Raw genomic sequence first — 72,089 nt, 5'->3', positions numbered from 1 at the left:
AGGAACATATAAGTAAAAACATACACAATTCAGATAGAACATACAAGTTTTAAAAAAAAACTTTGGATTTTACTTTCATTATCAAACATACGTCTTTGTCTTGGTGTCCTTTTTAAAAGATAGCAGAGAGCATACTAAGGTAGTTTCAGAAACGTGCACATCTTGAACATTGTAAGTATACCTTTGTTACAAACATTGTTGCTGTGCCATTTTTATCTCATGAAAGGACCAAGGAGACCAAAAGCCTGATGATCTAAGGCTCTCAACTCTGGTGAGATTATCAAAGAGATCCTGTTGGTGTGAAAGACACATACATTAAAACATAATGCTCAAAAAAAGCCCATAAAGATTTTGTGTGATTTCTTTCCTTTTCAGCGAGCTTTTAATCATCAGTCCCCAAGACAGAAAGATAGAGTGTAGAGTTTACTTCTATTATCAAATCTATCTATCTAAATTATGAAGAGTTAATTTTGATTTCCATAGGGCATATTTATCAAGCTCTGTACGGAGCTTGATGCCCTGTGAAGGCTCGCTGAAAACTTAAGTTATGAAGCAGCGGTCTAAAGACCACTGCTCCATAACCTGTCCGCCTGCTCTTAGTCCGTGTACAGAAATCGCCAGATATCAACCAGATCGAATATGATCGGGTTGATTGACACCCTATGCTAGCCGCCGATTGGCCGCAAATCTTCAGGGGCCGACATTGCACCAGCAGTTCACAAGAACTGCTGGTGCAATGATAAATGCAGAGAGCGTATGCTGTTGGCATTTATTGATGTGCAGCGGACATGAACCGCTATATCGGATCATGTCTGCTTGCACAATCATAAATATGCCCCCTTGTCTCTTTAAACACAAAGCCCATGAATTAATTAGAATGTATATGGCAATAAAATAACTAAACCAAATAACTATCAGTTGCTAATTTTAAGGGATAAATGTATGTTACTGCAGCCCGGATTAAACATTATGATTGTGTTGTCGATCAGTCAGGTTTATCAGTCTGAAGAAATAATAACATTCTCATTAGCTTAGTTTTCAGACTAACAGAGCTTCCTGCTGGAATCATTCAGAAACAGGTTAAGACTTACGTTTGTTATGACATTTAAGTTAAGTTATAGAGGTTTCTTTGGTCTTTTTCTGTCAGCAGTGACATGCTCATGGGAAACAGTCAATATACCATATCATGGTGAAAAACTGTCATTACACCCTTTATATAAGGGTTTCATCTGAAGAGCATTATATGAATTCATGTTTAACCAAGGTTAAAACAAACCTGTAAAATTGTAATGAAAGGGACAGGTCAATCATTTTAATAATTATCAGGAGGATCTTGTTTTTTCAGCAGATAGTGATACCTGAACATCGGTTTATTTATTGTTTTTCCTACAAAACTCTCTATTGAAAACTATGGATATTTTAGTAGATAAATCATTTGGTAAAATGTTTCTAAATGATTGTGATTGGCCCCAATGTTAGTGTATTTTTAATCACAAAATGCCTTTTCTGTTAATATCCCTCAAGCATGAAAGTGTTATCTACTGAAAACAACACAAAAGTTATTTGCCTACTTAATTTCACATAATGTGTTGCAAAAATATACACATGATTAAGCAGCAGCGGACCTACTCAACAGAGGGCTCTGGTGCAAAAAATGTTGCGGACCCCCAATGGTAACCCCTTAGTAAGTAATTATAATAATAATATTTATGCAGCTCTGTATAATGATTTTGAGGATAGATAGATAGATAGATAGATAGATAGATAGATAGATAGATAGATAGACCTACAACATTCACTAATAAAAGGCTCCCCTGCATTAGAATTCTATAAATTCTGCACATGCTTATTTATAGACTGGCTGCTATGGGCACACCCCAGCACTTGGGCACCTGTGGCACCAATGGTAGTTTCGCCCCTGTGATTAAGGACAAAGCAAATGACAACTTTAGGACTTTAGTGATTATATAACAGGTTTAAGGGTGTAGTTTGTGCACATACAAAAACTAATGTTATATTCTAAAACTTTTTGGGGTACCCTGTAGTAAACTGAAGAGAGTTGTCTGTCTGTGGGTTATAAAGTACTTTTAGCAGCAGAATTCAATAAGTGAAAATTGCCCGGAAAATGCTTAACAAGAATTTGGTTTGTAATCAGCAAAAACAGGACTGGTACATGTTAAAGGGGCATGAAACCTAAAAAAAGTTATTTCATGATTTAGATACAGCAGAGTTAGAACAGAATTAAGAATCTCCTACAGCCACTCCTGTTCCTATCTCCTTTCTCGATAGGCTAATTTACTAAAGAATTTACACACGGATGGAGAGCGTGCAAAAGCACTTAGGGGGTGCTACCATGAAATAGGTTTTCTCAGATCAGTTCCTAAAATAAATGGACTACAATATTAAAAACCACAGTATGGCAATTTATTATCAATAACAATGTAGCTAAAAAAAACACACATTGTATATATTTATAGAGCAATTTCATCAAAGTCTCTAAAACCAGTATAAAGGCACAATTTCAAAATATATCCATGCTGTCAGTGCAGTTTGCGAGGGGTCTCGACTCTTCATTAGCTAACATATAATCTGCATGGATTTCATATTACACATATCTCCAACAGAATTGTCAGTAAGTCATATACATTCAGAGGTACGCTATTTCGTATGGATAGCGGGAGCCAGACAACTGTCTTACATCTCTAGTTGATTTACTCTCCAGGTTGGCATGACTTAGAATCTTTGCCAAACAGGTAATCTTATCTTTATAATGAAGTCACAGTCCGTTATTTTCAAACTTGCGCAAGTTCCCCAAGAACGTATCAGTTTCACACTATCTGCTGTTTCTTAGCTGTCTTCTTTGCCTCTGCTCTTTAGTAAACTTAGTACACAGGCTGATGACCTTCTGATCCCGATAATAGCGATACTTCCAACAGTTCAGTTTCTTTTATCACAGAGCTAATCAGTTGTTACTCTGATTTACACAGCCTTCTATGCATTTCACCCCAAACTGGGCTTTTTCAAGACATTTCGGTAATGATTCTAGCGTAAATCGCAATTGCGCTCAACTTGTAAAATGAGCGCAATTTAACCTGTGCGCAAAACTATCGCAACAGCGTCACTTCTAATCTAGCACCATGGCCCCTAGTTATCAAGCCGTCAACCTCAAATATGCTGGAATTCTGCAGCATATTTGTAGCGAGGCTGATTCGCCTTAGTTATCAAGCCCTGCTGCCCGGCAAAAGTAGAATTTAGTGACGTAAGCTTCGATCCGCTGGACTCAATCCGACACAGATCGATTCTTACGTCACTCCAGATGTTCCGAAACACAAGTTCGGCACAATCTGACTACTTTTGCTAGTTATCAAAAAACTAGCTGGTTTTCAATCCCTGGAGGCGGCGGATCCCATAGGAATCAATGGGAGTGTGACCATAGTGAAAGCTCATGTTCGCTGCTGCCCGACATCCCATTGATTCCTATGGGAAATGTGTACACCTAACACCCTAACATGTACCCCGAGTCTAAACACCCCTAATCTGTCCCCCCCTACTCAGCCGCAACTAAATAAATGTATTACCCCATAAACCGCCACTCCCGGAGCCCACCGCCACTCTAATAAACTGATTAACCCCTAAACCGCCGCTCCCGGACCCCGCCGCCACTATAATAAATATGTTAACCCCTAAACCGCCGCTCCCGAACCCCGCCGCAACTATAATAAATATGTTAACCCCTAAACCGCCGCTCCCGGACCCCGCCGCAACTATAATAAAATTATTAACCCCTAAACCTAAGTAACCCTAACACCCACCTAACTTAGGCCTAGATTTGGAGTTTGGCGTTAGCCGTGAAAACCAGCGTTAGAGGCTCCTAACGCTGGTTTTAGGCTAACTCCGGTATTTGGAGTCACTCAAAAAAGGGTCTAACGCTCACTTTTCAGCCGCGACTTTTCCATACCGCAGATCCCCTTACGTCAATTGCGTATCCTATCTTTTCAATGGGATCTTTCTAACTCCGGTATTTAGAGTCGTGTCTGAAGTGAGCGTTAGAAATCTAACGACAAAACTCCAGCCACAGAAAAAAGTCAGTAGTTAAGAGCTTTTTGGGCTAACGCCGGTTCATAAAGCTCTTAACTACTGTACTCTAAAGTACACTAACACCCATAAACTACCTATGTACCCCTAAACCGAGGCCCCCCCCACATCGCCGCCACTCGATTAAATTTTTTTAACCCCTAATCTGCCGACCGCCACCTACGTTATACTTATGTACCCCTAATCTGCTGCCCCTAACACCGCCGACCCCTGTATTATATTTATTAACCCCTAATCTGCCCCCCACAACGTCGCCGCCAGCTACCTACAATAATTAACCCCTAATCTGCCGACCGCAAAGCGCCGCCACCTACATTATAGCTATGTACCCCTAATCTGCTGCCCCTAACACCGCCGACCCCTATATTATATTTATTAACCCCTAATCTGCTCCCCACAGCGTTGCCTCCACCTGCCTACACTTATTAACCCCTAATCTGCCGACCGGACCTGAGCGCTACTATAATAAAGTTATTAACCCCTAATCCGCCTCACTAACCCTATAATAAATAGTATTAACCCCTAATCTGCCCTCCCTAACATCGCCGACACCTAACTTCAATTATTAACCCCTAATCTGCCGACCGGAGCTCACCGCTATTCTAATAAATGTATTAACCCCTAAAGCTAAGTCTAACCCTAACACTAACACCCCCCTAAATTAAATATAATTTTAATCTAACGAAATTAATTAACTCTTATTAAATAAATTATTCCTATTTAAAGCTAAATACTTACCTGTAAAATAAATCCTAATATAGCTACAATATAAATTATAATTACATTGTAGCTATTTTAGGATTAATATTTATTTTACAGGTAACTTTGTATTTATTTTAACCAGGTACAATAGCTATTAAATAGTTAAGAACTATTTAATAGTTACCTAGTTAAAATAATTACAACATTACCTGTAAAATAAATCCTAACCTAAGTTACAATTAAACCTAACACTATACTATCATTAAATTAATTAAATAAAATACCTACAATTACCTACAATTAAACCTAACATTACACTATCAATAAATAAATTAAATACAATATCTACAAATAACTACAATGAAATAAACTAACTAAAGTACAAAAAATAAAAAAAGAACTAAGTTACAAAAAATAAAAAAATATTTACAAACATAAGAAAAATATTACAACAATTTTAAACTAATTACACCTACTCTAAGCCCCCTAATAAAATAACAAAGACCCCCAAAATAAAAAATGCCCTACCCTATTCTAAATTACTAAAGTTCAAAGCTCTTTTACCTTACCAGCCCTGAACAGGGCCCTTTGCGGGGCATGCTCCAAGAAGTTCAGCTCTTTTGCCTGTAAAAAAAACATACAATACCCCCCCCAACATTACAACCCACCACCCACATACCCCTAATCTAACCCAAACCCCCCTTAAATAAACCTAACACTAAGCCCCTGAAGATCATCCTACCTTGTCTTCACCTCACCAGGTATCACTGATCCGTCCTGGCTCCAAAATCTTCATCCAACCCAAGCGGGGGCTGGCGATCCATCATCCGGTGGCTGAAGATGTCCAGAAGAGGCTCCAAAGTCTTCATCCTATCCGGGAAGAAGAGGCGATCCGGACCGGCAACCATCTTGATCCAAGCGGCATCTTCTATCTTCATCCGATGACGACCGGCTCCATCCTGAAGACCTCCACCGCGGACCCATCTTCTTCCGGCGACGTCCAACTGAAGAATGACGGTCCCTCAAATTCCGATTGGCTTATAGGATTCTATCAGCCAATCCGAATTAAGGTAGGAATATTCTGATTGGCTGATGGAATCAGCCAATCAGAATCAAGTTCAATCCGATTGGCTGATCGGAACAGCCAATAGAATGCAAGCTCAATCTGATTGGCTGATTGGATCAGCCAATCGGATTGAACTTGATTCTGATTGGCTGATTCCATCAGCCAATCAGAATATTCCTACCTTAATTCCGATTGGCTGATAGAATCCTATCAGCCAATCGGAATTCGAGGGATGCCATCTTGGATGACGTCCCTTAAAGGAACCGTCATTCTTCAGTTGGACGTCGCCGGAAGAAGATGGGTCCGCGGTGGAGGTCTTCAGGATGGAGCCGGTCGTCATCGGATGAAGATAGAAGATGCCGCTTGGATCAAGATGGTTGCCGGTCCGGATCGCCTCTTCTTCCCGGATAGGATGAAGACTTTGGAGCCTCTTCTGGACCTCTTCAGCCACCGGATGATGGATCGCCAGCCCCCGCTTGGGTTGGATGAAGATTTTGGAGCCAGGACGGATCGGTGATACCTGGTGAGGTGAAGACAAGGTAGGATGATCTTCAGGGGCTTAGTGTAAGATTTATTTAAGGGGGGTTTGGGATAGATTAGGGGTATGTGGGTGGTGGGTTGTAATGTTGGGGGGGGTATTGTATGTTTTTTTTTACAGGCAAAAGAGCTGAACTTCTTGGGGCATGCCCCGCAAAGGGCCCTGTTCAGGGCTGGTAAGGTAAAAGAGCTTTGAACTTTAGTAATTTAGAATAGGGTAGGGCATTTTTTATTTTGGGGGTCTTTGTTATTTTATTAGGGGGCTTAGAGTAGGTGTAATTAGTTTAAAATTGTTGTAATATTTTTCTTATGTTTGTAAATATTTTTTTATTTTTTGTAACTTAGTTCTTTTTTTTTTTGTACTTTAGTTAGTTTATTTCATTGTAGTTATTTGTAGGAATTGTATTTAATTTATTTATTGATAGTGTAGTGTTAGGTTTAATTGTAGGTAATTGTAGGTATTTTATTTAATTAATTTAATGATAGTGTAGTGTTAGGTTTAATTGTAACTTAGGTTAGGATTTATTTTACAGGTAATTTTGTAATTATTTTAACTAGGTAACTATTAAATAGTTCTTAACTATTTAATAGCTATTGTACATGGTTAAAATAATTACAAAGTTACAATGTAATTATAATTTATATTGTAGCTATATTAGGATTTATTTTACAGGTAAGTATTTAGCTTTAAATAGGAATAATTTATTTAATAAGAGATAATAAATTTTGTTAGATCTAAATTATATTTAACTTAGGGGGGTGTTAGTGTTAGGGTTAGACTTAGCTTTAGGGGTTAATACATTTATTAGAATAGCGGTGAGCTCCAGTCGGCAGATTAGGGGTTAATAATTGAAGTTAGGTGTCGGCGATGTTAGGGAGGGCAGATTAGGGGTTAATACTATTTATTATAGGGTTAGTGAGGCGGATTAGGGGTTAATAACTTTATTATAGTAGCGCTCAGGTCCGCTCGGCAGATTAGGGGTTAATAAGTGTAGGCAGGTGGAGGCGACGTTGTGGGGGGCAGATTAGGGGTTAATAAATATAATATAGGGGTCGGCGATGTTAGGGCAGCAGATTAGGGGTACATAGGGATAATGTAAGTAGCGGCGGTTTACGGAGCGGCAGATTAGGGGTTAATAATAATATGCAGGGGTCAGCGATAGCGGGGGCGGCAGATTAGGGGTTAATAAGTGTAAGGTTAGGGGTGTTTAGACTCGGGGTACATGTTAGAGTGTTAGGTGCAGACGTAGGAAGTGTTTCCCCATAGCAAACAATGGGGCTGCGTTAGGAGCTGAACGCGGCTTTTTTGCAGGTGTTAGGTTTTTTATCAACTCAAACAGCCCCATTGTTTCCTATGGGGGAATCGTGCACAAGCACGTTTTTGAGGCTGGCCGCTTGCGTAAGCAACTCTGGTATCGAGAGTTGAAGCTGCGTTAAATATGCTCTACGCTCCTTTTTTGGAGCCTAACGCAGCCTTTATGTGGACTCTCAATACCAGAGTTATTTTTATGGTGCGGCCAGAAAAAAGCCGGCGTTAGCTTTTCGGGTCGTTACCGACAAAACTCCAAATCTAGCCATTAAATATTAATTAAATACATCTAAATAAATATTATTCTTATTAAAGGAACAGTCAACCATAGAATTGTTATTGTTTTAAAAGAAAGATAATCCCTTTATTACTCATTCCCCAGTTTTGCATAACCAACACAGTTATATTAATGTACTTTTTATCTTTGTGATTACCTTGTATCTAGGAACCTTCTTCCAGCCCCCTGATGATCACATGACTGTGACTGTTTATTATCTATTGTCTTAAATGTAGCATTGTATTGTGCTAGATCTTAAATAACTTTCTGAGCCTGAACACAGTGTTATCTATATAGCCCACGTGTACTTTCTGTCTATTTGTGTTGAAAAGAGATTTAAAAAGCATGTGATAAGAGGCAGCCCTCAAAGGCTTAGAAATAAGCATATGAGCCTACCTATGTTTAGTTTAAACTAAGAATACCAAGAGAAAATAGCAAATTTGGTGATAAAAGTAAATTGGAACGTCAATTAAAATTAAAACTCATATCTGAATAATGAAAGTTTAATTTATACTTGACTGTCCCTTTAACTAAATTTATCCTATTTAAAACTAAATACTTACCTATAAAATAAACCATAATATAGCTACAATATAACTAATAATTATATTGTAGCTATTTTAGGATTTATTTTTATTTTACAGGCAAATTTCAATTTATTTTAACTAGGTACAATAGCTATTAAATAGTTATTAACTATTTAATAGCTACCTAGTTAAAATAAAGAGAAATTTACATGTAAAATAAAAACTAACCTAAGTTACAATTACACCTAACACTACACTATCATTAACTAAATTATTCCTATTTAAAACTAAATACTTACCTGTAAAATAAACCTTTACGGCTAGATTTGGAGTTTGGCGGTAAAAGGGCTGTTAACGCTCCGCGGGTTTTTTTCTGGCCGCACCATAAATTTAACTCTGGTATCGAGAGTTCAAACAAATGCTGCGTTAGGCTCCAAAAAAGGAGCGTAGAGCATGTTTACCGCAAATGCAACTCTCGATACCAGAGTTGCTTACGGACGCGGCCGGCCTCAAAAACGTGCTCGTGCACGATTCTCCCATAGGAAACAATGGGACTGTTTGAGCTGAAAAAAAACCTAACACCTGCAAAAAAGCAGCGTTCAGCTCCTAACGCAGCCCCATTGTTTCCTATGGGGAAACACTTCCTACGTCTGCACCTAACACCCTAACATGTACCCCGAGTCTAAACACCCCTAACCTTACACTTATTAACCCCTAATCTGCCGCCCCCGCTATCGCTGACCCCTGCATTTTATTTTTAACCCCTAATCTGCCGCTCCGTAAACCGCCGCCACCTACGTTATCCCTATGTACCCCTAATCTGCTGCCCTAACATCGCCGACCCCTATGTTATATTTATTAACCCCTAATCTGCCCCCCACAACGTCGCCGACACCTACCTACACTTATTAACCCCTAATCTGCCGACCGGACCTGAGCGCTACTATAATAAAGTTATTAACCCCTAATCCGCCTCACTAACCCTATCATAAATAGTATTAACCCCTAATCTGCCCTCCCTAACATCGCCGACACCTACCTTCAATTATTAACCCCTAATCTGCCGACCGGAGCTCACCGCTATTCTAATAAATGTATTAACCCCTAAAGCTAAGTCTAACCCTAACACTAACACCCCCCTAAGTTAAATATAATTTTTATCTAACGAAATAAATTAACTCTTATTAAATAAATGATTCCTATTTAAAGCTAAATACTTACCTGTAAAATAAATCCTAATATAGCTACAATATAAATTACATTTATATTATAGCTATTTTAGGATTAATATTTATTTTACAGGTAACTTTGTATTTATTTTAACCAGGTACAATAGCTATTTAATAGTTACCTAGTTAAAATAATTACAAATTTACCTGTAAAATAAATCCTAACCTAAGTTATAATTAAACCTAACACTACCCTATCAATAAAATAATTAAATAAACTACCTACAATTACCTACAATTAACCTAACACTACACTATCAATAAATTAATTAAACACAATTGCTACAAATAAATACAATTAAATAAACTATCTAAAGTACAAAAAATAAAAAAGAACTAAGTTACAGAAAATAAAAAAATATTTACAAACATAAGAAAAATATTACAACAATTTTAAACTAATTACACCTACTCTAAGCCCCCTAATAAAATAACAAAGCCCCCCAAAATAAAAAATTCCCTACCCTATTCTAAATTTAAAAAGTTACAAGCTCTTTTACCTTACCAGCCCTGAACAGGGCCCTTTGCGGGGCATGCCCCAAGAAGTTCAGCTCTTTTGCCTGTAAAAGAAAACATACAATACCCCCCCCCCCAACATTACAACCCACCACCCACATACCCCTAATCTAACCCAAACCCCCCTTAAATAAACCTAACACTAAGCCCCTGATGATCTTCCTACCTTGTCTTCACCATGCCAGGTTCACCGATCCGTCCTGGCTCCAAGATCTTCATCCAACCCAAGCGGGGGCTAGACATCCACTGAAGAAGTCCAGAAGAGGGTCCAAAGTCTTCCTCCTATCCGGCAAGAAGAGGACATCCGGACCGGCAAACATCTTCTCCAAGCGGCATCTTCTATGTTCTTCCATCCGATGACGACCGGCTCCATCTTGAAGACCTCCAGCGCGGATCCATCCTCTTCTTCCGACGACTAGACGACGAATGACGGTTCCTTTAAGGGACGTCATCCAAGATGGCGTCCCTCGAATTCCGATTGGCTGATAGGATTCTATCAGCCAATCGGAATTAAGGTAGGAATATTCTGATTGGCTGATGGAATCAGCCAATCAGAATCAAGTTCAATCCGATTGGCTGATCCAATCAGCCAATCAGATTGAGCTCGCATTCTATTGGCTGTTCCGATCAGCCAATAGAATGCGAGCTCAATCTGATTGGCTGATTGGATCAGCCAATCGGATTGAACTTGATTCTGATTGGCTGATTCCATCAGCCAATCAGAATATTCCTACCTTAATTCCGATTGGCTGATAGAATCCTATCAGCCAATCGGAATTCGAGGGACGCCATCTTGGATGACGTCCCTTAAAGGAACCGTCATTCGTCGTCTAGTCGTCGGAAGAAGAGGATGGATCCGCGCTGGAGGTCTTCAAGATGGAGCCGGTCGTCATCGGATGGAAGAACATAGAAGATGCCGCTTGGAGAAGATGTTTGCCGGTCCGGATGTCCTCTTCTTGCCGGATAGGAGGAAGACTTTGGACCCTCTTCTGGACTTCTTCAGTGGATGTCTAGCCCCCGCTTGGGTTGGATGAAGATCTTGGAGCCAGGACGGATCGGTGAACCTGGCATGGTGAAGACAAGGTAGGAAGATCATCAGGGGCTTAGTGTTAGGTTTATTTAAGGGGGGTTTGGGTTAGATTAGGGGTATGTGGGTGGTGGGTTGTAATGTTGGGGGGGGGGGGGTATTGTATGTTTTCTTTTACAGGCAAAAGAGCTGAACTTCTTGGGGCATGCCCCGCAAAGGGCCCTGTTCAGGGCTGGTAAGGTAAAAGAGCTTGTAACTTTTTAAATTTAGAATAGGGTAGGGAATTTTTTATTTTGGGGGGCTTTGTTATTTTATTAGGGGGCTTAGAGTAGGTGTAATTAGTTTAAAATTGTTGTAATATTTTTCTTATGTTTGTAAATATTTTTTTATTTTCTGTAACTTAGTTCTTTTTTATTTTTTGTACTTTAGATAGTTTATTTAATTGTATTTATTTGTAGCAATTGTGTTTAATTAATTTATTGATAGTGTAGTGTTAGGTTAATTGTAGGTAATTGTAGGTAGTTTATTTAATTATTTTATTGATAGGGTAGTGTTAGGTTTCATTATATCTTAGGTTAGGATTTATTTTACAGGTAAATTTGTAATTATTTTAACTAGGTAACTATTAAATAGTTCTTAACTATTTAATAGCTATTGTACCTGGTTAAAATAAATACAAAGTTACCTGTAAAATAAATATTAATCCTAAAATAGCTATAATATAATTATAATTTATATTGTAGCTATATTAGGATTTATTTTACAGGTAAGTATTTAGCTTTAAATAGGAATCATTTATTTAATAAGAGTTAATTTATTTCGTTAGATAAAAATTATATTTAACTTAGGGGGGTGTTAGTGTTAGGGTTAGACTTAGCTTTAGGGGTTAATACATTTATTAGAATAGCGGTGAGCTCCGGTCGGCAGATTAGGGGTTAATAATTGAAGGTAGGTGTCGGCGATGTTAGGGAGGGCAGATTAGGGGTTAATACTATTTATGATAGGGTTAGTGAGGCGGATTAGGGGTTAATACATTTATTATAGTAGCGCTCAGGTCCGCTCGGCAGATTAGGGGTTAATAAGTGTAGGTAGGTGTCGGCGACGTTGTGGGGGGCAGATTAGGGGTTAATAAATATAACATAGGGGTCGGCGATGTTAGGGGCAGAAGATTAGGGGTACATAGGGATAACGTAGGTGGCGGCGATTTGCGGTCGGAAGATTAGGGGTTAATTATTTTAAGTAGCTTGCGGCGACGTTGTGTGGGGCAAGTTAGGGGTTAATAAATATAATATAGGGGTCGGCGGGGTTAGGGGCAGCAGATTAGGGGTACATAAGTATAACGTAGGTGGCGGTCGGCAGATTAGGGGTTAAAAATTTTAATCGAGTGGCGGCGATGTGGGGGGAGCTCGGTTTAGGGGTACATAGGTAGTTTATGGGTGTTAGTGTAGTTTAGGGTACAGTAGTTAAGAGCTTTATGAACCGGCGTTAGCCAGAAAGCTCTTAACTCCTGCTTTTTTCAGGCGGCTGGAATCTTGTCGTTAGAGCTCTAACGCTCACTGCAGAAACGACTCTAAATACCAGCGTTAGAAAGATCCCATTGAAAAGATAGGCTACGCAAATGGCGTAGGGGGATCTGCGGTATGGAAAAGTCGCGGCTGTAAAGTGAGCGTTAGACCCTTTAATCACTGACTCCAAATACCAGCGGGCGCCCAAAACCAGCGTTAGGAGCCTCTAACGCTGGTTTTGACGGCTACCGCCGAACTCTAAATCTAGGCCTAAGATAGCTACAATGTAATTAATAATTACATTGTAGCTATTTTAGGATTTATATTTATTTTACAGGTAACTTTGTATTTATTTTAGCTAGTTAGAATAGTTATTAACCCTTTAATGACCACAGCACTTTTCCATTTTCTGTCCATTTGGGACCAAAGCTATTTTTACATTTTTGTGGTCTTTGTGTTTAGCTGTAATTTTCCTCTTACTCATTTACTGTACCCACACATATTATATATCGTTTTTCTCGCCATTAAATGGACTTTCCAAAGATACCATTATTTTCATCATATCTTATAATTTACTATAAAAAAATTATAAAATATTAGAAAAAAAATGGAAAAAAACACACTTTTTCTAACTTTTTTTTTTTTTTTTTTTTTTTTTAAATAATTTTTTATTGAAGTTTCAAAAAAGAACAAGATACAAGTTTGCCCAACAATAATATTAACATCGATATGTGACACACAATATTGTTACATGAATATTTTCCATTCAGTTAAGGCAGAGATTGGCAATCTAAACATCAAATCAATATAGTAAAGTTGGAGATCTCAAAAATAATAATAGTCATAACAAGAACAGGAGATTAACAATGGAGATTGGAGTCTCATGTACTGTCTAAACATGTGTCAGAGAAGGATTTGGGCTAATAAGAGGGAACTTCATTTTATAATTTTATTAGTTGAAATATAGCCCCCACAACTGTAGCAGGAATGCACTATAATTTTCAATTAAAATAGTCATGGTGTGGGGGATTGGTTGTTGTAGAGACCCCCCATGGGTCACAGTGAGTGGGGAAGGGAAAATGTTACAGTGGGCAAAAGCCACTTGAGTTATAGGGGAAGGTGGGGTGGGAGGTCGGGGCCAACCATAGTAAAACCGTGAGGTAAGCTGATATATAAAATTGTTTAAACTATAAACTCTATGAGGGTAGTAAATGGGATAGGGTGGTAAGAATAGCATATTGGCTAATATGCATACTTAAGGAAGACAGGTAGTCATATCGTCAATAATAATATGGTAAAACACAACTTGACTATTATCAAACAAATCAAAAACATACAGACCTGATATCAGGAACATCTGTGAACCTGTGTGCATTAAACTGGGCCTCTCAAGATTTGCGCCTCAGTAAAAGCTGATTAACGATAAATGTAAAGGATTCTTACTGGGCTCTTTAATAAAGATAGAGGGGGTTGCAAGATGAGGGAAAACATACTCAAGGTTAGGAATGTATTAAATAGATATAGCATAGGGGAGATAATTAGATGTATAGGACAGGGTATGGTTCCCCATAACTCAAAATAAAGAATGAACATTCTTCGTGCTCCTAGGTTTATATGCGAGTTAGGTTTCTCATAATACAAAATATCAGGTTATTAGTGCTAACCTAAAAAGCCCTCCAGTACACATAGTTAGAAAGGAAAACATCTAAAGCAGGATTTACGGCCAGTTAATGAGAGAAAAAAATCACAAAACTACCATAGTGTAATAAAAACAGAATGCTCCATAGCTTTTCATATTCAGAATGTCTTCTAGAAAAAATAATATAAAAGGTATCACCAGATTTGTAGATCAATATATGAGCCTGTTTGCTCAATTATCCACAGGGCTAGAGACACATATCAGATTCTTACCAAAAACTCTAGGGAATACCTATATTCTTAATTATGTAATGGGATCTTTCTAAGTGGGTGAAACCCTGGGCTAATTAGCATCTTTAGTGGATATGATTCCTCTAGGTGTGATATGTGCTAAAAGTGTCAGTCTAGACTGTTGTGGTACAAGTATTTTGCCTGTGTCTACTAAGTTCTGTTGTGTGTGAACTGTCTTAGGTGATATCTATGGGTTACCCCTACGTTAGTTTAAATATACAAAAGAACAAAACTGAAACCACATAGCCATGGGCTCATTAGCTTTCTTAATAAACAATAGCCCTTTAGATACTTCTATAAAGGAGAACATATGAAATATGGGGAAATAACAGGTATTAAAGATAGGAACAAAGAGTTATGACTTAATTGGTATCATCCCAGAGGTGTATGGTCAGTCCGTGATGTCAAACTATTAAGTCCTCATATATGACTGAGTCTCTGTAATAACACAAGTCAAGTCTCTGAACTGCTGAAAATTAGTGATCAGCCCAGGAATGGTTATACAAGCCTTAGCCAACACCTGTCTTGCCACTCATCAGGGGTCTCAAATATTCTTCCAGACTGATGCACTCCGATCTCTGAACCATCCGCCCCTGCTCTGACAGATTAGCTATCCATGGTTTCACTAACTCCGCATGAAGTGGAGAGTGCTGGGCTTCCTTCTCTCCATCCGTGGGCAAAAACCAGATTAGGAGGGAAAAGTTCAACGGCATGGCTGATGCGTGCATGGTCTCCCTTGTGAAAAGATTGCGCAGCTGCTCTGAATTATGCCCTAAATTTCCTGAGGACCTGTCCGGTTTTGTTAGGGACTCTTTCCTTGGCGGTAGATCAGGTTTTAATGAAACGGCCCTTGCAACATAGAAGGGACCTGTTAGAGCTTGGGGGACACCTTCAGATGGGGATGTAAAATCGTACCTTGATTCCGTGTTAGCTGAGCAGCCAGAGCGTTCCCACTCTTCAGACCGGTCTCTAGTGATATTCTGTCTGGAGTGGCGATCAGGTGTATCTGGGTGATCCGGATCATTAAGGGGAGGTAGGTTGTTGACCGGTTCTGTCCCATTCAAATCGCAATTGTGTAGGGCAGAACCAGAAATAAGCCGCAGTTCTCGGCTCAGAGCTGCATATTGGGAGTCCAGCGTGTCCATCAGGTTGAGTAAAGCTGTAATGACGTGTGACTCCATAACAGGAGCCAGGTCAGGGGTCATGATAGAGTTGAAGAGTTCGTAAAATAAAGGAGAAAAAAAAAAAAATAGTGGGGTATAAGAAGGCTTCTTACCCCTACTTGCCGAACAGGGGGTAGATCTGGAAGAGCAGCTATGTTCCGATTAGCAGGAGTCCTTTAGACTAGTTTTCAGCATGTGTGACCGTTCATCGGCATACCAAAATGGCGGATAGTATCGCTTCTGTGTAATACAATGCTTTCTCTGGGCAAATAGCTAAGAAGGCTAACAGTGCTCTGGTTTCATGTCTCCTCAGTCATGACCATAGGAAGTGTTCTGAGTGAATCAAAGACATATCAACAGTCAAGAAATAAATAAAAAAAGAGTATGTATCAGGCTAGAAATCAGGAGCACTAGAGATATGCGTCCAGTCTGCTCGGCGGCTGGCCCCGCCCCCCACTTTTTCTAACTTTGACCCCCAAAATCTGTTACACATCTACAACCACCAAAAAACACCAATGCTAAATAGTTTCTAAATTTTGTCCTGAGTTTAGAAATACCCAATGTTTACATGTTCTTTCCTTTTTTTGCAAGTTATAGGGCAATAAATACAAGTAGCACTTTGCTATTTACAAACCATTTTTTTTTCAAGATTAGCGCTAGTTACATTGGGACACTGATATCTTTCAGGAATCTCTGAATATCCCATGACATGTATATATTTTTTTTTAGAAGACAACCCAAAGTATTGATCTATCCAATTTTGGTATATTTCATGCCACTATTTCACCTCCAAATGCGATCAAATACAAAAAAACGTTCACTTTTTCACAAATATTTTCACAAACTTTTGGTTTCTAACTGAAATTATTTACAAACAGCTTGTGCAATTATGGCATAAATGATTGTACATTTTTATTTGGGATCCCCTTTGTTCAGAAATAGCAGACATATATGGCTTTGGCGTTGCTTTTTGGTAATTAGAAGGCTGCTAAATGCCACTGTGCACCACACGTGTATTATGCCCAGCAGTAAAGGGGTTAATTAGGGAGCATGTAGGGAGCTTTTTGGGGTAATTTTAGCTTTAGTGTAGTGTAGTAGACAACCCCAAGTAATGATCTATGCCCATTTTGGTATATTTCATGCCACCATTTCACCGCCAATTGCGATCAAATTAAAAAAAAAGTTAAATTTTTCACAATTTTAGGTTTCTCACTGAAATCATTTACAAACAGCTTGTGCAATTATGGCACAAATTGTTGTAAATGCTTCTCTGGGATCCCCTTTGTTCAGAAATAGCAGACATATATGGCTTTGGCATTGCTTTTTGGTACTTAGAAGGCTGCTAAATGCCGCTGCGCATCACACGTGTATTATGGCTAGCAGTGAAGGGGTTAATTAGGTAGCTTGTAGGGAGCTTGCAGGGTTAATTTTAGCTTTAGTGTAGAGCTCAGCCTCCCACCTGAAATATCAGACCCCCTGATCCCTCCCAAACAGCTCTCTTCCCTCCCCCACCCCACAATTGTCCCCGCCATCTTAAGTACTGGCAGCAACTCTGCCAGTACTAAAATAAAATATATATTTAGGCTTTTTTTTTGGGGGGGGTAAGCATATTTACATATGCTGCTGTGTAGGAGCCCCCCTTAGCCCCCAACCTGACTGATCCCCCACCAAACAGCTCTCTAACCCTCCCCCTCTGCCTTAATGGCCGCCATTTTGGGTACTGGCAGCTGTCTGCCAGTACCCAGTTTAGAATAAAATAGTTGCTTTTTAATTTTTTCCCCCTTTTCTGTAGTGTAGCTCCCCCCCCACCAAAGAACAAACCCCCACTCCCTCCTAGATACCTTTGATTGTTATTTTTTTTTTAAATATACACTTTTTTTCTGACACTTTTAGTGCTGTCTTTTCTGTAGTGTAGCGGTTCCCACCCGCTCCCGCCCCGTGCACGCGCCCGCCTGCCGCCCGCCGTGCACGCGCGCGTGCCCGTGCGCGCCCCCATCGGCCCCGCCCCCCTCTACATTACCCGGCCCATCGATGGCCGCCCACCCGCCTCCCAAGTCGGCTCCCACCCACCAACGATACCGGCCATCGATGTCCGGTGCAGAGAGGGCCACAGAGTGGCTCTCTCTGCATCGGATGGCCATCTACAGTTATTGCAGGATGCCTCCATATCGAGGCATCACTGCAATAACCGGAAAGCAGCTGGAAGCGAGCAGGATCGCTTCCAGCTGCTTTCCACACCGAGGACGTGCAGGGTACGTCCTCAGGCGTTAACTGCCTTTTTTTTGAGGACGTACCCTGCACGTCCTCAGTCGTTAAGGGGTTAAATAGTTATTAACTATTTAATAACTACCTAGCTAAAAGAAATACAAAATTACCTGTAAAATAAATCCTAACCTAAGTTACAATTAAACCTAACACTACACTATCATTAAATTAATTAAATAAATTAGCTACAAATAACTACAATTAAATACAATTAAATAAACTAACTAAAGTACAAAAAATAAAAAAAACTAAGTAACAAAAAATAAAAAAAAGTTACAAACTTTAAAAAAATATTACAACAATTTTAAGATACTTACACCTAATCTAAGCCCCCTAATAAAATAACAAAGCCCCCAAAATAAAAAAAATGCCCTACCCTATTCTAAATTACGAAAGTTAACAGCTCTATTACCTTACCAGCCCTTGAAAGGGTCTTTTGCGGGGCATGCCCCAAAGTATTCAGCTCTTTTGCCTGTAAAATAAAAATACAACCCCCCCCAACATTAAAACCCACCACCCACATACCCCTACTCTAACCCAAACCCCCCTTAAATAAACCGAACACTACCCCCCTGAAGATCATCCTACCTTTAGCCGTCTTCAGTCAGCCGAACACCGATGGAACAGAAGAGGACATCCGCAGCGGCCGAAGTCATCATCCAAGGGGCGCGGAAGAAGTCTTCCATCCCATTGAAGTCATCATCCAAGGGGCGCTGAAGAGGTCTTCCATCCGATTGAAGTCTTCATCCAGACGGCGTCTTCAATCTTCATCCATCCGGAGCGGAGCCATCTTCAGACGAACCGACGCGGAGCCATCTTCTTCCACCGACGACTTTCCGACGAATGACGGTTCCTTTAAGTGACGTCATCCAAGATGGCTTCCCTCGAATTCCGATTGGCTGATAGGATTCTATCAGCCAATCGGAATTAAGGTAGGAAAAATCTGATTGGCTGATTGAATCAGCCAATCAGATTGAAGTTCAAGATTGAAGACGCCGCCTGGATGAAGACTTCAATCGGATGGAAGACCTCTTCAGTGCCCCTTGGATGATGACTTCAATCGGATGGAAGACTTCTTCAGCGCCCCCTGGATGATGACTTCGGCTGCTGCGGATGTCCTCTTCTGTTCCATCGGTGGTCGGCTGGCTGAAGACGGCTAAAGGTAGGATGATCTTCAGGGGGGTAGTGTTAGGTTTATTTAAGGGGGGTTTGGGTTAGAGTAGGGGTATGTGGGTGGTGGGTTTTAATTTTGGGGGGTTGTATTTTTTTTTTACAGGCAAAAGAGCTGAATACTTTGGGGCATGCCCCGCAAAAGGCCCTTTTAAGGGCTGGTAAGGTAATAGAGCTGTTAACTTTCGTAATTTAGAATAGGGTAGGGCATTTTTTTATTTTGGGGGGCTTTGTTATTTTATTAGGGGGCTTAGATTAGGTGTAAGTAGCTTAATATTGTTGTAATATTTTTTAAATGTTTGTAACTTTTTTTATTTTTTGTACTTTAGCTAGTTTATTTAATTGTATTTAATTGTAGTTATTTGTAGCTAATTTATTTAATTAATTTAATGATAGTGTAGTGTTAGGTTTAATTGTAACTTAGGTTAGGATTTATTTTACAGGTAATTTTGTATTTCTTTTAGCTAGGTAGTTATTAAATAGTTAATAACTATTTAATAACTATTCTAACTAGCTAAAATAAATACAAAGTTACCTGTAAAATAAATATAAATCCTAAAATAGCTACAATGTAATTATTAATTACATTGTAGCTATCTTAGGGTTTATTTTACAGGTAAGTATTTAGTTTTAAATAGGAATAATTTAGTTAATGATAGTGTAGTGTTAGGTATAATTGTAACTTAGGTTAGTTTTTATTTTACAGGTAAATTTATCTTTATTTTAACTAGGTAGCTATTAAATAGTTAATAACTATTTAACCCTTTAAGGACACAGCTTTCAGTTTGCTCAATTGTTTTATGACGGAAAAATTCTGTCATATGTCCATAAGAGGTTAATAGCTATTGTACCTGGTTAATATAAATTGAAATTTGCCTGTAAAATAAAAATAAATCCTAAGATAGCTACAATATAATTATTATTTATATTGTAGCTATATTAGGGTTTATTTTAAATAAAATTATATTATAGGTGGTGACGGTGTAGGGGGGGCAGGATAGGGGTTAATAAATTTATTATAGGTGGCGACGGTGTAGGGGGGCAGATTAGGGGCTAATAAGTTTAATATAGGTGGCTGCGGGGTCCGGGAGCGGCAGTTAAGGGGTTAAACAATTTATTTAGTTGCGGCGGGGTCCGGGATCGGCAGGATAGGGGTTAATAAATTTATTATAGGTGGCAGCGGTATAGAGGGGGCAGGATAGGGTTTACTAGGTATAATGTAGGTGGCGGTGGGCTCCGGGAGCGGCGGTTAAGGGGTTCATACATTTATTATAGTTGCGGCGGGGTCCGGGAGCGGCGGTTTAGGGGTTAATACATTTATTATAGTTGCGGTGGGGTCTAGGAGCGGCGGTTTAGGGGCAATTAACTTTATTTAGTAGCGGGGGGCTCCGGGGGCGCCGGTATAGGGGGTAGAACAGTGTAGTTTAGTGTGGGTGCTTAGTGACAGCTTATCAATAAAGCTGTAAAAAAGCCGAAGAGCAGCAAGATCGGATGAGTGATAACTATCACAGTCCGCTGCTCATCGCCCCGTACTTGGTGCGTGGCTTTTTGACAGATTTTTTGATAACTTTGGCGAGCTTATTCAGGTCCGCAGCGGCGATGGTAGGCGAGCTTAGGCGGGCGTATTGGGACCGGCGATGGCAGGTAAGTAGACACGTAGATAACTAGAGGCCTATGTGTTGAAAAGATACCTAGGTAGGCATATGGAGCACTATATGGCAGGAAATAGTTCTACCATCTAGAACTCTTGCAAATGTCTAACATTCTTGCAAAACTGTTGCTGCAAAGTTCTCCAGAAATGGATTGGCTCATCAATTCAAAAAATATACCAAGAGAACAAAGAAATTAACGCCTAGATTTAGAGTTCTGCGTTAGCCGTCAAAACCAGCGTTAGGTGGTCCTAATGCTGGTTTTGGCCGCCTGCTGGTATTTAGAGTCAGTCAGGAAAGGGTCTAACGCTCACTTTCCAGGCGCGACTTTTCCATACCGCAAATCCCCCTACGCCAATTGCGTAGCCTATCTTTTCAATGGGATCTTTCTAACGCTGGTATTTAGAGTCTTGGCTGAAGTGAGCGTTAGAAATCTAACGACAAGACTCCAGCCGCAGAAAAAAGCCAGGAGTTAAGAGCTTTCTGGGCTGACACCGGTTCATAATGCTCTTAACTACTGTGCTCTAAAGTACACTAACACCCATAAACTACCTATGTACCCCTAATCTGCCGACCGCACACCGCCGCAACCTACATTATCCCTATGTACCCCTAATCTGCTGCCCCTAACACCGCCGACCCCTACATAATATTTATTAACCCCTAATCTGCCCCCCCCCAACGTCGCCGCTACCTTACCTACAATTATTAACCCCTAATCTGCCGACCGGACCTCACCGCTACTCTAATAAATGTATTAACCCCTAAAGCTAAATCTAACCCTAACACCCCCCTAAGTTAAATATAATTTTTATCTAACGAAATAAAATAAATCTTATTAAATAAATAATCCTATTTAAAGCTAAATACTTACCTGTAAAATAAACCCTAATATAGCTACAATATAACGAATAATTATATTGTAGCTATTTTAGGATTAATATTTATTTTACAGGCAACTTTGTATTTATTTTAACCAGGTACAATAGCTATTAAATAGTTAATAACTATTTAATAGCTACCTAGTTAAAATAATTACAAAATTACCAGTAAAATAAATCCTAACCTAAGTTACAATTAAACCTAACACTACACTATCAATAAATTAATTACATACAAATACCTACAAATAAATACAATTAAATAAACTAAGTTACAAAAAATAAAAAAATAATTTACAAACATTATAAAAATATTACAACAATTTTAAGCTAATTACACCTACTCTAAGCCCCCTAATAAAATAACAAAGCCCCCCAAAATAAAAAAAATGCCCTACCCTATTCTAAAATACAAATAGAAAAATACACGCCGGGTATCACCGATCCATCCAGAAGAGGGTCCGAAGTCTTCCTCCTATCCGGGCGATGTCTTCATCCAAGCGGGGGCTGAAGAGGTCCATCATCCGGCTGAAGTCTTCATCCAAGCGGGGGCTGAAGAGGTCCATCATCCGGCTGAAGTCTTCTATCAAGCGGCATCTTCAATCTTCTTTCTTCCGGCTCCATCTTCATCCCGCCGACGCGGAACATCCATCCTGGCCGACGACTTCCCGACGAATGACGGTTCCTTTAAGGGACGTCATCCAAGATGGCGTCCCTCAAATTCTGATTGGCTGATAGGATTCTACCAGCCAATTGGAATTAAGGTAGGAAAATTCTGATTGGCTGATTGAATCAGCCAATCAGATTCAAGTTCAATCCGATTGGCTGATTGGATCAGCCAATCAGATTGAGCTCGCATTCTATTGGCTGATCGGAACAGCCAATAGAATGCGAGCTCAATCTGATTGGCTGATTGGGGCAGCAGATTAGGGGTACATAGGGATAATGTAGGTTGCGGCGGTGTACGGAGCAGCAGATTAGGGGTTAATAAGTGTAAGGTTAGGAGTGTTTAGACTCTGGGTACATGTTAGGGTGTTAGGTGCAGACTTAGGAAGTGTTTTCCCATAGGAAACAATGGGGCTGCGTTAGGAGCTGAGCGCTGCTTTTTTGCAGGTGTTAGGTTTTTTTTCAGCTCAAACGGCCCTATTGTTTCCTATGGGGGAATCGTGCACGAGCACGTTTTTGAAGCTGGCCGCGTCCGTAAGCACCGCTGCTATTTAGAGTTGCAGTGGTGGTAAATTATGCTCTACGCTCCCTTTTTTGGAGCCTAACGCAGCCCTTCTGTGAACTCTAAATACCAGCAGTATTTAAAAGGAGCGGGGGGGGGAAAGCATGCGTAGCTAACGCACCCCTTTGGCCGCAGAACTCTAAATCTAGCCGTAAGATAATAGAATTAAATTGGAATGTTGTTTAAAATTCTATGCTCTATCTAAATCATGAAATAAAATGATGGGCTTTTATGTCCCTTTAAGTATAAGGCTATATTTAACAGAACCAAAAATGAAAAACTACTCCTAATAAACAATGATAATGTCTTATTGTGTGCAGTAAGACAATATCACTTATGGCACTTTAAGTAAAGCAGATTTTAAATCTAAAACTTTATATTTCTGTAGCAGTTAGGAATAAGCTTTATAGTTTAAAGTAAAGGGGGACGTTCACAATCCTTTAGAAAATGTTCTACACAAATCAGCATTAAAATTTGATATGTTTTTTTTTATTTAATTGATTTATTTATCATTTAAAAATAGTTTTTTACCTCAGTGAGTAGTAGCCACTACTACCGTGCGCACTAGTATTTTAAAAAGCATGTGCATTTTGCCTAAGTTTCTTTTTTTTTTTTTTTACGGGACCGGGCACATGTGACAAAATTAATATTTTACTTTGGGGATCGTGGCCCACTAGACCAAAACGTTTGTGTGGTGTGGAGTGGACCAGAGCGGTGACTGCGCCATCATAAGTCATACAGGGGAAGTGTCAGGAGTGTTACCTTAGCAAAACTTGTCAGACGCCTCATACCACTAAGTAAGGGTTGGAGCATGCAGAGAGTATATTGTCCCATTAAATGCACGGGGAGTCATTTGTTTTTTAAACCAGTCAGCCTACAGCATCAGCGATGTATTGCATTTTTCCATACATTTTGCAGACGTTTTCTTAATGTTAAACTTTGATTCCACATTTACTCAATAACTTTTACTTGTTAAATTTCCACTCGCCAAATGATCCCTGTATGTGTGTGTATGTATATATATATATATATATATATATATATATATATATATTAGCACTAACACTTCAGATCTCAAGTCGCACAAACTTTTTTAGTTCTGTTACGTATTGTGCTTGCAAACAACACATATCTATCAACTTATATAATATGAGCGATGTAAAAGTATAGGGCAGACTGAACAATGTCGGCTGCGCTAAACATTCTCTGGTTATTCAGTTTTACCATGGACTGAATAGATAGCACGGTCCTGCAATATTGGTAGCACCACTTGCAATATTAACAGCAATCATTATTATCGCCCATTATGTTAAAATAAATAACTGAATGAACAATTTATAATCATTGTACTGGAAATTTGCTGTCCACTGCACGACTGAGGGCCCGATGATCTAAAGCTCTCTGGGCTGTCGAGATTATTATAGAATGCTTGCCAGTACTTGTATTTCCCTGGAATGATCTAAAGCCCCTTTTTACCCCGAAAACAGGGTGTCTCACTAAGGGGCGTATACTGCATTTTCGTATGGGGAGAAGATGCAGATATTGCAAAAGTGCACAATAAAATTTGTATTTTAAAAACTAATTGAACCATTCACACAAAAATACGCAGAAAAAAATTGTATTGTTAAGATGCATCAAAAATTCGTAAAAAATAGTTTCCCAAAAATTGTATTTTACCAAAAAATAAAAATTTGTATGCAAATTACACAAAGTGGAATTGTTTTTTTTTAAAATGGGCTGTACATGGGCATATATGAAATCTTCTCTCTTAACCCAGCGTAATTCTGTAAAGATCTTCACACTACAGTTTTTTTCTCGCAAACTAAAATGTAGCGAGCTTTTCTCAATACACTAAAAATACTTATAACCCTAACAGAAAAACACATGCATATGAAAATATAGATGCTATACCCAGAATTTATATTGGCTGCTATATTTAACTTTTAAAGTGAGCCCCCTGCTCACTGCGAACGTCGCCCTATATAGTAAAGTTTCCCTTCCCAGCAAGCTCCATTACTTTCTACAGGAGACTTTTCAGCATTTACAGAGAATGCGCCTTTTTTTATGATAATTCTACCCTGTGAGTGTCGGCGAGAAAAACCACATCTGATCTGGTGAAGTTTAAAACATTAGACCCTGATTTAGAGTATAAAGGGAATCTGTCCGCATAAAAGGTAGTTTATGTTTGAACATATAAGTACGGTGTGGTACAAACTAGTATCACCATGTAAATATTAGGGTATATAGCTTAAAAAGGATTAAAAGAAGTGAAATCCCCTCACTGACTCTCTCATGGGCAGAAATCACTCTATTTTAACAAGCCCTGGAAGACCCAGCAGCTGGTAAGCTGTCTTCTATAAACAGATTTGAAGAGATGGACTGTGAAAAATAGCAGTGCCAGAAAAGACATGGGGATGGAAGTTACACAAAATGTGAGGTACAAAAATAAAACACCCTGAACCAATGTATATATATATATATATATATATATATATATATATATATATATATATATATATATATATAGTCCTCACCCTCTCCACTGTGAAAAACATAATAATAATAAGAATAATAATAAGAAAAATAAGAAAAAAAGTTGCGGCAGCAATGTGGGCAAGCAAGCACATAGCAAGTCATTACCTTGTGTAGAATAGGAGGGGTCGCTGACCTGTGCTTTGAAGAGCAGGAGGTATTTCTTCAGTGCTGCAGCGGACTGTCTATGTCTATGTGCAGTGCATCTTCCCAATTCCCCCACCCACAAAAAAAAAATCCACTTACAGAATTCATCATAGATGTTCTACTAGGTGTTCTCCTAAAGGGAGTTTTTTTAGTCTCAAGCAGCAGACAAATAATCAGCCTGTCCGTACTGGAATTGCAAAGCATGGCTGCAAGCTTTCGGTGCACATATTGTGACTCCCCCCCTTGAATTGGTCTCCAGCTACTGTGAATGTTACAGGGAGCAGCGAGCACTGATAAAAACATTTTTTTAAGCAAATACAAATCAAATTGCGCTGTTTTTAGCTTACTGTACTTTGCATTTGCTTCTAGTTTTACATATACTGTATATTTTATTGTATTAGTACAAAAGCACAAACTTTCCAGCTTACATTCAGAAAGATAAAACAGTGAGATCTGCAGACTTTTAAAAGCTTAGTGAATTACATTAAGACCTGAAAGAGAGAGACATGACCAAAATGCCCCTGTTCCATCAACTTTGCCAGATTAATTTTAACATGACAAATAAAAAGTATACATTGTTACCATTTTAACATTGGATTTCGAAATTACATTGCACTTTAAAGCGACAGTAAACACCTTGACCTAGATTAAAAGTGGAACAGTAATTTCTTATTGCTTTTGAACGCTTACTGCACTCAAGGCAAAATAATAGCACTCCCATGTTAGCACTGGTATAACAAGTTGAAAGTAAAAAGTTAGTGCACGAGTGAAAGACTCACGTGTGCTTACTTCAGAACTTCAGATATTGCGTCCACTCTAACTCCCTTTCCCCATAGACTTCTATGGGGTGCACTAAAATAACAATTTATCGCTTGTGCGTTACCCGAAACTGTGCTAGACCAACTGAGATTAAGCCAAAGGTGTGCAAGAAATACTTTACATTCCTATGTTCTTCACTTAGAAGCAACGACATGTGCCCTCACGTACTGTATATGCCTGTTTGGGTTGTACACTCGCTGACATGAACTTCTTGAGTTTTCCTTAATTCTCTGTGTTTCTTTTAATCTAAATACCAATTTTCTTGTCTATAACATCTTTGTATTTGAGATATAGGTATCCTCATAAATCAGCCCCCGACTTTTGACCCCTCCCTTAAGTGGATTTGGGGGAAATGCTAAAGCATGTATTTCTTTATTTTACAAGGAGAATCTAAATACCAATTTTCATGTCTGTAACATCGTCGGTTTTTGAGATATAGGTATCCTCATAAATCAGCCCACCCTTTTGACCCCCCCCTTAAGTGGATCTTGGGGAAATGGTAAGACACATGTTTCTTTATTTTTCAAGGAGAATCTAAATACCAATTTTCATGTCTGTAACATCGTCGGTTTTTGAGATATAGGTATCCTCATAAATCAGCCCCCCCCCCCTCTTTTGACCCCCCTTAAGTGGATTTTGGGGAAATGGTAAAAAACATGTTTTTCTTTATTTTTTAATAAGAATTTAAATACCAATTTTCACGTCTGTAACATTGTCCGTTTTTGAAATATAGATATCCTCATAAATCAGCCCCCCCCCCTCTTTTTTTCCCTTAAGTGGATTTTGGGGAAATGGTAAAACACGTGTTTCTTTATTTTCAAGGAGAATCTAAATACCAACTTTCACATCTGTAACATTGTTGGTTTTTGAGATATTGGTATCCTCATAAATCAGCCCCCCCCCCCTTTGACCCCCCCTTAAGAGGATTTTGGGGAAATGGTAAAACACGTTTCTTTATTTTTCAAGGAGAATCTAAATACCAATTTTCATGTCTGTAACATTGTCGGTTTTTGAGATATAGGTATCCTTATAAATCAGCCCCCCCCCCCCTCTTTTAACCCCCCTTAAGTGGATTTTGGGGAAATGGTAAAAAACATGTGTTTCTTTATTTTTCAAGAAGAATCTAAATACCAATTTTCATGTCTGTAACATCGTCGTTTTTTGAAAATATAGATATCCTCATAAATCAGCCCCCGCTCTTTTGATTCCTTTAAGTGGATTATGGGGAAATAGTAAAACGCGTATTTCTTTATTTTTCAAGGAGAATCTAAATACCAACTCTCACATCTGTAACATTGTTGGTTTTTGAGATATAGGTATCCTCATAAATCAGCCCCCCTTTTGACCCCCCTTAAGAGGATTTTGGGGAAATGGTAAAACAAGTGTTTCTTTATTTTTCAAGGAGAATCTAAATATCAATTTTCACATCTAACATCGTCATTTTTTGAGATATAGGTATCCTTATAAATCAGGGCCCCCTCTTTTGACCCCCTTAAGTGGATTTTTGGGAAATGGTAAAACACAAGTTTTTTTTATTTTTCAAGGAAAATCTAAATACCAATTTTCACATCTGTAACATCGTTGGTTTTTGAGAAATAAATATTCTCATAAATCAGTCCCCCCTTTTTTTTTTATTTAATAATTTTTTATTGAGCTCTGCAAAAAGATGAAACATACATTGGTTGCCGATTAACAATATAGACCAGAGTACAACAATATAATAACAATTATTAGTAATATGAAGAAGATGAATGACACAATAAAGGCTTCTGAGATCTCTATTTTATAACTGTCATGAGATGCAGGACATATGCAGGACACAGCAATGATGGTACAACTCTATTTTATTACAGAGCATAGCAATACACATCCAGACAGGTTGATTGTACTAAACTAACTGCGACACAGACACCGGACCTAAGCCCCGCCCACATGCTAGTGACATCACATCCTGCTATCATCACATCTTCCCCTTTTTCAAAGACAAAGCATACATTCGCATATATTAAATAACAAGGTACACCAACAGGGTATACAACAACATTTTGTTTTAGAACATTATAAAAACAGATAGATTAGAAAACATGAACAAATAAATTACATCCTGACTTGGACATCGGGGTAGACTACCCTAGTCCACAGTGACCATGGGATTATTCTGCCCATACTTCCGGTCACTGTTCTAGCTAAAGTCAGTCCCTGTATCGGGCCGGAAGCCTCACCACTCTTCCGCTTGATGTAACTTTGCATGAACTGTCCTCTGATACAGAAGATGGTGAACAAGAGTCTGCTGGAGGCAAAGATATATCCCCGCTATGATCTTGCTGAGGGGAAGGCACCTCTCTTAGAACAGGGGATCCCACCGGCGGTGGTACTGAGGTATCCGGTTCCAGACTCTCAGGTACAGGCTGAAGATGTCTTCGGTTACGGCGTGTAACCGTCCCTCCCTCTGTAAGGACTGTGTAAGACCTTGGTTCTGGAGAGCGGCCCACTACCGTAGCAGGCGTCTTCCATTTCTTCTCATCATCCAGTTTAATTCTGACACTTTGGCCCGCTTTCAGTTCCTGTAAAGGCCTGACAGAATGTCTCCTGTCGTAGAAGAAACGATAACCCTTTTTGGCCTCTTCATCCCTCCTAAGGACTTCGTCCCGAGGAACAGGGCCAGGCGGCTTGAAGACACCCACTGAGGGTAAAGTGGTGCGAATCTGGCGTCCTAGCATCAGCTGTGCCGGGCTAAACCCGGTGGCTTGAATGGGCGTCGCCCTGTATGACAAGAGGGCTAGGTACGGTTCAGATTGCTTTAAAATGAATTTTGTTGTTTGAACTGCCCTTTCAGCCATTCCGTTGGCCTGCGGATAATGTGGACTTGACGTGGAATGTACAAAATCATATTCCCTGCTGAAAGCACTGAACTCTGTAGAAGCGAACTGCATGCCATTATCACTCACCAGCTCCATTGGAATGCCCCAGCGGGCGAACAAGCTCTTCAGGCGAATGATAACGGCCTGACTTGTGATATCATTCAGGGGTGCTATTTCCAAATACCTGGAATAGTAGTCGATAACAACAAGAAACTTTTTCCCGTGCAGTTCGCACAAATCAGCAGCTATTTTCTGCCACGGCCCCGCAGGCAGCGGAGTAGACATTAAGGGCTCCCTTCTCTGAGTAGGCCGGCGTTCCCGGCAAAAGGCACATTTAGACACGTGATTTGCAATGTCGGAGCTGATCCCAGGCCACCACACAGCTGTAGCTGCTCTTTCTCTGCACTTTGTAATGCCTAAGTGGCCATCGTGAATCCTGTTTAACATCTCCTTCCTCATGCTGACAGGAAATACAATACGGTCTTGGAACAGCACCAACCCCTCCAGCTCCGTGAGCTGCGACCTCTCTGGCTGGTAAGCATTTAAAGACATCCAGGCTGCCCGGCTCTCGGGCCAGCCATCTCTTATGTACCTTATAACTTCTTGCAGATCTGTGTCCAAATATGTCTCATTCTTTATCTCTTCCAGTTTCCTTGAAGAAATGGACTTAGAGGCCAGAACTGAATCAACATACACTTTTACATCCGACTCTGTGGAGGATTCTTCAGCAGCAGCCAGCGGGAGCCTGGACAGTGTATCTGCCACAACCAGCTGCTTCCCCGGCACATGCACTGCCTGAACATTGAACCTGAGTAGTCTCATTAAAAGTCTCTGGCATCTCAAGGGTGTTTTGTCGATGTCATAAGAATTGATAAGAGGGACTAGCGGTTTGTGGTCAGTTTCCAGACTAAATTTCTCCAAACCCACTAGATAACGCTGAAAGCGCTCACAGGCCCAAACTGCAGCCAGGCACTCTTTCTCAATTTGAGCGTATTTTGACTCCGCAGCCGTCAGTGTGCGGGAACAGTAGGCGATGGGCTGTAGTTTGTTGTCATTCAGCTGCAGGAGTGCAGCCCCCAACCCATAACTGCTTGCATCAGCACTAACCACAGTCTTTTTTGAAGGGTCGTAGAACCCCAGCACTGGGGCAGACCCCAGCAGGGACTTAGCATGCAGGAACGCTTTCTCTTGTGAGGGTCCCCAGACCCAGGCAACATCTTTCTTAAGCAACTCTGTGATAGGGTGCAAAACTGTAGATAAATCTGGAAGAAACTTGCCCACGTAATTTACAAGGCCCAATATCTGTCTCAGCTCATGTACATCAGAAGGGCTTTTCATCTGTTCGATAGCCCGAATTTTCTCGGGGTCCGGCTTGATGCCATCCCCGTTGATGATATGCCCAAAGTAGCATAATTCAGTTTTCCTAAAATGACATTTTTCTTTATTCAGCTTCAGCCCAGACTCTTTGATAGCCTGCAGCACACAACTCAAACGCTGATCATGCTCCTCCACTGTAGACCCATACACTAGAATGTCGTCCATGACGACTGCTGTGCCCACGTGGCCACTCAGGAGAGAACTCATTTCCCTCTGAAAGATCTCAGGAGCGGAGGATATCCCAAAGGGAAGTCTGCAGAAACAGAACCGACCTACCGGAGTGATAAAGGTAGTCAGTTTGCGGCACTTTGGATCCAGGGGGATCTGCCAAAAGCCGCTAGAAGCGTCTAATGTGGAAAAGAACTTCGCCCCAGCCAACTTCGGGGCTATATCTTCCAGTGTCGGCAGCACAAATCTCTCCCTCTTCACTGCCTCATTCAACCTTTTCAGGTCCACACAGATGCGCACCTTTCCATTTTTCTTTGCAACTGGAACAATGGGGGCACACCAATCAGTTGCTTCAACAACCTCTTCAATAACCCCCATAGACTTCATGCACATGAGCTCTTTCTCCACTTGAGGCATGAGCGGGAACGGAATTCTACGAGGAGTAGAAATACTGTACGGGACTGCGTCACTTTTAAGTGCTATACGGACAGGTTTGCAGCTCAGTAGGCCCAACTCGCCAAACATATCTTCAGAGATCTCATTCACTCTGGCCACGAGGCCCAAGTCACAGGCTGCTTTTCTGCTCAATAAACTGTTAACACACTGACCTCGGATCACATGCACCCACATGGTGAACTTCCTTTGTTTGTACTCACAGCTGGCAAGAAATTTCCCCACACAATCAATGCGGCCACCAGGACTATGAACATTTGTAGTAACCTTCGCCAGCTGGGGCTGTCGAGGCAGTTTCATAAATTCAGCAAAAGACATTACAGTGATATCAGCTCCTGTGTCAATCTTAAAATCAACATTGGCTCCCATTACAGTAAAGGTAACTTTCCAATCTTCCTCTGAGCTTGTCCGTTCCACAACAGACCCCACAAAAGACACTTCCTGACCCTCCTGGTCACTGTCCACCTGCATCTCCTTAATGTATTCAGTTTTACACACCACTTCAAAATGGCCTATTCTGTTACATTTTCTGCATCTTTTATCTCTGGCCGGGCATATAGCACTCTGATCATGAGCCCGGTAGCACCGTGTGCATCGGCCATGTTGCGCCCATCCACTTCTAGGCCTTTCCAGTACTTTAGATCTACTGCTCACACTGTGCCTTTCACTAGTAATTTTCCTAGACTGTTGCACTTCATCCACAATACTCTCAGACCTCAGATCAGCACTTTGCTTTTTCACCAGTTCACTCTGGCGGGCCATCCTAATAGCCCCGTCTAACGTTAAATCAGGCTCTAACTGCAGCTTCAGGGAGACTTCAGCATCTGCAATTCCAATAACTATTCTGTCTCTGATTTGCTCTTCTTTAGCAACACCAAACTCACAGAATTCAGCTAATTCATACAGGCTGCGCACAAATGACTCCACAGATTCTCCCACACGCTGATTACGTTTGTGAAAACAAGCTCTCTCATGAATCACATTTCTTTTGGGCACAAAGTGGGCACTGAGTTTATCCATAACTATATCAAAGTTAACTTCGTCCCCTTCTTGGAAAGTAAAAGCATTGAACACTGGCTCTACATCTTTCCCCATAGAATATAAAAGAGAATTAACTTGTACTTCACCACTCTCCTTGTTCAGTTTGGATGCAATCCTGAAGCGCTGAAACCGCTGACGCCATGTGGGCCAAGCTGCAGGCTGAGAAAAGTCAAAAGGCTCAGGTGGGGTAAACTTTGACATCGTCATCATCAGAAACAGAAGCGTAGTCCAGAACTTCTGACACCATGTCATGAGATGCAGGACATATGCAGGACACAGCAATAATGGTACAACTCTATTTTATTACAGAGCATAGCAATACACATCCAGACAGGTTGATTGTACTAAACTAACTGCGACACAGACACCGGACCTAAGCCCCGCCCACATGCTAGTGACATCACATCCTGCTATCATCACAATAACAATTGTTATATTGTGCAAGTTCTCCCACTTAAGAAGATGAGAGAGGCCTGTAATTTTCATCATAGGTATACCTGAAATATGAGAGACAAAATGTGGAAACAAATCCAGACAATCACATTGTCTGATTTGGAAAAAAATTATTTACATATTATGGGTATTTGGTCACCTACAAACAAGCAAGATTTCTGGCTCTCACAGACCTGTATCTTCTTCTTTAAGAGGCTCCTCTGTCCTCCACTCATTACCTGTATTAATGGCACCTGTTTGAACTTGTTATCAGTATAAAAAACACCTGTCCACAACCTCAAACAGTCACACTCCAAACTCCACTATGGTGAAGACCAAAGAGCTGTCGAAGGACACCAGAAACAAAATTGTAGACCTGCACCAGGCTGGGAAGACTGAATCTGCAATAGACAAGCAGCTTGGTGTGAAGAAATCAACTGTGGGAGCAATAATTAGAAAATGGAAGACATACAAGACCACTGATAATCTCCCTCGATCTGGGGCTCCACGCAAGATCTCACCTCATGGGGTCAAAATGATCATAAGAACGGTGAGCAAACATCCCAGAACCACACGGGGGGACCTAGTGAATGACCTGCATAGAGTTGGGACCAACATAACAAAGGCTACCATCAGTAACACACTACACCGCCAGGGACTCAGATCCTGCAGTGCCAGACGTGTCCCCTTGCTTAAGCCAGTACATGTCCGGGCCCGTCTGAAGTATGCTAGAGAGCATTTGGATGATCCAGAAGCAGATTGGGAGAATGTCATATGGTCAGATGAAACCAAAGTAGAACTGTTTGATAGAAACACAACTCGTCATGTTTGGAGGAGAGAGAATTCTAAGTTGCAACCAAAGAACACCATATCTACTGTGAAGCATGGGGGTGGCAACATCATGCTTTGGGGCTGTTTCTCTGCAAAGGGAACAGGACGACTGATCTGTGTACATAAAAGAATGAATGGGGCCATGTATCGTGAGATTTTGAGTGCAAACCTCCTTCCATCAGCAAGGGCATTGAAGATGAAATGTGGCTGGGTCTTTCAGCATGACAATGATCCCAAACACACCGCCCGGGCAACGAAGGAGTGGCTTCGTAAGAAGCATTTCAAGGTCCTGGAGTGGCCTAGCCAGTCTCCAGATCTCAACCCCATAGAAAACCTTTGGAGGGAGTTGAAAGTCTGTGTTGCCTAGCGACAGCCCCAAAACATCACTGCTCTAGAGGAGATCTCCATGCAGGAATGGGCCAACATACCAGCAAAAGTGTGTGACAACCTTGTGAAGACTTACAGAAAACGTTTGACCTCTGTCATTGCCAACAAAGGATATATAACAAAGTATTGAGATGAACTTTTTATATTGACCAAATACTTATTTTCCACCATAATATGCAAATAAATTCTTTCCAAATCAGACAATGTGATTGCCTGGATTTGTTTCCACATTTTGTCTCTCATAGTTCAGGTATACCTATGATGAAAATTACAGGCCTCTCTCATCTTCTTAAGTGGGAGAACTTGCACAATTGGTGGCTGACTAAATACTTTTTTGCCCCACTGTATTGGTAAACAGTAGGGAAGGTCTGAAATATGTACAGCAGCTCAAGTTCAGGAGTATGGGGAGAGGCCCTTCACAATAAGTAACAGAGTTTCTTTAACCCACACCAGATCTAAAGGTAATCTGGATGCGACAGTGGGTGGCTGTACCTTTAAGTGAGTTGCACAGTTCACACAAATGTAAAAGTCCAGCTACTGATTCAGCGTTTTAAAAAGTAATACCCAGTTTATATGGAAAAGTAAGTTCAGTAGCGAAACTGTTATCCCCCAATTCACATACCCCCCAACTGCATGGGAAGTAAACTCCAGAGCCCACCAGCGGGAGTCGGCCGCACCTCCCCGACTCAGGCCCAGATGTAGAAGATCTAGATTTTTTACTGCTCGGGGGTACGAGCTGGGAGGAGTCCAGGACTGCAAACTTCGCCGATCTGCAACGGCATTCACCCAATTCTTCTTCACCCTGGCTTCAGTGTAGGGTATTAGGCTGGTAGCACGATGGCCCTCTCTTCTGCGGGCTGTGCTGATACTTGTGGGATATTTCAGAGCTCCGCCAAAGCTATCCTCCTTCAATGCTGAAGAATACCTTGCAGAAAACAGGCTCCCTGTCTGCTCCAAAATGCCAGTGCTGCAGCTTACCGGTTGCCGGGCGCCATCTTGAGCACATGCAGATCTAATAGTCGACCTGAGATCAATGAAGCTCCCCTCCACCTTGCTTTCACGCTCCTCCAATAGCTTAAGTATGCGTAGGTAGGGCTCCTCCATTATGCTGCAACGTGGAGATAAATTCACCCGGCCAGATGTAAGACTGGGGGGGGTGGGGCTGTGTTAGCGAGGTGATTCAGACCTTTGGGTGCAATCCTGGTTGGTTGGGATCTTCTAGCAGTCAAATCGTAAAGATAGTGGTATTATCCGACTCCAGGTTGTCCCTCTAGTTGAATAGTTAGTATATTATTAAAGGATGGCTGAGTGGTTGTGCGATGGTCTATAGATTATTTAGCATTCCATAAGAGCTACAGTTATTAGCGTCTGAACATGGCCGTGCCTTGGACACGCCCCCCTTTTTTGACCCCCCTTAAGTGGATTTTGGGGAAATGGTAAAACAGGTGTTTCTTAATTTTTCAAGGAGAATCTAAATACAAATTTTCACGTCTGTAACATTGTCGGTTTTTGAGATATAGGTATTCTCATAAATCAGCCCCCCCCCTCTATTTACCCCCCTTAAGTGGATTTTGGGGAAATGGTAAACAGGTGTTTCTTTATTTTTCAAGGAGAATCTAATTACCAATTTTCATGTCTGTAACATCATCGTTTTTTGAGATATAGGTATACTCATAAAAAAAAAATCACACCCCTTTTTCACCCTCTTAGGGACGTAATTTCCAAAATTCCTTCCTTAGTGGGTGCCTACATCATAAAAACAACATAACTTCCAAATTTCACATTCCTAGGTTACATGGTTTGAGCTGGGCGTTGATCGGTCAGTCAGTCATATAGGAAAGTTCATTGAAGACCCAGCACTCGCTCAACAAAACATTCTCAGGGCTGCGCTTTAAATGCACAATAATCCACAAGGAAAAGACACTCTCTGGCATGGGCGTCCAGGGGAGGGGTGGGGGGCTGAAATTTTTCTCCAAGTGGAAAGTCAAGCACCCTTTTGCAATTACACATCTAGATTAAAACGTACTATTCTATTTTGTTTTAAAAATAATCCTTACTCTTCTAGCTGTGTGCTTGCAAGAGAGTGCCAGACTTTGTATGTGTTGTGTTAACATTTTTGTTTTGTCATTTTTTTCTATGGACTTTGCACCAAAGCTGGTCTGGGGTTAACTGCCCAAGTTGCTGGGAGCTGTGCAGCTGTCTGAGAATGCTGATGAGTACCCAGGGCTGTGAGTTTTGCAGTGGCATAGGATGCGCACCCAGTCCGATTTAAAAGTGCAGGCCATTTCTGTATTTTCATGTGTTTAGGTAAATTTCAAAAGGCCTGGGAGACCCTTGTTTGTAGTTCAGTCTGTTTGCTTGAAGCCAGGCTGCATTGTGTGGCTTTATGTAAGTGTCATATCACATTGCTGTATCTTTAATTCCAAGTACCTCCCTTTCCAACTGCCTTATTTAAACCAGCTTCAAACTCTCCACATTGCTTGATTTATTGGAAGCAGTAAGCTGTTCACTTCTCAATAGTTGTGGATCTTGTTGTCTCTTCTTACTCGCTCATCTAATCAGCTAACCGGTATTTGTTTCCAGAATGTCAGACGCCACAGCCACACATGTCTGACTCCTGCTTCCAGCCATTGTCTTCAGCTGGTCTCTGGACTGCAAGTATTCCACAAGTCTTTATACGTTTTATATGAACTTTCAGTCTAGTATTCTGTTTGTGAATACTCTCTCCTCTAATATACATATAACAAGTGACGCCACCATATGTTGTTTGCCACACGCTGCCTCTCGACTCACACGCTGTTCAGATTCAGCTCCTCTCTCCTTGATACTGTTTCTTAATCTCTGCTGGTCTACAATTTACAGATTGCCTGTATATAACTTTGCATAACATAAGGACTGCCTTCAATTAACTGTGCATAACCTAAGGACTACCTGTATATAACTTTGCATAATCTAAGGCCTGCCTATATATAACTTTGCATAACCTAAGGACTGCCTATAATTAACTGTGCAAAACCTAAGGACTGTTTGTATATAACTTCTCATAAACTAATGACTCCCTATATTTAACAGTGCATAATCAAAAGAATGCCTGTATATAACTTTGCATAACCTCAGGACTGCATATATGTATCTGTACATAATCAAAGGACTACCTGTATAAATCTGTGCACAAACTAAAGTGTCCACCTATATATATTCATATAAAATTAATAAGGCCTTCCATTTTCTCTAATAATCTTTTATAGAGGTAAATACACTTCTATAGTATCAAATCACATCAAGTGCTAAATTAGAGCTTTCTACTCATTATTTAAATTCTTGAGTTGGTGCTATATATTAGCTACATTCCAAAACTTTATACACTTATTTGTGATAAAGATTGATACTTTCAGCTTATGTTTTAACTAGGAGCTGATCTTAGTTAAAGGGACACTGAACCCAAATTTTTTCTTTCGCGATTAAGATAGGGCATGCAATTTTAAGCAACTTACTAATTCACTCCTATTATCAAATTTTCTTCATTCTCTTTGTATCTTTATTTGAAATGCAAGAATGAAAGTTTAGATGCCGGCCCATTTTTGGTAAACAAACTGGGTTGTTCTTGCTGATTGGTGGACAAATTCACCCACCAATAAACAAGTGCTTTCCATGTTTCTGAATTTAAAAAATAGCTTATATGTCTTCTTTTTCAAATAAATAAAGCAAGAGAACGAAGAAAAATTCATAATAGGAGTAAATTAGAAAGTTGCTTAAAATTGCATGCTGTATCTGAATCACGAAAGAAAAAATTTGGGTTCAGGGTCCCTTTAAATATATTGCAGTTAGGGACCCAGGAAGGAAGAGACTCACATGGTCCTGGGATATCACCATTTGATTGTAACTAACTCTTCTATTTTGCTTTTAATCTAGCTGTGTGCTTGCAAGAGAGTGGTAGACTTTCTATGTGATGTGTGTATGTTGTAAATAAAATATTTTTTCATTATTTATTACAGCTCAAAAAAATTTTTTGAGCTTGAGATTTTTTAAAAAAAATCTGCAGACGCCCATGCTCTCCGGTTTCAACAAATGTATTACTTTACTGTATTAACGTTTTTGGGGTAAACGTGTCTGAGGACGGTGTTTACCCCAAAAACGTTAATACAGTAAAGTATTACATTTGGTAAAACCAGAGAATGCTTTTTCCTTGTGGAATATATATATATATATATCTCTCTCTCTCTCTCTCTCTCTCTCTCTCTCTATATATATATATATATATATATATATATATATATATATATATATACATACATATATATATATATATATATATATATATACAGTATATATATATATATATATACTGTATACACACACATATATATATATATATATATATATACACACACAGTATATATATATATATATGTTTGTAAAATATATATTTATACTTATATATCTATATGAATATATACAGATATAGCTATATACTCTATATACAGATAAAAATACAGTCATGGCCAAAAATATTGGCACTCCTGCAATTCTGGCAGATAAGGCACCACTTTTCCCAGAACATTGTTGCAATTACAAATGTTTAGGCATTCTCATGTTTATTTATTTTGTTTGTATTGGTATGACACAATAAAAGTGGAGAAAAAAAAGCCAAATCTGACACATTCCACACAAAACTCCAAAAATGGACTGGACAAAATTATTGGCACCCTCAATTTAATATTTGGTAGCACACCCCTTGGAAAAAATAACTGAAATCAATAACTTCCTGTAACCATCAATGAGTTTTACACCTCTCTACTGGAATTTTGGACCACTCTTCTTATGCCAACTGCTCTAGGTCTCTCAGAAGGGTTCCTTTTCCCAACTGCTGTTTTGAGATATCTCCACAGGTTCTCTATGGGATTGAGATCTGGACTCATTGCTGGCCAGTTCAGTACTCTCCAGCGCTTTGTCTTAAACCATTTCAGGGTGCTTTTTGATGTGTGCTTTGGGTCATTGTCCTGCTGTAAGACCCATGACCTTTGACGGAGACCCAACTTACTGACACTGGGCCCTACATTGCACCACAGAATTCTTTGCTAGTCTTCAGATTTTATAATGCCATGCACACAGTCAAGACATCCAGTGCCTTAAGCAGCAAAGCAAACCCAAAACATCAGTGAACCACCACCATGTTTGACTGTAGGGACTTTATTCTTGTCTATAAAAGCCTCATTTCCTTTTCTGAAAACAGTAGAATGATGGGCTTTACTAAAAAGCTGTAATTTTGTTTCGTCTGTCCACAGCACATTCTCCCAAAAGGATTTTGGTTTCCTCAGGTAAGTTTTGGCAAACTCCAATCTGGCTTTTTTATGTTTCTGTGTCAGCAGTGAGGTCCTCCTGGGTCTCCTACCATAGTGTCCCTTTTCATTCACATGGCAACATATAGTGCCAGCTGACACATTTGTACCCTGTGCCTGAAGGTCAGCTTGGATTTGTTTGCAAGTTGATCAAGGTTCTTTTTCCACCATTCGAACAATCCTTCATTGCAATCTTTGATCATTTTTTCTCTTTCGTCTACGTCCAGGGAGATTAGCTACAGTGCCATGGGTTATAAACGTCTTGACAATGTTGCTCACAGTGGACACAGGAACATTAAGATCTCTGGAGATGGACTTGAGATTGTCCATGCTTTTCCACAATTTTTGTTCTCAAATCCTCAGACAATTCTTTGATATTCTTTCTATTCTCCATGCTCACACAGAGACACAACAGAAAGATTGAGTAAATTCTTCACCATTTTAACTGGTTGCCGGTGTGATTTCTTTATTGTCAGCACCTGTTAATTGAGTTTAATTACAAATTACAGGAGCATCCCAAACTTGGAATGCAATGATTTCTTCCAATTTTGAGAAGGTGCCAATAAGTTTGTCAAGCCCATTTTTGGAATTTTGCATGGAATGTGTCAGATTTTGATTTTTTTTTTTCCACTTTTTTTGTGTCATACCAGTACAAACAAAATAAATAAACATGAGAATGCCTAAACATTTGGAATAACAACAATTTCCTGGGCGAAGTGGTGCGTTATCTGACAGAAATGCAGGGGTGGCAATATATATATATATATATATATATATATATATATATATATATATATAATTTATTTTTTTAAATAAAAAGAACAAAGGAATTTAATGTAAAACATATTAAAATTGTTTAAAAATATGTGTGTATATATATATATATATATATATTATATCTGAGTATTTATGTGTTAAAATGTGTTTATATGTATGCCTGTGTAGACTTACGTATATTTAGAAATATAAACACATAAACATATATTTCCATATATAGACATAAATACATACACATATTTAGACATATATATATATATATATATATATATATATATATATATATATATATATATATATATATAGCCTTTTCCAGTCAACTACCTTGCCATATATCATATCCCTTTATAACCCTTTTTAAAAAAAAAAAAATTCAAATTAAAACTTATTTTTTTATTAAAAATGTTTATATATATGTTTAATACTTTATTTTAATTTGTTTAAAGTGTTTTGTGAAACTTTTTTTAAACCCTTACACTGTACTTTAGGTCTCAGGCCATGCTAAATATTCTAGCGCTATTCGGGCTTTTGCTCGAGTGCACTTTCAACTTGTAATATGAACGATATTTATACAACTATTGAAAGTATAAGGTGTGCTTTAGCGTTGTCAGCCGTGCTAATCCTTTTCTAGTAAATCTGTTATTCCATAGACTTGTAATATCAATTTGTGCTCTAATGTTAGCGTTGTCCAGGGATACTGATATTGCGGCCAGTGCTAGAATTAGTGCGCCACTTGCAATCTGGGTACTTGTATTTACAATACATTTTTTGTACTGTTCAAAACTAAAAAAGTTAAGAATTGGCTGATATGTCAAACAAATTAACATCCTTTTTACAGCAATTATTTTTCAGTAGCCATACCCACTATCTGCATTATTTGGAGAAATGAATTGGGGCTTTAGCCTGTAGACAACAAGGCTAACTATAGTCATAAAGTTTGTATAAAATGCATTGTTCTGCAGTTGTTATCTGATAAATCCAATCAGGGATAGATATGTAGCAGAGTTAGCCTTGAGAAGTCAGCAGTGTACATTTCACCTTCCCAGAATTAGAAAATTCTCAATATTCAGAGCTAAATAATGAAAATATATTGCAATGTTGTTTCATTATGCATAACCAAACATTTTATATTAAAAAAATCAAGATAGTCATTGTCCCTTATAAATATAATGTTTACTTAGTTTTTTCTTGGATACTTTAAATATAATTTTAATGGGCATTATTAGAAAGATTTTAAACACATACTTTGATTACATTGTAATTTCAAAAGAGTTTCTGAACATCTAATTTTACCGAGCACTATCTTAATATTTATATGTCTATCCTTTGCATAAAAAAGTAATTTATGCCCTTTAGGCCAAGATGATCAAAAGTGCTGCAAGGGATCCGCCGATATGTCAAGCGAGCCTGTCGAAATATTCCAAGCTCCCAACATAGCTGCTCACAGGCGGTATTGGCGAGAGGCATTTACTTTAGGTAACACCCAGCATTGCCACCTATATTGGCGATGTACAGTAAACGATTCCTTGGAATATAACTGCCGTGCCTAACCACTAATCCTAATACCCCTAAACCGAAGCACCCCACAATCGCAAACTAACACTACACTAATAAATATCTAAATCACCACATACCCATCACAAGTATCTATCCTGTTAACCCCTATATCGCCACATACCCACCACAAGAATCCATCCTGTTAACCTCTATACCACTACATACCCACCGCATCTATTTAGCCTGTTAACCCCTATACCGCCACATACCCACCGCAAGTACCCATCTAAACTATAAACCTAAAGCGCCACTTAGCCACCACAATTACCCATCTAAACTATTAACCCCTATACCGCCACATACACACTGCAAGTACCATCTAAACTATTATCCCCTATACCAACACATAACCACTGCAAGTGCCCAACTAAACTATTAACCGCTATACCGCCACATACCTACTTCAAGTACCCATCTAAACTATTAACCCCTATACCACCACTAGCCCACTGCAAGCACCCTACACTATTAACCCCTAAACTGGCACTAGCTCACCACAAGTACCCTACACTATTAACTCCTAAACCGCCACAACCATCAACACAAACTAACCCTACTCTACCTAAAACCTAACTCCCCCTCTAAACTAAACGCCCTAAGTTACATTAACATAAAAAAAATCTTTTTCTCATATTTTTGCAAATATTTTATTGTATCTTTTCATGTGACAACAGTGAAGAAATTACACTTTGCTACAATGTAAAGTAGTGAGTGTACAGCCTGTATAACAGTGTAAATTTGCTGTCCCCTCAAAATAACTCAATGTCTAAACCATTGGCAACAAAGGTGAGTACACCCCTAAATGAAAATGTCCAAATTGGGCCCAATTAGCCATTTTCCCTCCCCGGTGTCATGTGACTCATTAGTGTGACAAGGTTTCAGGTGTGAATGTGGAGCAGGTGTGTTAAATTTGCTGTTATCGCTTTCACACTCTCACATACTGGTCACTGGAAGTTCATCATGGCACCTCATGGCAAAGAACTCTCTGAGGATCTGAAAAAAGAATTGTTGCTCTATTTAAAGATGGCCTAAGCTATAAGAAGATTTCCAAGACCCTGAAACTGAGCTGCAGCACAGTGGGCAAGACCATACAGTGGTTTCACAAGACAGGTTCCACTCAGAACAGGCCTTACCATGGTCGACCTAAGAAGTTGAGTGCACGTGCTCAGAATCATATCCAGAGGTTGTCTTTGGGAAATAGACGTATTAGTGCTGCCAGCATTGCTGCAGAGGTTGAAGGGTGGGGGGTCAGCCTGTCAATGCTCAGACCATACGCCTCACACTCCATCAAATTGGTCTGCATGGATGTCGTCCCAGAAGGAAGCCTCTTCTAAAGATGATGCACAAGAAAGCCTGCAAACAGTTTGCTGAAGACAAACAGACTAAGGACATGGATTACTGGGACCATATCCTGTGGTCTGATGAGACCAAGATAAACTTATTTGGTTCAGATGGTGTCAAGCATATGTGGCGGCAACCAGGTAAGGAGTACAAAGACAAGTGTGTCTTGCCTACAGTCAAGCATGGTGGTTGGAGTGTCATGATCTGGGCCTGCATGAGTGCTGCCGGCACTGGGGAGCTACAGTTCATTGAGGGAACCATGGATGCCAAAATGTACTGTGACATACTGAAGCATAGCATGATCCCCTCCCTTCGGAGACTGGGCCGCAGGGCAGTATTCCAACATGATAACGACCCCAAACACACCTCCAAGAAGACGACTGCCTTGCTAAAGAAGCTGAGGGTAAAGGTGATGGACTGGCCAAACATGTCTCCAGCCCTAAACCCTATTGAGCATCTGTGGGGCATCCTCAAACAGAATGTGAGGGAGCACAAGGTCTCTAACATCCACCAGCTCTGTGATGTCGTCATGGAGGAGTCGAAGAGGACTCCAGTGGCAACCTGTGAAGCTCTGGTGAACTCCATGCCCAAGAGGGTTAAAGCATTGCTGGAAAATAATGGTGGCCACACAAAATATTGACACTTAGGCCCAATTTGGACATTTCCACTTAGGGGTGAACTCACTTTTGTTGCCAACGGTTTAGACAACGGCTGTGTTTTGAGTGATCTTGAGGGGACAGCAAATTGACACTGTTATACAGGCTGTACACTCACTAATTTACATTGAAGAATTTATAATTTCTTCAGTGTTGTCACATGAAAAGATATAATAAAATATTTACAAAAATGTGAGGGGTGTACTCACTTTTGTGGGATACTGTATATCTATAGAGTAAAAGTTATTTAATGTTGCTTTCTTTTATTTTAAACATAAACATATATTTTCAAATATATATTTATGTTTGAAATAATAACACAAGAAACAATAAATCCCTTTTAAGATTTCTACAATACTTAAAATAATCTACATTGTACATGACAATGCATATTTTGTCAAGGAAATGTGGTAAATGCCAGAGGGCCTGATAAACCTTGCCAGGCTCCTGGATCTGAATGCGGGACCGGAATTGAGCCCCTGTCTGCAGTTTCCTAAAAGTGGTGCCGATTGAGCAGGTTGACCGCCAGCACTTAGCGCATCTTTGTGACACATAATTTAAACATTGTTTATCATTTTAGTGACATGACGCCTATAGTTATAATGGGGAGGTTTACTATTTAGTATAGTTTATTATAGTCAGGTTTTTTTCAGACAGTAGGCAGTATGTGGGAGCTAACTTGGGGCGTTCCAGGGGAGTATAGGTTAGACATTACGTAAGTGTAGGAGGCATTAGGGACTTAGCTGGGCACTTCAGGGGTGTGTAGGTTAGATGTGACGTAGGTATAGGCTTCAGGGGGAGTTAGCGGAGCGTGCTGGTGGCGAGGAGGGTAGCGTAGGTGTAGTGCAACTTAGGTCTCGCTGGCAATATTTGGAGTGTGGCTACACAGAAACAATTTTTAGTTTCATTGAGCGCACTGTCTGCGCCATTTAGGCCCACTTCAAATACGGCCCCCCGGGCCACTGCAAAATGCTGATGAGGGGCGACGTTGGCGATGTGGGTGGTGACGTCACCCTCTCATTGAATTCTATGGGAGAGACATCGCCGCTAACCAGCATTGCTCAGCCACACCCCTTTTCTTTGAAAGTCTCAAGAGACCAATGGGCTGCGAGGCCAACGCGGCCAGATAGGCAGTTTCTCAGCGATCTATTGATTTTTTGAAATACAAAGCTTTAAAAGCACATTTGCCTTTATAGCATCCAGTGAAAGACCTAATAGAACTGACATATCTTTCTGGAGAACCTAGCAGGAGCGGAGAGTTTTAAAGAATCAGAACCTCAGTATTCATTGTTTAAAAAGAGATCACTAGATTTTACTTTAATCTAATAAGTAATATATCAAAATACATTGTACTATATTAAAGAATACAAATTATACAAAATAATTTCAAATTATCTTGTAAAACTACAATTTTAGTGCAATAAAAATTCTATGTTGCATACAACAGAATTGTGATAGCTGTCATGCTTTGTTTTTTTTTCATGTTTATTATTTTCACTTATTGCACTTAAGAGAATTGCTTTATCTGTTTAGTGTTATCACAAATCAAGCAGAAATCTCCTGTCAACACTAAATACCTGTCTTTACAAAGCCTATATAATTACATTTCCCTGAGTATCCTAATTCCTTATGGACTTTCAACAGCACTATAATATAACAAACCAGTACTCACGTGTATTTAGAGGCTCTGCACTTATAGCCACAACAACAAGTCATTAGCAAACCACGGAGACCAATTTAAGTGTCAGTTTTCAGTTGTATTCCTTAAACTGCAGCCTCCTCATCTTTATTAAGATGTTCTTTTCATGGTCAGCTTGTGTAGGCTTGAAAAGAAATCACTTGTACTAGCCAATCCCCAAGGGAAAATGAAGAAAAAGTCATGAAAGCTCAGTGATACAGCACTTTATGAAGGGATTGAACTATGGGTAGCAAAGTTCATGGTCTGACAACTTTAGCCTAAGTACAGGTCTCCAGCAATTGACACTAGAGGTCATTTCCAAAACCTCACTAAGAATATGGTTATTTGGATAGAGAGAAAAAGCTGTATGTTATACTCAAGGGATTAGACAAATAGTATATATGGCACAGCTGGAACTTGGAAACAACATATATAATGGCTGCAAATGAGGAAAACAAAAGTACAAAATACTTGGTATTACATGTAAGATTTCACTTAGCTGTTAATACTATATGTCATTAATAGTACTGAGGTCAGCTCATTAGACCAAACCAGTGTAGTATTTTCATACAGAAACACAGAATGATGACAGATAACAGTGGTTTGACATATCTATTCATTTGATAGACACTGTGGGACTTAGTACATTGAGAAGGCAATGCTTTTAGGTATTATTTCACTTTAATGGGTACTTTATAATGTGTACATATGCTAGATGGATCCTAAACTTATTCTGCAAAAATGCATTATAATCTCCTATGTACTGGATTAAATTAATAGTTTTACATGGAATAGTATATTTTTACAAGTTTGGTTGATATTCTAATTTCCATGCGACCAAGCTATGTGCTTTTATTGTTTGTTTATTCCTGTAGATAGCTTAGCATGTTGAGGAAGCAACGTCACTAAAATGTATATATAATGGATTCAATTTAGTATTACAGTATTGCAGATGTTAATATTGTATATTTTTTGTGGATTAACTATGTTATGAATATTGTAGTTTTTATCATTTTGTACAACATCATCTTTAGCTGACCTGTTTAATTTGTCTTCACATCAGTTTTCAAGTAATCTATTTCATAGATATTGTTGTTGCTAAGGTGAAAGTTATTAATACTTTCATACAGAAGAACTCAGCTTCAATTAAAGGAACACAGAACCCAAATTTTTGCTTTCATGATTCAAATAGAGCATGCAATTTTAAGCAACTTTCTAATTTACTCCTATTATCCCTTTTTCTTCATTCTCTTGCTATCTTTATTTGAAAAGCAAGAATGTAAGTTTAGAAGCAGTCCCATTTTTGGTTCACAAACTGGGCTGTGCTTGCTGAATGGTGACTAAATGCATCCACCAATAAACAAGTGCTGCCCAGTGTTCTGATTGGCTGGCTCCTTAGCTTAGATGCCTTCTTTTTCAAATAAAGATGGCAAGAAAACAAAGAAAAATCGATAATAGGAGTAAATTAGAAAGTTGCTTAAAATTGCATGCTCTATCTGAATCATGAAAGACAAAATGTGGGTTTAGTATCCCTTTAAGTTGAAAAATAAGGAAAATATGTTGGAGAATAAATTATTTAAACGCAATAGACAATATATGCCCAGAGTCTACTTAACTGTAGCAAGAAGAGAGACCTTGGACAGTATATGGTCAGTTTATGATCAATATTCGTGATTTGGCACCTACACAGTTCCAATCGTGGTCTATTAAAGTATCCATTTAACTACTGTACCAATTTGCTTTGACTTTGCTTTGAGCTTGCATAGGGAATGGACATTTTACAAGGAATTGAACATTTTTGCTAGTGTAGCTTAGAAATTCACATTTCTAAGTGTCCAGTAAACTGGGTTTGTGCTGTTCTTGTTGGTGCTTGCTGGTATGTGTCCAGTAAACTGGGTTTGTGCTGTTCACGTTGATGCCTGCAGGTACGCTTTAAACAGAGGCGTCCAGCATGATAGCTCAATAGTTTGAACCTTTATGGGACCTAATTGAATATTTATGTTACTGCACTCTCTAAAAATACCTATAGCACAAAGATACTTTTTTTGTGGCTAAGTATGATGGATTGAAAATAAACACAACCAAAAATATTGGGCAGATTACAAGTAAAGCGTTAATTTAGTGCTCTCCACAAAGGGGAAAATGTGCAGGCGCGCGATACATAACCAGCCATTATAAATGTCCACCAAATGCACCAAAATCAAGTGTAATATACTTTATTAAAAATAAAGATAGTAGCATCTTTATTTTTTTATAAAGTAACTGCACTTAGCAGTTTATTGGCTAAAGTTGGCGGCTGTAGGGTGTTAGAAAAAAAACCCCAGCACTTTGCCGTTCATATTGTGGGCCACTTAAAATACCAGTGCACAATTGTGTGCATTTGTATTACCAGTGGAGCGCAAATATGGCGCTTGCGAAAGCACAATTTTGCGATTCACTCGTAATCTGGCCCAAAATGTATTAAGGGCTAGATTACAAATGGAGCACTAATTTATCAGCGGTCAGACCTCTGGTTAATTTTCAAAATAACCCCCAATTGCCTCAAAATAAAGAATTGTGGCTAACTTGTAATACCAGCTCACATTTGCGTGTGCTGGTATTACTCAGTGGAGAGCAAATATCGCTTTTGCTAAAGTGATATTTTGCGCCACACTTGTAATCTAGTCTATTATCTGCAGCCATAAGTATTAATATTAGTATTTATATAACTTTAATTTGCACACAGGAGCTCCCATAAGCCTGTTCTCAAATAAATGCACATTTATTCACACCAGGTGATCACCTGGCTATTAAAAGTTATATAGGGGCATTATTTTAAAGAGGGGTTTCAGGGCTTTAAAATAAGGGAGCATGGGGGTCTCTTTTTGATGTCCTGTTATAATGTGATATATAGTGCTTAAACATGTTTATTTTTATTATTTTTCATTTTACTTTTACTTTATACCCCAGACAGACAGAAATATTGTAATTATTAGTATATTAATATGTTCTCATTGAGCTCTAGCCCATTTAGGGCCAGATTACAAGGGGAGAGTTATTTAACACACCCACTCAAGCGTTAACTGTGCTATAAGTAAGCTTTATAATATTGCGTACACAACACAAAAAAAGTGGTAAAAAGCCCTAACACCCTACTCGTGAGCAAACCCGATCCCATATACCCAATGTTCTTCACATAGCAGAATATATTCTATGTATTCATAAATACACATGTCTACATGTATCTGATGGTATTTTGGTACAGTATATATCTATACCTATATACATACATGATTATATATAGGTATAGATATATACAGATATTTATAGGAATATCTATTTAAAAATGCTTAAAACATATTCTGCTATGTGCAGAACATTGGAATGTCAAATAATTACAATAAATAAACAATATTTTGAAACACTCTATTCAAAATGATTATTGCATAAATTGGCTTTTATATGTTTTTATCTACTTATCTGCAAAGGGCTCCAATGCACATATATATGTCTATTTGTGAGAAGATATACATTTATTTGTTTATATGTGTATATATGTATGTAGATACATATATACACACATAAATACATAAAAACTTCTGTACACACATATAAATATATATATTTATATATAAAACACACAGAGGAAGTCTAGCACTCACTTGCAAACAGTCAGCTAAAATAAAAAGCAAAAATAGTAGAATTAGTTACCGCATCTGGTCAAATAGGACAAGCCTGGGTACCACATCAAGGTCTCTCCCAAATCTGGGTCCCTAAAACAGCCAAACAATGCAAGCTCTCAATCAAACAAGCTGGGAACAAGTCAAGGGTGCAAAGGCTTATGTAATCACCCCTAGACATATACAAAAGCCCTTTGCCTGTCTTTCTCTTCTAACACCTGATATTTCATATCTTTAAGCCCTTATAACTTCAATTGCGCTCAAGAGATTGCAATTCATTTCAACTTATAATACAAGCAAAAAACCCAAGAAGTGACAACACCCACAATAGACCCCTTTTTGCTTGAGCATAACTGTTAGCACTCCACTCATAAGCTAGCCCTTAATAGGTCATCTTGATTAGGGAGAAGAAATATTTTAACTTTTCTTTGTATTTAATCTGTAATACAATTTAAAGGGACAATGTACAATGTGCTAAACTCTATAGTCAAAAAGAAGAAGAGGTTAAACTCATATAAATAAGGGCATTTTTGTATAGTTATGTAAGTTTGCGTTGCATATAGGGGCCCCCATAATTTTATATGCAAATGAGTGGACATTTATTCACTCCAGATGATCGCCATTACCACAGTGATTACCTGGCTTTTTAAACTTATCTATGGATTTTATTTTAAAGAGGGGATTCTGGGCTTTAAGACAAGTGCCCTGGGGTTATCTAGGCCTTTTGATTCTGTCACTTAGTAAAGTTACTATTAGCATTCATTTTTTAATCATTTATATTATTAGTATTTTATTGTTCAATTTGCTTTGTATTTTCACAACAGTGGCACTCCTTTAAGGGGAATTAACTCCAGGTAAAAAGGATAATTAGGAACACATTATTATTATATTATCAAGTTTTCTTCATTTTCTTGGTATCCTTTGTTGAAACGCATGAGGATTGGCTCAGGGGCGTGCACGTGTCTGCAGCACTATATGGCTGCAGTTTTGCAAGAACGCAATATATTAGCAAGAGCACTAAATGGCAGTACTTTTTCCTCACATGTGGTAGTCTGGACATGTGCATGCTACCTATATAGATACTTCTTACAAAGAATAAAATGAGAACAAAGCAAATTTGATAATATAAGCAAATCAGAAACTTTTTTAAAATTCTTTTCTCTATCTGAATAATTAAAGAAAAATTTGGGGTATCATGTCCCTTTAAGATTTTTCCACAGAGCTGTTATCATTGGGAATAAATCATTAATTTATTTCTAGTAAATTTCTGTACTTTATAGAGGGAAAAGTGGGAGTTGACATTATAAATTTCAATGATCACACTTCTAATAATTTGGTAAGTAATAGAAAAAACTAGAAACACTCAGAGGTTTCATGTTGCAAATGCAAAGCCATTGCAATGCATTAGAAAACCCAGTTTTCCTTTACTTAGCACTGCCTTTATGTATCATGCTCTCTATTAAAGTACCTTACCAACAATACAAACAATCCATAGGCATGTGCACAGGGTGTGCCAGATGTGCATGGGCATACCCTAATCACCACGGGCACACAGGGCCGGAGGAGTGTTGTAACATTTCAAAGGGCTGATAGGGAGGTCAGAGATCTCCCCTGACTGGCTCCACGCCAGTCACACAGCTCCCCCTCCCTTTGAGAGGTACCCACACCAGGTCCTTGGGGGATTTCTTGGGTATCATGCTTTCACACTACTAGCTTTCATCCCAGACAGGGTGACCAGGTAGGAACAGTTTCATTCTTTTTGGTAACTCTCTACTTAAGTAGTTTCTCAGTAAAGTCCTATTTGGTGAGAGTTACTTGTGTTACTCATTTCAGAGTACTCCACAGTCAGTCCCCTCATTTTACTTTCTATTCTTTATTGGAGATATTCAGCAGGCCATCTAAGGACAACATTTCTATAGTGCATAGGTCCATCTTAATATCATTATTATGCTTAATCAGTCTGTTCTAGGCACTTCATTTAATATTTAGATAGTGTTAACATCCCTCAAGTTCAATCAATAATGCTTTTATTTTTGCTCTTATATTACAAGTCCAAAGTTATCTTTTAAAGTTTGAGTAATAGTCTAGTAGCACAAAGTCACTCACATAAAAGACTTCTTTGGGGGCACTCAGTAACTTCATGTTGAACACCACTTGAGCGCACTAATCACAAGGTACGTAAGTAGTAAGGTTCTTCATGTAGTTCTGTGCTATACTATTAATGATAATGGTTTAGTTCAGTTCTTGAAAAAGTGTTACATTTTATTTTTGGATATTTTGGATTTTGCTCAAGCTCAACTATAGATTAGATTAGATAGATAGATAGATAGATAGATAAGACATGTGCATTTGTTTTAATAAGAATCAAAGAAAATAACGAAAATAAACTTATTGCAGACCTTTCAGAGGCTTAAATCTGTGTTATTCTTCACTGTCGGCTAGATTTAGAGTTGGGCGGTAGCCGTGAAAACTAGCGTTAGAGGCTCCTAACGCTGGTTTTTACCGCCCTCGGGTATTTAGAGTCAGTCAGGAAAGGTCTAACGCTCACTTTGCAGCCGCGACTTTTCCATACCGCAGATCCCCCTACGCCATTTGCGTACCCTATCTTTTCAATGGGATCTTTCTAACGCCGGTATTTAGAGTCGTGGCTGAAGTGAGCGTTAGAAATCTAACGACAAAACTCCAGCCGCAGAAAAAAGTCAGTAGTTAAGAGCTTTCTGGGCTAACGCCGGTTTATAAAGCTCTTAACTACTGTGCTCTAAAGTACACTAACACCCATAAACTACCTATATACCCCTAAACCGAGGTCCCCCCACATCGCCGCCACTCTATTAAAATTTTTTAACCCCTAATCTGCCAACCGCACGCCGCTGCCACCTACGTTATCCCTATGAAACCCTAATCGGCTGCCCCTAACACCGCTGACCCCTATATTATATTTATTAACCCCTAATCTGCCCCCCTCAACGTTGCCTCCACCTGCCTACACTTATTAACCCCTAATCTGCCGACCGGACCGTGCCGCTATTATAATAAAGTTATTAACCCCTAATCCGCCTCACTCCCTCCTCAATAATCCTATAATAAATAGTATTAACCCCTAATCTGCCCTCCCTAACATCGCCGACACCTAACTTCAAACATTAACCCCTAATCTGCAGACTGGAGCTCACAGCTAATCTAATAAATGTATTAACCCCTAAAGCTAATTCTAACCCTAACCCTAACACCCCCCTAAGTTAAATATAATTTTTATCTAACGAAATAAATTAACTATTATTAAATAACTTATTCCTATTTAAAGCTAAATACTTACCTGTAAAATAAACCCTAATATAGCTACAATATAAATTATAATTATATTATAGCTATTTTAGGATTAATATTTATTTTACAGGCAACTTTGTAATTATATTAACCAGGTACAATAGCTATTAAATAGTTAATAACTATTTAATAGTTACCTAGTTAAAATAATTACAAAATTACCTGTAAAATAAATCCTAATCTAAGTTACAATTAAACCTAACACTACACTATCAATAAATAAATTAAATAAACTACCTACAATTATCTACAATTAAACCTAATAGTACACTATCAATAAATTAATTAAATAAACTGCCTACAATTATCTACAATTAAACCTAACACTACACTATCAATAAATTAATTAAATACAATATCTACAAATAAATACAATGAAATAAACTAACTAAAGTACAAAAAATAAAAAAGAACTAAGTTACAAAAAATAAAAAAATATTTACAAACATTAGAAAAATATTACAACAATTTTAAACTAATTACACCTACTCTAAGCCCCCTAATAAAATAACAAAGCCCCCCAAAATAAAAAAAATGCCCTACCCTATTCTAAATTAAAAAAGTTCAAAGCTCTTTTACCTTACCAGCCCTGAAAAGGGCCCTTTGCGGGGCATGCCCCAAAGAATTCAGCTCTTTTGCCTGGAAAAAAAACACATACAATACCCCCCCCCAACATTACAACCCACCACCCACATACCCCTAATCTAACCCAAACCCCCCTTAAATAAACCTAACACTAAGCCCCTGAAGATCTCCCTACCTTGTCTTCACCTCACTGGGTCCCGATCTGTCCAGAAGAGCCTCCGATGTCTTGATCCAAGCCCAAGCGGGGGGCTGAAGAGTGACGTCCATCCTCGGGCTGAAGTCTGGATCCAAGCGGCGGCTGAAGAAATCCATCATCGGGCTGAAGTTGTAAGTCCATCATCGGGATGAAGTCTTCTATCAAGCAGCATCTTCAATCTTCTTTCTTCCGGAGCGGAGCGGAGCCATCTTCTTCCCAGCCGACGCGGATCCATCCTCTTCTAACGACGCCTACTCGCCGAATGACGGTTCCTTTAAATGACGTCATCCAAGATGGCGTCCCTCGAATTCCGATTGGCTGATAGGATTCTATCAGCCAATCGGAATTAAGGTAGGAATATTCTGATTGGCTGATGGAATCAGCCAATCAGATTCAAGTTCAATCCGATTGGCTGTTCCGATCAGCCAATAGAATGCAAGCTCAATCTGATTGACAGATCGGGACCCGGTGAGGTGAAGACAAGGTAGGGAGATCTTCAGGGGCTTAGTGTTAGGTTTATTTAAGGGGGGTTTGGGTTAGATTAGGGGTATGTGGGTGGTGGGTTGTAATGTTGGGGGGGGGTATTGTATGTGGTTTTTTTCCAGGCAAAAGAGCTGAATTCTTTGGGGCATGCCCCGCAAAGGGCCCTTTTCAGGGCTGGTAAGGTAAAAGAGCTTTGAACTTTTTTAATTTAGAATAGGGTAGGGCATTTTTTTATTTTGGGGGTCTTTGTTATTTTATTAGGGGGCTTAGAGTAGGTGTAATTAGTTTAAAATTGTTGTAATATATCTAATGTTTTTAAATATTTTTTTATTTTTTGTAACTTAGTTCTTTTTTAATTTTTGTACTTTAGTTAGTTTATTTCATTGTATGTATTTGTAGATATTGTATTTAATTAATTTATTGATAGTGTAGTGTTAGGTTTAATTGTAGATAATTGTAGGTATTGTATTTAATTAATTTATTGATAGTGTAGTGTTAGGTTTAATTGTAACTTAAGTTAGGATTTATTTTACAGGTAATTTTGTAATTACTTTAACTATTTTAGCTATTAAATAGTTCTTAACTATTTAATAGCTATTGTACCTGGTTAAAATAAATACAAAGTTGCCTGTAAAATAAATATTAATCCTAAAATAGCTATAATATAATTATAATTTATATTGTAGCTATATAAGGGTTTATTTTACAGATAAGTATTTAGCTTTAAATAGGAATAATTTATTTAATAAGAGTTAATTTATTTCGTTAGATAAAAATTATATTTAACTTAGGGAGGTGTTAGTGTTAGGGTTAGACTTAGCTTTAGGGGTTAATCCACTTATTACAGTAGCAGCGAGATTCGGTCGGCAGATTAGGGGTTAATAATTGAAGTTAGGTGTCGGCGATGTTAGGGAGGGCAGATTAGGGGTTAATACTATTTATTATAGGGTTATTGAGGCGGGAGTGAGGCGGATTAGGGGTTAATAACTTTATTATAGTAGCGGTGCGGTCCCCTCGGCAGATTAGGGGTTAATAAGTGTAGGAAGGTGGAGGCGACGTTGTGGAGGGCAGATTAGAGGTTAATAAATATAATATAGGGGTCGGCGGTGTTAGGGGCAGCAGATTAGGGGTACATAGGGATAATGTAGGTAGCGGCGGTTTACGGAGCGGCAGATTAGGGGTTAAAAAAAATATGCAGGGGTCAGCGATAGCGGGGGCGGCAGAATAGGGGTTAATAAGTGTAAGGTTAGGGGTGTTTAGACTCGGGGTACATGTTAGAGTGTTAGGTGCAGACGTAGGAAGTGTTTCCCCATAGAAAACAATGGGGCTGCGTTAGGAGCTGAACGCTGCTTTTTTGCAGGTGTTAGGTTTTTTTTCAGCTCAAATGGCCCCATTGTTTTCTATGGGGAATCGTGCACGAGCACTTTTTGAAGCTGGCCGCGTCCGTAAGCACCGCTGGAATTTAGAGTTGCAGTGGCGTTAAATTATGCTCTACGCTCCCTTTTTGGAGCCTAACGCACTGAAAACGCAGCCATTCTGTGAACTCTAAATACCAGCGGTATTTAAAAGGTGCGGGGGGAAAAAAGCACGCGTAGCTAACGCACCCCTTTGGCCGCAGAACTCTAAATCTAGCCGTGTGTTTGCAGCATAGCAGTAGCAGTTGCCCGTTACTGCTTGACTGTGCCCCCAAGTTACTATTTTCATAAAGTTTACTTATTGGACTTAAATATAATATACTATAGTGTAGTACACTGCCTATCTTATTTGTCTGAGTTAGAATACAAGTTGTTTGTTTAAATCTTTTTAAGAAGTTAGCAGTTTTAATTTTAAAAATCTATTAACCCTTCTGTTGCATAGCTAAGCAGCTGCTGGATTTGAACGTAATAACCCACATATTTTGTTTCATGATTCAGATAGAGCAAGAGAATACATTAGTAAGCAACTTTTCATTTTATTTTAATTGCCAATTTGCTTCATTATCTTGGTATCCTTTGTTGAAGGTGCAACAATGCACTACTTAGTGGAAGCTAGCTGAACACATTGTTAAGCCAATGAAAAGGGGCATAAATGTGCCGCCAACAATCATCCGCTAGCTCCCTTCTGAGCCTCAGCCTACCTGTAGGTATGCTTTTCAACAAAGGATACCAATAAAAAGAAGCAAAATAGATAAAATAAGTACATTTGAAAGTTGTTTAAAAGTGCATACTCTATCTGAATCAAAATTATGTTTCATATCCCTTTAAGTATATACACTTTCAGTATAGTAACATTACGTACGCATAGTACTACTAGTTGCTACTGTAGATTGAAGTAAACTTTTAGTTTTACCAAAAATGCAGTTCACAAAAATTTGATGTATAAATAAAAGACAAAGGGTGTGATCACATATACGGCACAGGTTTCGGCGTAAGCGTGGGAACCCGCGCACTCCGTAATTTCACCTCGCACATCGGTTATTACATATACTACGCCGTTAGATGCTAAACTGGGGTAAGTAGGACAAACTGGCGATCTTCTGAAATGTGCGCAAATACACATTTTAGTCGTCGCAAGTAACTTACGCAGTAATTTTTCCACGGAAAGTGTCAATAAAGAGTAGATTTATGCAAATTAGGCTAACACTCGTAAAAATTAACCGCGATTTCAAATATAAATGCGACACCTAATTACGCTATTCAAAATTCATATATAAACCCATATGCGCAGACGCCATTTTCTTCAGTGTGATTGGATTGTTCTTTGAGCTACAGCACACTACACTGGAGTGGAGGGGAGGATTAGTCAGAGTAGAGAGAGAGGCGCAAACAGAGGAGTTAGTTAGGTTGCATTGTTGTTTGATTAAGCTTGTACACTTACATATATTTTTACGTATTGCACACATTTTGCATACATACATATACAAAGACACCACACTTTTTTTTCTAACACCTCACACATTTTATTTGAATTTCACAGTGTGATAGACTGAGTGTTTGGTTGTGATTGTGTGTGATTGAACTGGGAGTGAGTGTGAGTGTGTGTAGTGTGATTTATTGTGAGGATGGCAGGGAGAGGTAGGGCGGAGGGGAGAGGAGTGGCAGGAAGAGGAGTATTGGAGAGGACAGGAGGAGCAATGGGGTCCCCGTCAGGGAGTAAGTGGAGTGGGGAAAGGGAGAGCTAGAAGGGATGATGGGAGGGGAGATGCCCGAGAGCCCCAGAGACCAGGCACATCTAGGAGAGGGACAGAGGGTGCACATAGGGACAGAAGGGGGGAGGAGGGAGAGGATAGGGAGGAACCCACACCAGGGACATCACAGGGAGCAAGCCAGGTGTCCATGGAGGATGAGAGGCTGAGATGTCCCAACTTCTCATTTGAGGAAAATGTTGCACTAGTTCAGGCCATCATGAACAATTACAGTTCCCTCTTCGGGCAGGAGATGGGCAAAGGCAGTGACAAAAGGAGAAAAACTGCATGGTTGGTGGTAGAGGATGCCATCAACAGTGTGAACCCGCAGAGGAGGACTGTTGAGGGCCTGAAAAAGCGGTGGAATGACTGCAAGAGGCGGGTCAAAGAAAAGATGGGGCAGGAAGCTATGCAACAGAGGGGAACAGGCGATAGTCCATCCCTGGACATAGAGTATAACACCTGGCAGGAGATGATACGCAGGTCCCTGAGTATCACAGCAGTCCGTGGACTTCCAGGGGCTTGTGACTCATGGGCTGCAACCACAGTACATCATGCTGGTGAGTAACATCCCACACACCAGTATTATATGTATTTGAGATATAACATCCTTTAATATCACACATTCATGTACACAATGAGGAGCATGGTATTTGGCCTACTAACAAAAACATCTACAATTTCTCTTGTAAGGTGTATCCAGTCCACGGATCATCCATTACTTGTGGGATATTCTCATTCCCAACGGGAAGTTGCAAGAGGACACCCACAGCAGAGCTGTAATATAGCTCCTCCCCTAACTGTCATACCCAGTCATTCTCTTGCAACTCTCAACAAGCAAGGACGTTGTAGGAGAGAGTGGTTAAATATAGCTAGTTTATTTTCTTCAATCAAAAGTTGGTTATTTTTAAATAGTACCGGAGTTGTGCTATTTTATCTCAGGCAGTAAATAGAAGAAGAATCTGCCTGAGGTTTCTATGATCTTAGCAGGTTGTAACTAAGATCCATTGCTGTTCTCACATATGTCTGAGGGGATTACACAGATGAGGTAACTTCAGTGAGAGAATGGCGTGCAGTTTATTCTGCTATCAGGTATGTGCAGTTATAATTTTTTCTAGAGATGGAAAACACTAGAAAATGCTGCTGATACCGGATTAATGTAAGTTAAGCCTGAATACAGGGATTTAATAACGACTGGTATCATGCTTACTCCCAGGGGTAATACCCTTATGATATTGCAATATAAAACGTTTGCTGGCATGTTTAATCGTTTTTATATATGCTTTGGTGATAAAACTTTATTGGGGCCTAGTTTTTTTCCATATGGCTGGCTTAAATTTTGACTAGAAACAATTTCCACTGTTGTAGTATAAAAGTTACAGTTGGTGCAGTTAAAATTACAAACTGTGACATCCAGCTTCCCTCAAAGGCCCTCTGAATGCTATAGGACATCTCTAAAGGGCCCAAAGGCTTTCCAAAGTCGTTTATTGGGGAAGGTAGGGCCACAGCTTGCTGTGGCAGTTGGTTGTGACTGTTAAAAAACGTCTATTTCGTTTTTTTGATCCGTTTTTTGAACTAAGGGGTTAATCATCCATTTGCAAGTGGGTGCAATGCTCTGTTAGCCTATTATACACACTGTAAAAATTTCGTTTGATTTACTGCATTTTTTCACTGTTTTTCAAATTCTGACACAATTTGTTTCTCTTAAAGGCACAGTACCGTTTTTTATATTTGCTTGTTAACTTGATTTAAAGTGTTTTCCAAGCTTGCTAGTCTCATTGCTATTCTGTATAAACATGTCTGACATAGAAAAAACTCCTTGTTTATTATGTTTAAAAGGTTTACAGAAATTATTAATAAGGAATGGGATAGACCAGGTGTGCCGTTCTCTTCCCCTCCTATTTTTAGAAAAATGTTTCCAATAGACGCCACCACACGGGACTTATGGCAGACAGTCCCTAAGGTGGAGGGAGCAGTTTCTACTCTAGTAAAGCGTACTACTATCCCTGTCGAGGACAGTTGTGCTTTTTTTTTTAGATCCAATGGATAAAAAATTAGAGGTTACCTTAAGAAAATATTTATTTAACAAGGTTTTATCCTACAGCCCCTTGCATGCATTGCCCCTGTTATTGCTGCTGCGGCGTACTGGTTTGAGTCTCTGGAAGAGGCTTTACAGGTAGCGACTCCATTGGATGACATACTTGGCAAACTTAGAGCACTTAAGCTAGCCAATTCTTTTATTCTGATGCCATTGTTCATTTCCTAAACTAACGGCTAAGAATTCTGGTTTTGCTATACAGGCGCGCAGAGCGCTATGGCTTAGATCATGGTCAGCTGACGTGACTTCAAAATCTAAGCTACTTAACATTCCCTTCAAGGGGCAGACCCTATTCAGGCCTGGTTGAAGGAGATTATTGCTGATATCACTGGAGGAAAAGGTCATGCCCTTCCTCAGGACAGGTCCAAATCTAGGGCCAAACAGTCTAATTTTCGTGCCTTTCAAAACTTCAAGGCAGGTGCGGCATCAACTTCCTCTAATAATAAATAAGAGGGAACTTTTGCTCAATCCAAGACGGTCTGGAGACCAAACCTGACCTGGAAAAAAGGTAAGCAGGTAAAAAAGCCTGCTGCTGCCTCTAAGACAGCATGAAGGAACGGCCCCCTATCCGGGAACGGATCTAGTAGGGGGCAGACTTTCACTCTTTGCCCAGGCGTGGGCAAGAGATGTTCAGGATCCCTGGGCGTTGGAAATTATATCCCAGGGATATCTTCTAGACTTCAAAGCTTCCCCCCCAAAAGGGAAATTTCACCTTTCACAATTATCTGCACACCAGATAAAGAGAGAGGCATTCTTACACTGTGTACGAGACCTCCTAGTTATGGGAGTGATCCATCCAGTTCCAAAGGAGGAACAGGGACAGGGTTTTTACTCAAATCTGTTTGTGGTTCCCAAAAAAGAGGGAACCTTCACACCAATTTTGGATCTAAAGATCTTAAACAAATTCCTCAAAGTTCCGTTGTTCAAGATGGAAACTATTCGTACCATCCTACCACTGATCCAGGAGGGTCAATATATGACTACAGTGGATCTAAAGGATGCTTATCTTCACATTCCGATACACAAAGATCATCATCGGTTTCTCAGGTTTGCCTTTCAAGACAGGCATTACCAGTTGTAGCTCTTCCCTTGGGATTAGCTACAGCCCCAAGAATCTTTACAAAGGTTCTAGGGTCGCTTATGGCGGTCCTAAGGCCGCGGGGCATAGCAGTAGCCCCTTATTTAGACGACATCCTGATACAGGCGTCAAACTTCCAAATTGCCAAGTCTCATACGGACGTAGTACTGGCATTTCTGTGGTCGCATTGATGGAAAGTGAACGAGGAAAAGAGTTCTCTATCCCCACTCACAAGAATTTCCTTTCTAGGGACTCTGATAGATTCTGTAGAAATGAAAATTCACCTGACGGAGTCCAGGTTATCAAAGCTTCTAAATTCCTGCCGGGTTCTTCATTCCATTCCGCGCCCTTCGGTGGTTTAGTGTATGGAAGTAATCGGCTTAATGGTAGCGGCAATGGACATAGTGCCGTTTGCATGCTTACATCTCAGACCGCTGCAACTATGCATGCTCAGTCAGTGGAACGGGGATTACACAGATTTGTCCCCTCAACTGAATCTGGACCAAGAGACCAGGGATTCTCTTCTCTGGTGGCTATCTCGGGTCCATCTGTCCAAAGGTATGACCTTTCGCAGGCCAGATTGGACAATTGTTACGACAGATGCCAGCTTTCTAGGTTGGGTGCAGTCTGGAACTCCCTGAAGGCTCAGGGATCGTGGACTCAGGAGGAGTCTCTCCTTCCATTAAATATTCTGGAACTAAGAGCGATATTCAAGGCTCTTCAGGCTTGGCCTCAGTTAGCAACTCTGAGGTACATCAGATTTCAGTCGGACAACATCACGACTGTAGCTTACATCAACCATCAAGGGGGAACGAGAAGTTCCCTAGAGATGTTAGAAGTTTAAAAAATAATTCGCTGGGCAGATATTCACTCTTGCCACCTATCAGCTATCCATATCCCAGGTGTAGAGCACTGGGAGGCGTATTTTTTAAGTCGTCAGACTTTTCATCCGGGAGAGTGGGAACTCCATCCGGAGGTATTTGCACAACTGATTCATCGTTGTGGCAAACCAGAACTGGATCTCATGGCGTCTCACCAGAACGCCAAGCTTCCGTGTTGCGGATCCAGGTCCAGGGATCCCAAGGCGACACTGATAGATGCTCTAGCAGTGCCCTGGTCTTTCAACCTGGCTTATGTGTTTCCACCGTTTCCTCTGCTCCCTCGACTGATTGCCAAGATCAAGCAGGAGAGAGCATCGGTGATTATGATAGCACCTGCGTGGCCACGCAGGACCTGGTATGCAGATCTAGTGGACATGTCATCCTTTCCACCATGGTCTCTGCCTCTGAAACAGGACCTTCTACTTCAGGGTCCTTTCAACCATCCAAATCTAATTTCTCTGAGGCTGACTGCCTGGAGATTGAACGCTTGATTTTATCAAAGCGTGGCTTCTCCGAGTCAGTTATTGATACCTTAAGACAGGCACGAAAGCCTGTCACCAGGAAAATTTACCATAAGGTATGGCATAGATATCTTTATTGGTGTGAATCCAAGGGTTACTCATGGAGTAAGGTCAGGATTGCTAGGATATTATCTTTTCTCCAAGAAGGTTTAGAAAAAGGATTGTCAGCTAGTTAAGCGTCTGGCAGATGTTCCAGACTTTCAGGCATTTTGTCAGGCTTTAGTTAGAATCAAGCCTGTGTTTAAACCTGTTGCTCCACCATGGAGCTTAAACTTGGTTCTTAAGGTTCTTCAAGGAGTTCCGTTTGAACCTCTTCATTCCATAGATATCAAGCTTTTATCTTGGAAAGTTCTTTTTTGGTAGCTATTTCCTCGGCTCGTAGAGTCTCTGAGCTATCTGCCTTACAATGTGATTCTCCTTATCTGATTTTTCATACGGATAAGGTAGTCCTGCGTACCAAACCTGGGTTCTTACCTAAGGTGGTATCTAACAAGAATATCAATCAAGAGATTGTTGCTCCATCCTTGTGTTACACAATCTGGACGTGGTCCGTGCTTTAAAGTTTTACTTACAAGCTACTGAAGATTTTCGTCAAACATCTGCTTTGTTTGTTGTCTACTCTGGACAAAGGAGAGGTCAAAAGGCTTCGGCAACGTCTTTTTCTTTTTAACTAAGAAGCTTAATCCGCTTAGCCTATGAGACTGCTGGACAGCAGCCTCCTGAAAGGATTACAGCTCATTCCACTAGAGCTGTGGCTTCCACTTGGGCCTTTAAAAATGAGGCTTCTTTTGATCAGATTTGCAAGGCGACGACTTGGTCTTCGCTTCATATTTTTTCAAAATTTTACAAATTTTATACTTTTGCTTCTTCGGAGGCTATATTTGGGAGAAAGGTTTTACGGGCAGTGATTCCTTCCATTTAAGTTCCTGCCTTGTCCCTGCCTTCATCTGTGTACTTTAGCTTTGGTATTGGTATCCCACAAGTAATGGATGATCCGTGGACTGGATACACCTTACAAGAGAAAACACACTTTATGCTTACCTGATAAATTTATTTCTCTTGTGGTGTATCCAGTCCACAGCCCGCCCTGTCATTTTAAGGCAGGTAATTTTTAAATTTAAACTACAGTAACCACTGCACCCTATGGCTCCTCCTTTCTCGGCTTGTTTTCAGTCGAATGACTGGCTATGACAGTTAGGGGAGGAGCTATATTACAGCTCTGCTGTGGGTGTCCTCTTGCAACTTCCTGTTGGGAATGAGAATATCCCACAAGTAATGGATGATCCGTGGACTGGATACACCACAAGAGAAATAAATTTATCAGGTAAGCATAAATTGTGTTTTTATTTGACCTTAATGCTACTTAACACAATGTAATTCATGATATGAGGTGTAATAGTGCAATACTAACATGTCTCAGATTAACACAGGACACATGTTATAGAGTTTGACATGAGAATCAGTATAGGCCCTAGCATGTATCAATGTATATTGTATGCCCACGTGGACATATATCTGACTTTACTAATTCATCTCATCCTTTGACTCCTTCACAGAACCTCCTGTCGCAAGGATACAAACATCGATGCCACCACCACCCTTCAGGCAACCGCAAGAACAGTATGCTCCCAGTCATGAGCATGGTTGGATGGCTTCAGTTGAGGACCCGGGAGTGATGCCACCACCATTGCCATATGACCCCTGGTAAGATTCCTGGCCAGAGGAATATCCTCCCTTTGGCTTTGAGGGGGAGCCAAGACAGCCACAAAGGGTCCATGTATTTACCCCCCCCCCCCCAACACAATCTCATGGCAGTCAGGGATTTTACCCACACACAATTTCACATGAAGTTCCAATTGGACAGGTTGAGTGGTCACACACTCGTCATCAGTGGGACTATCAACCAATCATACGAACTCCACCATCCTCAGCAATTGGACGAGCTCCACCATCCTCAGCAATTGGACGAGCTCCACCATTGGCAGAAGGAAATAGAGCAGATTCTACAGCTGCACCTCAAGAACCATCAGATGCAGGTGATCCTGCCCCACATGAACCATCAGTTGAAGCTGGCCCTGCCCCACATAAACCAGCAGTTGAAGCTGGCCCTGCTCCACATGAACCAGCTTTGAAGCTGGCCCTGCACCTCAAGCAACAGCAGATGCAGGTGACCCTGCCCAACAAGCACCTAGAAGCCCTGCTGCTCAAGAGCCTGTGGATGCATTGTATTCACCCCTGGGTGAGGAATACATTGCACTCCAGAGGAGGCTCATAACAAGCACTGAGAACATCTAAAGAGGCCAAGAGAGGTTCTTCAGGAACCATGAAAGGTTCATCAGGAGCCAAGAGAGGAGACAACAACGTAGCATAGAGCTACAGAGGGACATGGCAGCATCGTTAAGTGCAAGTGTTCATAACCAATCACAGATGATGCTAATTCTGTCTGATATGCAGATGCAAATGGACAATAGATGGAGAGAACAAAATCAACTCTTGGGTGTGTTGGTTGAGCACTTTACACACCAGCAGGACACTGCCTCCAGCCTATAATCTGTGGCCAGCACATCAGCAGAAACATCAGAATCTTCTCAAACCAGGAGAACAAGGCAATCCACTACAGTCACCTCAGCTCCCTCATCCAAGAAGCCAAAAAATAAATAAATATTCTTATAGTTCACCATAAATCGTGTCCTCTGTTATTTACCATATAATTGTCATCCACATCAATGTGAGGTGTGTTTTAGTACACTAATATTGCTAAAACATATAATAAGACCTGTGTGGAAATGACAAAAAAAAAGTAATATTATCATGTTTATGACATATTCTTGTACTATAACTCACATCCACAATAGTTGTTTATGAAGGGTACATATAGTAATATTCATTTCTAAGATGTAAATCATTGTATCTCACATCCAATATAAATTGACACATTGGTATATATAGTAGTGATGTTACTGATAGGGTGGGCATTATCAGGTGTTTTAAGGCTGCAGGTGAGAGGTTGGGTTGTCTGTGATTGGTTTGACACAATTGCAAAGAGGCAGTCTTCAAGAAGGTCTTAGGAATTATCATATGAGCCATCCTAGGTTTAGCTTTCAACTAAGAATACCAAAAGAACAAAGCAAGTGTTAGAATTAAATCTGAAAGTAGTTTGAAATAACATGCCCTATTTAAAACAAGAAGGTTTTCTTTGGACTTGACTGCCCCTTTATATATTTTGGCATCAATGCCAAGCTGTGTTAACATTAGAATAAATTACACTCCAGTGGGTTCTAAAGAGATGAAGGTAATACAATTATGATTTGCCATTGTTCTCTCTTCCAAGTATTGTTGATTGTTTTGAGAACAAATTTAAAGTAAATAAGCAAGTATGTGTCCACAATGTGATAAAGTGATGAGATCTGATTCTATCTACAACCTCAATCCATTTGATTATGTTGTGGCTTCAAACTATTTCAAATACACAAATAAACCTTATAAAACCAATATCATAGTATACTGTCCCTTAACCTTGAGATGCTGCTTAAATGTGTGTGTTTGTTAAGGCTTCCAGGGAGTTATGTTGCTTTTTTAGTCAGTGCAAGGGTTGCTGCGCCTGCAATATATGGCGAGATGAGAATGGAGTAGATTTTCTGAATTCTGCACGCGTAAGTACTTACGCTGTATGTTGGATACCAAATTGTGCGGCTGTTCTATGTTAGTCTATGGGTAAAAAAAATACGTCTGAAGGGTGAAATATATGCGCGTAACTTGTATGCTACGCTGTATATGTAATACCAAAATCGCGTAAATTCTGGCGGCGGAGGATTTTGCAGGCGACGCTGCATATGTAATGGAGGCCTAAGTTTAAGAATTTAAGGACAAAATTAAAGCTAATATAGATGATTACAGCTTTAGGTAAAGAAAAATGGCAAGAATCTGCACGGTAGCTCCAAACAAATATTTTAGTTTAAAATTAAAAATTTAAAATAAAATTAGTCCAAAACGAACACGAGCAAAACAAACTAAAACATTTTTTTTACATTTAATGAAAATCTAAAATTACACAAAAAAATAAACGTAATTATCCAAAATAAAAACATTCAAACCTAAACTAATACCCTTATAAAAATAAAAAAGCCCCCCAAAATACCCCCCCATCTTACACTAAACTACCAATGGCCCTTAAAAGGGCCTTTTGTAGGGCATTGCCCTAAAGCAATCACTTCTTCTACCTAAATAAAGTACAAATTACCCACTAAAAGTAAACCCCCACCCACACAACCCTCTAAAATAAAAAAACCTAAGTCGAAAAAAACCTTAGCTACCCATTGCCCCTAAAGTGGCATTTGTAAAAAAAAAAAACACCCAAAAAAAAAAAAAGTCTAACCCTGAAATAGGTACTCACAGTTCATGAAGAAAGCGGTGAAGGTCTTCTCCCCGCCGCACACTGAAGATTGAATGCATAGTACCCCATTTAGGTACCATGCATTCCTATTGGCTGAAATTTTGATATCAGCCAATAGGGTAAGAGCTACTGAAATCCTATTGGCTGTTTAAATCAGCAAATAGGATTTCAGAAGCACTCATTCTATTGTCTTATTTCAAAATTTCACCCAATAGGAATGCAAGGTACCTCAATATAAATGAGGTACCTTGGATTCAATCTTCAGTGTGCGGCGGCGATCGCATGAACAGGATCCTCCACATTGGATGTCTGCACAGCCGCCGTTCCTGCCCCTGCAGTCCAGGTGAAGATAGAAGATGTCCCTGTGCTGGATGAAGATGGAGCCGCCTGGAAGAAGACCTTCCCCGCCAGACTTCAATAACTGTGAGTACCTATTTTGGGGTTAGACTAAGGTTTTTTTGTTTTTTTTGGGGGTGTTTTTTTTTTAAATAAGCTTTTTTATTTTAATGGGCATCAAAAGAGATGATGCCCATACAAATGCCCCTTTTGGAGCAATGGGTAGCTTAGGTTTTTTTAGACTTAGGTTTTTTTATTTTGGGGGTTGTGTGGGTGGGGGGTTTACTTTTAGGGTAATTGGTACTTTATTTAGGAAAAAGAGCTGATCCCTTTAGGGCAATGCCCTACAAAATGCCCTTTTAAGGGCTATTTGTAGTTTAGTTTTAGATTAGGGGGAGTTTTTATTTTAGGGGTGCTTTTTATTTTGTTGTGTGGGTGGGGGGGTTACTTTTAGAGGGTAATTGGTACTTTATTTAGGCAAAAAAGCTGATCACTTTTGGTAATGCCCTACAAAAGGCTATTTGTAGTGTAGTTTTAGATTAGGGGGTGTTTTTATTTTGGGGGTGCTTTTTTATTTTTATTGGGGTATTAGATTAGGTTAAAAAAAATTGATAATTTCATGGGGGGGTTTTCAGTAATTTTAGATTTTTTTTTTATTTTTTTTGTAATATTAGATTTTTTTATTTTAATTTAGTCTTATGTTTTTTTAAAAAATAATGTAAGGATTTTTTATTTTAATTGTATGTTAGTTTTTTTTAATTTGATGTTATTGGTTTTAATTTAGGGGTTGCTAGGTTAGGGGGTTTAGTGATTATATTAATTATTTGCGTTGAGGGGGGTTGTTGGTTAAGGGGTTAATATTGTAATTAGATAGTTGGCGTTGTGGAGCTTTTTGTGGTTTAGGGGTTAATAGTGTAATTAAGTAGTTTGTGTTGTGGGGTTTGGTGGTTTAAGGGTTAATATTTTAATTATGTTATTTGCGTTGTTTAATTTGCGGATTAGGGGTTTATCACTTTATCATTTTGCGATGTGGGGGTTGGCGGTTTACAGGTACATTTTGCGCATGCGTTAGGTGTTTGCTATTACTAGCATGCGGATAGGTGTTTTTTTGTTAATACTTCCTGAGGGCGGTTAGGAGTTTTTTTATTAATACTTTGTGCGGACGGCTAGTTTTTTTTGGTTTATACTTTGTGCGGGCGTGTATGGTTTTATTTGTTAATACTTTGTGCAGGTGGTTAAGTGTTTTTTTGTTAATACTGGTACCCCATTTAGGTACCTTGCATTCCTATTGGCTGAAATTTTGATATCAGCCAATAGGGTGAGAGCTACTGAAATCCTATTGGCTGTTCAAATCAGCAAATAGGATTTCAGAAGCACTCATCCTATTGTCTTATTTCAAAATTTCAGCCAATAGGAATGCAAGGTACCTCAATATAAATGGGGTACCTTGGATTCAATCTTCAGTGTGCGGCAGCAATCGCATGTACAGGATCCTCCACAATGGATGTCAGCACAGCCGCCGTTCCTGCCCCTGCAGTCACCTCCGCTTCGCGCCGCCTTCGCTCCAGGTGAAGATAGAAGATGTCCCTGTGCTGGATGAAGATGGAGCCGCCTGGAAGAAGACCTTCCCCGTGAGACTTCAATAACTGTGAGTACCTATTTTGGGGTTAGACTAAGGTTGTTTTTTTGGGGGGGTGTTTTTTTTTTAAATAGGCTTTTTTATTTTAATGGGCAGCAAAAGAGATGATGCCCATACAAATGCCCCTTTTGGAGCAATGGGTAGCTTAGGTTTTTTTAGACTTAGGTCTTTTTATTTTGGGGGTTGTGTGGGTGGGGGGTTTACTTTTAGGGTAATTGGTACTTTGTTTAGGTAAAAGAGCTGATCCCTTTAGGGCAATACCCTACAAAATGCCCTTTTAAGGGCTATTTGTAGTTTAGTTTTAGATTAGGGGGTGTTTTTATTTTAGGGGTGCTTTTTATTTTGTTGTGTGGGTGGGGGGTTACTTTTAGGGGGTAATTGGTACTTTATTTAGGTAAAAAAGCTGATCACTTTTGGTAATGCCCTACAAAAGGCTATTTGTAGTGTAGTTTTAGATTAGGGGGTGTTTTTATTTTGGGGGTGCTTTTTTATTTTTATTGGGGTATTAGATTAGGTTAAAAAAATGGATAATTTCATGGGGGGGTTTTCTGTAATTTTAGATTTTTTTTATTTTTTTGTAATATTAGATCTTTTTTATTTTAATTTAGTCTTATGTTTTTTTAAAAAATAATATAAGGATTTTTAATTGTATGTTATTTTTTTTTATTTTATGTTATTGGTTTTAACTTAGGGGTTGCTAGGTTAGGGGGTTTAGTGATTATATTAATTATTTGCGTTGAGGGGGGTTGTCGGTTAAGGGGTTAATATTGTAATTAGATAGTTGGCATTGTGGAGCTTTTTGCGGTTTAGGGGTTAATAGTGTAATTAAGTAGTTTGTGTTGTGGGGTTTGGTGGTTTAAGGGTTAATATTTTAATTATGTTATTTGCGTTGTTTAATTTGCGGATTAGGGGTTTATCACTTTATTATCTTGCTGTGTGGGGGTTGGCAGTTTACAGGTACATTTTGCGCATGCGTTAAGTGTTTGCTATTACTAGCATGCGGATAGGTGTTTTTTTTGTTAATACTTCCTGCGGGTGGTTAGGAGTTTTTTATTAATACTTTGTGCGGGCGGCTAGTTTTTTTTTTGTTTATACTTCGTGCGGGCGTGTATGGGTTTTTTTGTTAATACTTTGTGCAGGTGGTTAAGTGTTTTTTTGTTAATACTTCGTGCAGACGTTTATTTATTTTTTGTTAATATTTTGTGTGAGCAGTTAGGTTTTTCTGTTATTATTTTGTGCCGGCGGTTAGGTGTTTTTTTGTTAATATTTTGTGCGGGCGGTTAGGTGTTTCTTTGTTAATGCTTCATTTGGCTGCGCGCACAGCCTACATTCTTTTGGCTGCGCACGCAACTGAAGACAGCAACGGATGCGTTACAAACGCGATTATAGTATAGATATATGCATATATATTTTGTTGATGCAAATAAATATATATATATATATATATTTTCATATGCACAATAGAGATGGTTAGAGTTCTCTGGCCTTTTAAACTATGGTTGCGTTGTCAAGCAGTTGTAGATGAATGTAGGTGTGTAATAGCTATATATTTTAAGGTATAGGTATAACCTGAAAGGAAAACATTTTTTTGGGAGGATGTATATATTTACTATAAGGGTATTTTTATTCTATGGATTAGAACACAGATATAGTTTACACTGATACCTTGTAATAAGAAGCAGATTTTCCTATTATTAAGTAAATGTAACTTTCTATTTTGTAATGCACCATGGCCTTGGCTTTTCAAACAATACAAAATCTCTTCATTACTTAACACAAGTCTATATAGATAAAATCCCAAAGGACCACACAAATCTGAGATAAATGCAACGTGACAAAAGTCAATAGGGAATTAGCTCCCAATCCATCTCTCTATAGTTTCAAACACTGATGAAGATCAGATGCAGCCCTGTCTTCATCACTGCAATATAACTGCTTCCCCTTTGATCATAAAACAGAAGTTGTAAATTTAACAAACTTGTATCTTCTGATAGGTGATGAGAGAGAACCACCATTGTTCACAATAAAGGATGTACGGAAATGTGTGAGACTGTTAAGGATACTGTGTACAAATCCCATTGTATTGTTAGCTGGGGCAGAATTTAACACAGAAATGAGTGAGGCCTACTTCATTTATTATCAACGTATTGGCGCCAATCCATATCTAATCTCGCACAGCAGTTTATTTTCCTTTTCTTTGAGTGTGAGAAACTTATCACACTTGTTTCCAATATAGTTGTATTCGAAAAGCATAGTTTAAAGTAAGATTACTTTTTTTAAATAAGATATTCATCTTACCAATTGCAAATCATATAGTACAATATGCTATTTTAGACATAACTGAGAAACATACAATGAAATAAAGAATATAATAATTGGTCCAAGAGTAATATTTTAAATTCTTAATAAAACACACATTAAATAGATGAAAAACGGACTAAAAATGTAATAATTCAAGTATGGGTATAGAGATAGCTACAACAACAACTTTCTAAACATTTATATATTTGAAACTTACTTCAGAATAAAAAAAAAACAATTATACATTTGAAATTCAAATAAAAAAAAAACGCTAAATAATGATATAGCAATTCTCCAAATATTTTATTGTTCATTTAAATCTATGACCTAACTACTGTATAACATAAAACAGGTCATATCCACATCAACCTAGACTGCAAAAGGGTTCATTGAGCAGATGTTTTTGAGATATATTTAAAGGGACATTAAACACCTTGAAATTGTATATAATCATTTAGTTATGTGTGTTAAAAACATGCAACATACATTCATTATTCATTTTTCCCATTTTCTGTAATTTCAATATGAAAATGGTCAATTTCTCTACTCCTTTTTAAAGTAGAAGTACATATTCTATACTTAAAGGGATAGTCTAGTCAAAATTCAAATCAGCCAATAGGAATGAGAGCTGCTTAAATCCTATTGGCTGTTCAAATCAGCCAATAGGATTTAAGCAGCTCTCATTCCTATTGGCTGATTTTAATTTTCAGGCAATAGGAATGCAACGGTACCCCAATATAAAAGGGATACCTTGCATTGAATCCTCAGTGTGCGGTGGACGATCGTGTGAAGAGGACCTCCACGTGGGACCGATGGACCTCCGCCTGGACCTCCGCCTCTGTGCATCCACCGACCGCTCAGCCTCCACAGGCATGAAGAAGATAGATGATGCCGATCCCGCAATGGATAAAGATGGAGCTGTCGGGATGAAGATGCTTCGCTGCTGGGTTGAAGATCTTTCACCAGACTTCAGCAACTGTGAGTACCGATTTTGGGGTTAGTGTTATTTTTTTTTTTAGTTATTTTTTTTAGTTTTTTTGATTAGGGTTTTAATGGGCTTGTAAAAGAGCTGAATCCCATTTTAAGGTCAGTAAAAGAGCTGAATGTCCTTTTCAGGGCAATGGGTAGATTATTAATTTTTTTTAGTTAGGTTTTTTTATTTTGTGGGTTTGGGGTGGTGGGGGTTTGTAATGTTAGAGGGTATTTTTTTAATTTTTTTGTTAAAGAGCTTTTAACTTTAGGGCAATGCCCTACAAAAGGCCATTTTAAGGGCTATTGGTAGTTTATTATAGATTAAGTTTTTTTTATTTTGGGGTGTTTTTTTTTTTTAAAAAAAAGGGTATTAGAATAGGAATAGTTTTTATTATTTTGGATAATTTTGTTTGTTATTTTTTGTAATGGGATTTTTTAATTTTTTGAGTGTTTTTTATTTTTAGATTAGGGCTTTTATATTTTTAAATGGGCTGAAAAAGAGCTGAATGCCCCTTTAAGGACAATGCCCATACAAATGCCCTTTCCGGGGCAATGGGTAGATAAGGTTTTTTTATTATTATTTTGTGGGTTTAGGAGGGGTTTGTAATGTTAGGGGGATTTGTTTTATTTTTTTTGCAAAAGAGTTGCTAACTTTAAGGCAATGCCAACAAAAGGCCCTTTTAAGGGCCATTGGTAGTTTATTATTGACTATTTTCTTTTATTTTGGGGTGTTTTTTTGTTTGTTTTTTAAACGGAGATATTAAAATAGGAATCATTTTTATTATTTTGGATAATTTCGCTTGGTATTTTTTGTAATGGTAGTTTTTTTATATTTTGACATTTTAGTCTTTATTATTTTTTTAATTGTAGTTTAAATTTTTTGTAATGCTAGTTTTTTTTAATTTTTAGTAATGTTAGGTTTTTTTAGATTAAGCTTAGGTTTTATTTTTATTTCACGGGTAAGTTTGTATTTATGTTAAAGTTAG

The sequence above is a fragment of the Bombina bombina genome, chromosome 2 (genome assembly GCF_027579735.1).
Source record: "Bombina bombina isolate aBomBom1 chromosome 2, aBomBom1.pri, whole genome shotgun sequence".
NCBI classification, from domain to species: Eukaryota; Metazoa; Chordata; class Amphibia; order Anura; family Bombinatoridae; genus Bombina; species Bombina bombina.
This window is presented reverse-complemented; position numbering follows the sequence as displayed.